Source organism: Loxodonta africana, chromosome 17 (genome assembly GCF_030014295.1).
Source record: "Loxodonta africana isolate mLoxAfr1 chromosome 17, mLoxAfr1.hap2, whole genome shotgun sequence".
Classification (NCBI taxonomy): domain Eukaryota; kingdom Metazoa; phylum Chordata; class Mammalia; order Proboscidea; family Elephantidae; genus Loxodonta; species Loxodonta africana.
Window position 1 is genome coordinate 11,127,580 of NC_087358.1, and position 72,089 is coordinate 11,199,668.

Consider the following 72,089-nt stretch of genomic DNA (forward strand, 5'->3'; position numbering starts at 1 on the left):
GCTGTGCTTTGTTCTGACCCTGTGCTCCTCAACTCTACCTGCACATTAGAAGTTTTAACCAAATGCTGATGCAGGGGCCACACTCTCCCAGAGATTCTGATTTAATTGGTCTGGGTCACTTCTCAGCCAGAGCTGAGAAGTGCTGTTTAATCAGTCACAACTTAGTATTATGCGGGTGACACAGGGATACTTGGAGCAGGAGCAGCTGTATAAAATTTTTGTTTTTAACATTAGGAATCTGCTTTGCAACATAACATTTTTCTTCTTTGTACCCAAGTAAAAGGTTTTCTTAGACACTGGCCGAAGAAGTTCACATCAGCTGTCTCTACAGGCACTTGTGGTACTGAGGGGGTCCTGTTCCCTCCCTGGAAGACTCAGGAAATACCCTGAAATGTGCTCCCAGTTGCTGATCTGCACTCTCCTCCCACCCCCTCCCCCCCCCCAAAAAAAGCACTGGGGAGGCACTGCCAGCTAGACTGAAGCTCCACGATGCTTAACTTCTAACATGAATCAAATGACGGAGCTTGGAAGCCCTCACTTCAAATTGTCCTGCTGCCTTCATTACAATTAGAGAATGACAATTTTGAATCTCTGGTGGCATGCTACTTTGTGTAATTAAAATAATCTACTGGGTAGATGAGCCAACTAGGAGAATAGTAGGTTATTATTTGGAGGGAAGAGGGCCCCTAATTGGGGAACAATGCAATTCCTTGTATGTCAGACCTAAATAAATGTTTCTTTATTTTTGAGGCTGTGTGACCCCCTGCAGTGGTCTTACTAGGACGTCAGTGAGCAGTCATGGGTGAATTGTAGTCAGCAATCCAGGCTTGTCTGTAAAGGGCCTTTCACCAAGAGCTAACTGCATCTATTGACTCCCTGGGAAGTCTGCGGTCACAAGCTTGGCGGGAGCACATGAGCCCAGATAAAGATGGCTTTACCCTCTTGAAACAAAGCCAGAAATTTTATCTACTTCATTGTGCACTTTGGGTCATGTGCTAACAATGAGGATTTCTCAAATACTAATCCCCCTAATGAGAGCTTCTCCCAGCCCTTACACAAACCCCACAAGGCCCTGCGGCTCGGTGAGCCAAACAGAATAAAGGCAGCGTGGTGTTTGGCTTTTGAACTGAGTTCAAGGCAATTAAAGTCAAGGAGAAAAGGAGAGGGTTCAGAAATACCAGCATAATAAGTCGAATGACTGGAGCGTCCTGTAAATTAACTCAATTAGAGAAAGCTTGATTTAACGGCGGGGAAAACGGTGAGAAGCGTTATCCTCGTTAAATTCGACTGCTAGAGGCGCTTCTAATGAAATTACGTTTGTTTTAGTCGTTTCGTTGAATCCCATAAAATAGCGTGTGCATGTGCGTGCACACACGTGCACACTTGTGGGTTCTGTGATGTAGTGGGTATTTTTTTAAGAGGAGAGGGCTAGAGTGCAAAACAAAACAAAAATATTACAAAAGAAGAAATATAACGGAGTGAACGCTCCAGATTCCAGGCCAAGGAGTAAAGGCAGGAGGAGCGAAGAGTGGCAGGCAGAGAGAGAGCTGGTCTGAGAGAGGATTCTCCCGGGGTAAAGCCATGGGCCTCCTTCCGTGGGGGCTTCTGTTGGGTTGCCTGGGCTGTGGAATCCTGCCTGCAGCCTGGGGTCAGTTCCCCCGGGTCTGCATGACGGTGGGCAGCCTGGTGTCCAAGGAGTGCTGCCCGCCGCTGGGCGGGGAGCCCGCCAACCTCTGTGGTTCCCAGGAGGGCCGGGGGCAGTGCACGGAGGTCCAAGCAGACACCAGGCCGTGGAGTGGCCGCTATGCCCTGCGGAACCAGGATGACCGCGAGCAGTGGCCCAGGAAGTTCTTTAACCGGACCTGCAGGTGCACAGGTGAGACGCTCTGTGGGCAAACCCGGCCCACGCTGGAGTAGGTGCGGTGGGCACCTACGGGGTCCCTTCTTAGGAAGAAATGAAACTAATAACAGGCCGTTAGACTAGGTTTTGAAAGACAAACTTAGTTTTGCCTTTTTTGTAAGCAGCATACGAATTAAGGCTGATGCTTCAGTTATAGTCTTTTCATTATCTAGTACATCTAGTTATGAGAACGAAATAAATATTACATGGGCCAGCCTGGTTATAGGAACTCGGCCAACATAACATTGACTGGCTTGCTGGAATGGGAAGTTAAAGAGCTTGGAGTCAGCTTTGAAATCGGGAGCAAGTCCTTTCAAGACTGGTGTGTTGCCTTCTTTCTAAAATGAGTTTGCACTTGTTGAAGGAGCAGGTAGGCTTGGCATCTAGAATGAAGGAGTCCAGGCAGGTGTTCTGAAGCCCTGGTCTCTGCACTTCTAATTACTGGAACAGATCTCAAGCAGGGCCCATCGTTCTCCTTAATAGTTATGACGAGGGTGTAGTTTTGCCAAAGTTGTAGAGAAGCGGTGGCCAGAGCTTCCTCAGGGAGCTGGGGCCGGGATGGTTGTTAGTAGACAAAAATGACTTTCTTTTCACTATTGTCTGGGTCTGAACTGGGCATTTAAAGTCCCCCCCCCCCCCCCGGCCTCGGTATCTCTCTAATAGACGCCTGTCTCTCTTGGTCCCTGTTTCTTTGAAGTCTCTGGGCATTCCTGATTCCTCTGGCTCTGAGAGCCTTCTCAGATCCCTGCAGGGGTGCACCTTCCAGTTCTCAGCAGCCATGCGCAGCAGTGGAAATACTCAAAGGCTGGCTAGCATTTGAAACCAAAAACAGAAGCAGCAACTTCAGCAAAGTGCTTGGACATCCTTCTATGGCATCTGGCTGCCTAATACTTTTTCTTTTTTTGAAGTGTTTTTTTAACTGATGTTCTTGTGTGATGCTGGGACCTAGGAAAATACAGATAATTGAGCAATGTAAAAAGGAGTCCCTGGGCAGCACACTCTTGACTACTAACCAAAGGATTGGTGTTTTGAAGCCGCCCAGAGGCACTTTGGCGGTCAGGTCTGGTGATCTGCTTCCAAAACGTCACAGCCTTGAAAACCCTATGGAACACAGTTTTACTCTGCACACATGGGGTCTAAGAGAATATATGAAGGGCTGTGATGTTAATGTAGGAATGATACTAGGTTTTTAAAAACATTAAAAAAATTCTGGCCTTATAATCATTTTGTAGTCGTACTGTTAATTCTGTGATTAACTCTTAGGTCCTAGTTTTGCCTTTGGTATTAATGTGACGAAAGATTTTAATAGCATAGTGAGTATATACTATTCATTTCTTCTAAGCTCTCTAAGCACTTGCTTCCATAGACATTGTCTCATAGATGCTCATGGCTTTCCAGTCTAATGAGAAGCAGTAGGTTCATATTATGTGGCTTTTGGAAACCACATTACCATAGTAACTTCTTTGTCCATGACTCAAAAATACTTCCAGAATAATTATTTCCAGGTTAATCCATGATAATGTTGCCATGACTTATAAAGGTTGGAATTCTCCATTTTGTTGAATCCAGGGCCATCGTTAGCTCTGCTTATTACCACCTCATTTTTCTTTTTTACTTGGTTAGCAGGCTCTCAGAGTAAGGTGGAGATGGAAAGAATAGAATAGAGAACACCAGAATAGAAACAATAATTGCTCCTTCCCTTTTCTGAGGTCATGTTTATGAACACTCCCCCAGAAGTGCAGGAACCAAGGGTCACAGTGACCTGCTTTCAAAACATAAAAGGACTCCCTACTGTGATGACGTTGTACGTACCTGTACCTAAAAAGGCCCAAACCAAAACCATTGCTCTCGAGTTGATTCTGACTCACAGTGACCCTATAGGACAGAGTAGAACTGCCCCATAGGGTTTCCAAGGCTGTCATCTTTACAGAAGCGGACCATCCTGTCTTTCTCCCTCAGAGCAGCTGGTGGGTTCAAACTGCTGATCTGTTGGTTAGCAGCTGAGCACTTAACCACGGTGCCACCACGGCTTCTTCCTAAAAAGGCAGTGGGCCAGAAATAGGGCCTGTACTGTAAGTCTAGGCTGTAAGGACATCACGCTTATCTAGGACATTCCAAAAAAGCCCTGCTTGGGTATATGGTCTCCACTGAGAGCTATTGCCAGGACCACAACTAACCCTGAGACCCAACTCCTGATTTGTGGCTTGCCTTCTCTCCACTATGGTTTGTTCTGTTGCTCTGAGTTGGAATTGACTCAACAGAGATGGGTTTTGGGTTTTATATTCATTCAAAAAGGAGCCCTGGTGGGTTCAAAAAGTTATGCCCTTGACTGCTAGCCGAAAGGTTGGTGGTTCGAATCCACCCATTGGCTCCGTAGGAGAAAGACCTGTTGATCTGCTTTCATAAAGATTACAGCCTAGAAGGCCCTATGGGGCAGTTCTTCTCTGTCACATGGGGTCGCTATGAGTCGGCATCGACTCGATGGCACCTAACAACAACAGTATGATAGTCATCCAGGACCATAGCGCACTCTGTACCAAGTGTGGATGGTTCTGTTTCTGTTAGCAATTAGGGGCTCCTCGGGGGTCTTTGTCTTTGAGTCTCAGGGCTCCAGACTGGGAAGTTGTTTAGTGTTAATAATAACCACCATTCTGTGATTCCTACCCCGTCTTCCAAAACAAGACAACGCCCTTCAATTTATTCCCTCCCGAGAGTGAGCTGCTTGCCTTCCCAGAGTAGATTTTTCATAGTATGGGAGGCAGTCTTTAACTTTTCCCCTCTGTGTTAGTATTGAAACCTGATCTTGAACCCCCAAACTGCTCCTCTCCGGTAGCCTCAGGATTCTTTTGCAAAAATGACCCCTGGGAGTCTCCTGGGGTTGCTTAGAAATCCTTAAAGAAGAGTTGTAGATTAGCTTCTAGCAACTTGACTGTTGATGACTCTGAATTTTGTTAATTCATTAAGGGAATAAATTCCTCAGAGTTTCTGTGATCATGAAGCTGGTAAAAGATTTTAGCATGACAAATTGAAACGAATACAAATTCTGGGGAAAAAAAAAAAAACCTTGAAAAATTCTGTGCTCAAATTCTCTATTATTCTCTGTAGTGGGAAACTGAAAGAACAACAAAAAACTTGCCGAACTTAATTATCAGGAAGAGCTAAACTTCAGGAGATTTTGGCACCAGCCATTTACCTTACAAGTCTTAACTGCCAGTTGGCATTTATGGGAATACACCAGCTACAGCTGTGTCTTCGGGCTTTTGAAAAACATGCACACTAAATAGTTTTTGAACAATCGGCTGAGAGCGTCTTGTTTGTACAAGTGACTAGGTGCCTCCATCTTCCAATCTCTGAAATGGGGGTAATGATGAAACCATACTTGTAAAATCCTTTAAAGCTCTGTAGATGAAAAGCCCTGTGTGAGTATAAAGTATTGTTATTAAAATAATAGAATCTTTAATTAAAAGGAATAGCCTATTTAGAGCTCCTTGTAAACGTGCTAATCGGTGGTCTTTAAGCTTATTTAGTCTAATAGTCTTCATGTCGGAACCTGCATTGTTTGGTTGTTCTCACTCCATTTCCATTTTATCCCATTCCTAAATAGGTACAGGACTCTGACTTTTAAAATTTAATTCCTGCTCCAGGACACACTCAATGGTAGATAGGTTGATATCATCTGAGATTCTTCCCCCTCCCCAACCCAGCTCCATTTCTTAGTAAAACAAACAATATACTTTAAAATGATGTTTCTCTCTTGTTTTTTTGCTGTTGATATCAGTAGGCTAAAGAAAAAATCAACTTAGATTGACGTAAAATTTTTCTAGGAAATCTCAGTTGAAGAAATAAGTGTTTTGTGCACTCGGCTTTTGTGTTGCCTCACTTTTCAGCTATCTTCCGCATTTTTAACAACTGCCGTAGGCCAGCTTTGCAAACTTAAAAATGGAAGATACCTGACTGTAGAGTTAGGTGTATTTTCTCTGAGATGTTTCACTGAATACATTTCTGGGTCACAGGTGGGCTCAAATCCAGACAAATGCTTTCTTATTAGTACTCGTACATTGTTTTGAGGTGGGAGTCGGGATGGTGGGGTGCAACTCTGGTTACGTTAAAGGAGACGTTCCTTGTTCACCACCATTGTCAAGCATTTCCCAACTTCTGAGTCAGAATTAATAATTTTCTCTTTTGTCACCCCAGAGTGCATTGTCTATGCCTGTTTTCCCTTTTCCCACAGTTAGACTTGTATTGCTATTTCCTTGTGTGTGTGTTCATCGCCATTAGTCTGAGAAGGCACTACACCTTACTTATATTTATATCCTCTTTAATGGGAAACCCCGGTGGAGTTAATGGTTAAGAGCTACGGCTACTAACCAACAGGTCGGCAGTTTGAAACTACCAGGCTCTCCTTGGAAACTCTGTGGGGCAGTTCTACTCTGTCCTATAGGGTCACTATGAGTCGGACTCGAGGGCGGTGAGTTTGTTTTTTTTTTTTGTTTTTTAGGGTCTAATGCTTTTTATTCAAATATCCATTGATTCCTTCACAATACACTCAACTAACATTTATTTAGCACCAATTTACATAAGGCCCTTCAGGTTCAAAGAGGGGGAAAACAGACATGATTCTTAACGCGTCCAGTGAATAAGTCATGCAGATATGTAAACGAATAATTCCGATACTCTTTGATAAGTGGTATCTAATAATGTTAGTATTCATACAACACTCCCATAGAACTTACTCTGTGACAGGCACTACCCTCAGTCTTCTCTCTGTATGTTATTAAGGTGCTTGTTTTACATAAGGCTCCTATGAGGTGGAACGCTTACTCTCTGAGAGGTTAAGTAACTTGTTTGGAGTTACCAAGTGTAGCCACTTGTTTGAATGCACAAAATGCTATGGGAGCCCAGAAGAGGACATGTTCAGTCTTGACTGCCCTTTAGAAGGTAGGTGTTCATAAAATTATTTGCTGAGTAAATCAACTAGAGAGACAATTAGTCCTTGATAATTTTGTTTCTGCCAACCAAAAGACTTGTAGTAAAGGAAGTGCTCAAGCCAAACCAATCCATTGCTGTCAAGTTCATTCCAACTCATAGAGACCCTACAGGACAGAGTAGAGCTGTCCCACAGGGTTTCCAAGGAGTGGCTGGTGGATTTGAACTGCCAACCTTTTGGTTAGCAGCAGAGCTCTTAAAGTCTTAAAACTCTCAGCATTAACTTATGAATTACTCAAATTTAACAATGGGACTCCTAGATGTAAAGACAAGTTTTATGTCTTTAAACATAGAACGATATTGAATTTATTATTACACAATTTAGGTGTGCTATTTGTTAGCATTTTGAAGGAAGAAATTACTCTCTTATCACAGAGATGGGGCTAGGTATTCACTTCCAATTGTCTGGGTAAACAGCTGGAATTACAAGTACTTAGTATTCGCAACAGTTTGTTCAATCATTCCTCAAAAAGTATTCTATTCCGGTAACAGTTGCCAGAGCAGATGATATGTTTCAATCAAAGATGTTTTAAAAATAGATACTATACAATTCTAGTAGGTAGCCTGAGGGAAAATAAATACCTTTTGAGCTCCATGAAACCGGAAGGTAGGGACAGTGTCTGATTTTGCTTATTACTGAGTCACCAGCATCTTGTATAGTGTCTGATGTTATAATACCTACTCAATAAATATTTGTTAAATAAAACTTTGTACATGGTATAGCTTTACTTCAGTAATCAAAATTCATTTTAAGTTGAATTCAAACTACTCATGGTTTAATTCAAAAACATGATTTCAGTCTTGAGAATAAAATTTTTCTCTTTCAATATATTTTTTACTTATGTTTTTGTGTCGTGCTGGAACATAGAAAAATAGAGATAATTGAGCTGGAAACAGTAGGTAGAATATTTTGTATGCTACAAAGAGCCGTGAATGGAAAAGTGTCAAACAGGAGGTAGTCGCATCAGAGGTAAGAATGAGGGGGCCAACATACATTCCCAGGACAAAAAAGGTCAGGATGTAAACCATTTGTTCATGAGAAGAATATGTCAAGATGTAAACAATTTGTTCCCAGGAAAAATGTGTTCATGACTGCAATCATGTATAACTGAACAGGCTGGCACCACTCACCTAGGTAGTAACTCACTCCCTCCTAGCCAAGAGGTTGACCTTTACATTTTAAAGGACTTCAAGCTGAAGCTGATCTTATCTATAATTAGCCATTAACCCTCTACCTTTCCTTTGTTCTCTATGTATATAGACCCCTCTCTCTGTGGAGTGCTTTGTAGTTTTACTTAGCGCTGCCTAGCTCAAGCTATATTATTCCTCAATAAACTCCAGTTTTTCACTCCTAATAGTGAGGAATTTTCTTCTTTGACAAAGCATAGAACCCAAATAACCAATTATTTCCTTTTTAACTCTCCCTTTTTTTGATTCTATTTTGATAGCCCTAGTGACACAGTGGTTAAAGCACTCGGCTGCTAAAGAAAAGGTCAGTTTCCAATCACTCCTTGGAAACCCTGTACCACAGCTCTACTCTGTTCCGTAGAGTCACTTTGAGTTGAAATCAACTCATCAACAATGGGTTTTTTTTTTTTAATTCTACTTTAAAGGAAAATTTCCTTGACCATCAAAAAATCCATTGGGCTAATAGAAAGGGAAGCCTGTGCATTTTCTTTATATACTACAAATTTCATTTTTAAGCTATTGGAAATTTTTCCTTCCCTTTAGTGATCCAAATAACCTCTTGACTATGGTCATCATATTTTTTATTTTCCTCTATTTTAGTACTTACAGCTTATCAAAATTATTACTGGACCTGTTTTTCCTGCTAAAAAATGTGGAAATCCACAGGGCAGGCAGAGAAAGGAAGAAGAAAATGTACTCTATACTATACTTTCCTCAAGGAGCCCTGATGGCACTGTGGTTAAAGCGCTCTGCTGCTAACGGAAAGGTCAGCAGTTTGAACCCACTCAGTGGCTCCGTGGGAGAACCGATCTGGCCATCTGCTCCTATAAAAATTACAGCCTAGAAAACCCTACAGGGCAGGTCTACTCTGTCACATTGGGTCACTATGAGTCAGAAATTGACTCGGTAGCACTTAACAACATACCTCATTCATTCAGCAAATACTAATTTGTTCAAAGCCAAGCACAGACCTAGGCCGCAGGGTCACTACTGCCTTTCAGCTGCCTGAAGCTGAGACAAGCACAGAGAGGGCTGGAGTTGGTGTAATAAATGTGATGAATGAGGAGTTATGGGTACTGTGGGAAAGTGGAGTAGAGGCATCTGACAGAGGCATGTGGAATCAAGAAAAACCTTATAGAGGACTCAACAAAAAGCTTAAAGGAGGTGTGGGGTAATGCAGGCAAAGTAGCACTGGGCCGGGGGGGGAGGGCAGTGAGGAAAAGGTGTTCCAGATAAAGGAATAACAGATAAAAAGACTGGGGTGCCTGAGGTGGAGGAGGAGGAGACCCAGTGAACTGGTCACCCTTGTTAAGTGCTTTTCAAAGCCTCTTTTATCCTCTGGTAGATAAGCATCCTCTTTTGTCTCAAAGTTTCACTCCAATATTATTTACAGTTTTACCCTCTAACTTACTACCACCTAAGGAATGAGGTGTGGTCATACTAAAAGCATTAATCAAGAAGGCTAAGATGGAAAAGTGAAGGCCAAGCTAAAATACCTAGCCATTTAGACCCTAATCAGAAAGATTCTTAGACTCTGATATTCTAGCACTCGTTCCTCCGGCATCGATAAAGCCCAGACATTCGTACAGTTGACAAGCAACCCCAGAGTGATTTGTACTTCCTGCCGTCATGGCAGCTAATTCACCTACATAACCTGTCAGCCTCCATTGATTTTGTCTTAACTCTGTCTCCTTTGTAAAACAAACCAGATATTTTATGTTAGATTTCACCCACATTGCTGGAAATCAGCCTATTTATTTATTTGTTCCACCGCTGGCAAGGTATGTACTCTCTCCTCCTCTAAATCAATAGCCTGTTTTGTCATCAGCCCCCTCGTCTGTCACAGGGATAACAGGCACAGCACTGTGGGCATGCAGGGACCACTGCTCTGCCCAGGTCAAGCAGGAAGTGGGGAGCACGCAGGAAGGGACACCCCCGCATGATCCAAAGAGGAAGGAGAGTGTGGAAAATGGCATGTAATGGTGTTTCCTAACCTGTTTCCTTGCTGAGAATATTCCTAAGGAACTCTTAAACTCTCAGTCCATCTGGAGATAAAAACATCCAAGAAGAGAGTTAGTTGTTCTCATTAGTTGCCATCTAGTTGCCATAGTACGACACACTGACAGACGGGTGGTAGCAAGAAGAGAGTACCAAAACCAAACCTGTTGCCCTCAAGTTGATTCCAACTCATAGCAACCCTATAGGAGGACAGAGTACAATTGCCCCTTAGGGTTCCCAGGGAGTGCCTGGTGGATTCCAACTGCTGACCTTTTGGTTAGCAGTCGAGGTCTTAGCCCCTGCGCTACCAGAGCTCCAAGAAGAGAGTAAGGGAAGGAAATTGAGTCCTCACCTTCTGTTGCATTGTACTTTCTTCTCTTCCACTCTAGTTCAAATTCACTGATTTCTTTCAAACTTCATAAACCCTCTTTCTTCTCCGTCTTTACCTTTTTTATGAACTAGGAAACTTTGCTGGCTATAACTGTGGAGACTGCAAGTTTGGCTGGACTGGCTCCAACTGTGATCGGAAGAAACCACCAGTTGTTCGGAAAAACATCCATTCCCTGACTCCTCAGGAGAGGGAGCAGTTCCTGGGAGCAATGGACCTTGCAAAGAACACCACGCACCCCGACTACGTGATCACCACGCAGCACTGGCTGGGCCTGCTCGGGCCCAATGGAACCCAGCCACAAATTGCCAACTGCAGTATTTATGATTACTTTGTGTGGCTTCATTATTATTCTGTTAGAGATACATTATTAGGTGGGTGTTTTTCCTTGGCTTGAGGTATGTTATTTTAGGTTTGGGACTGTGGGAGGTGGGAAGGAATTTCAGGCAAGTTAATTAACAAGAGAGCAACCACAAGGGAGGGTTAGGCTTATGAAAGTCATGAAATGATCAAATACTGCCTGAAGTTAGAATGCAACCGTTTCTTCCTGTATGTTGGTTCTTGAGTCAAAATCTAAACTGCTGTCTATGAAGCTATTAATCCTCAAAGGCAAAGTTGGTGAAGTAGAGGTGAATGTATTTTGATTCCAGAAGAATACATTTCTAAATCCGGTCATGGAAGCCCTCTGTGAACTTTGCATCACATTAGAGGGATTACCTGAGCGTGTGCCAAAGCACATGAAACTTCTTTGTGGAGAATTAGACTGTTTGTGTTGGAAGTGTGTATCCAGTTAAATACCATGTATTAATCTGTAGACTTTCAGATAATCCTGTGTGGTACCCAGCCACTGCTGGGGATCCCCGGGAGTTGTGGAGTTGTGTTGTCAAGAAGGAGTCCCTGGGTGGTGCAAACGGTTAACGTGCTGAGCTGCTAACTGAAAGCTTGCCAGAAAGGCCTGGTGATCTGCCATCAGCCATCAAAAACGCTGTGGAGCACAGTTCTACTCTGGCACCAATGGGGTTGCCACTAGTCAGAATTGGCTTGTGGGCAAGTGGTTTTATTGTCAAGCCAAAGTACAGGTTGAGCCACTGCAATGTGGAGCTCCTTCTGCTTGGCCCTTTGGACCACAATTATGTTTGCCACTTGAGAAAATGGCGCCGTGAGCTTTGGGATCCCAAAAATTGGGCCTTCGGTAGGATGTGGAATGGGGGTTGTTGTCTGTTATAAACTTCATTAACCAAGCAGGTCCAACTTCGTGCTTAGTTATTTTTCAGTCTAGGGAAAACCATAAGCACCAGTTGGTTCCAGGAGGATCTGAATCCATTCCGGATTCCACCTGGAGCAGTTCTGAAGTCTTGTCTGTGCTTGCCACAATCCTCACCTTTAGGGCTCCTCAGAGTGAGTGAGGACATGGGGCTCGTTTTGAATAGTGAGGGTCTCATTTGGGATTGTCTGTCCTGTTTATCACCTGTTCCCTGTCACTCAATCCCTGCTCATTGTTCTGTTTTGAGAACTTTAAACTTTGTTCTGGATTAAAACATAAAACAAGGACTGTGTTGCCAACAGCAACCACAGCAGTTCTTTTCTCAGTATGAGTTTTTTTTTTTTTGAAACTTGCCTCCTGGGGAAGCATCCGTCTTTCTTTATCGATAGGTAAGGAGGCTCTTCTGGCTATAAACTTTACAGTTTTCCTGTCAAAGCTCTGAGGAATTTTTGCTTTATGAGAGGGTAGTCTCTCAAGAGGAAAAGAAAACCATAGTTTCTGGTCGTATCTAGGAATTAAATTTATATTCATGTCTGTTCAGCTCTCTGAAGCTATTACGGGTACTTTGAAAAAGAACTAAAGTTAGATAAAGTTTCTACATAACCATCAAAAGCTGTTACGGAAGGAGGAAGAAGGATGGAACAGGCAGTAAGGAGGTCATTAAATCGCCCAGAGCTTTTCACTAAAATTGGCAGTTCCAGTGGCCAGCCAAATTGGTTTGAATCTATTTTTCTCTCTTCTGGACTTGGCAACCATGATTGTCAGCTAGCAGTTGTAAGTGATTGATGGGTGAGGCAAACTCTGTGGAAGTTCTTTTTGGTTACATGAATACTGCATCAGAACTAAGCGCAGTTGAAGTTACTATATTAATTAACCCTTCTCTGATAAACCTGTGCCTTTGTAAGGAGTAGGTCAGAAAATGTCTTTTAAATATGAACGTTTAGTTTAGCTCTTAGTGAGCTACTCTTCTAGATACTCTATTTCTTCTTAGTGAGTTGTTGCTTAAAAATCAGATACATAGCTGGGGTGCTTAAAGCTGAGAGTGACCTGGGGTTCTCGGAATCTCTGCTGAAAATCAAACTTTTGAGACTCAAAGGAGGGTTTATACTAAAAGTGTTACTTGCTTCTGAAAGTGTTTTGTCATTAATGTTGTTTTCAGGTAGATAAACAGCTTTTTTTTTTTTTACTAAAACATCATGGACTTACTGGCTCTACAGACACATCTCAGGTAATGTTTAGTATTTTAAAAATCAGATTCTGTGACTTTCATACTTTCTTCAATTGTTTTAGGACCAGGGCGCCCATACAAGGCTGCAGATTTCTCCCACCGAGGACCTGCCTTTGTGACCTGGCACCGGTACCATTTGTTGTTGCTGGAAAGAGATCTTCAGGTCGGTCAGGACTATAGCTTTCGTCCTTTAAATTTTGCAGTAAATTTGGTTAAGCCATTTATGAGTCTTTCTTACTGTGTGTGTGATGGCATGAATTAAATGACTGGACATGCCCTTTGCTTTTAGCGACTGACTGGCAATGAGTCCTTTGCTTTGCCCTACTGGAACTTTGCTACTGGGAGAAACGAGTGTGACGTGTGTACAGACCAGCTGTTCGGGGCAGCCAGACAAGATGATCCAACTCTGATTAGTCAGAACTCAAGATTCTCCAGCTGGGAAATTGTCTGTGACAGGTAATGGTGTATGTACCTGCAGTAGGAATCCAGAGACCATATTTTCTTTCTTTCTTTCATCCCTTTTAATTGCGGTAAATGTATATGTAACAAAATATCTGACATTTAAACAATCTTTCCATGTACAGTTCAGTGACTTTAATTATGTTCATCATGTCCCTCCACCATCACCATTATCTTTCCCTGAATTATACCATCGCCTTTAACAGAAGCTCAGTGTCCCCTAAGCATTGAGTTCTCCTCCACACCCCCCACCCCTGGTAATCACTAATAAACTTTGCCTCTATACAGTTAAAAAAAAACAACAACAAAAAACCAAACCCATTGCTGTCAAGTCGATTCTCTCTCCTAGCGACTCTATAAGACAGAGTAGAACTGTCCCATATGGTTTCCAAGGAGCAGCTGGTAGATTGGAATTGCCGACCTTTTGGTTAGCAGCCATAGCTCTTAACCACTACACCACCAGGGTTTCCCTATACACTGTACGCTTGCCTATTCTAGATATTTCACAGAAGTAGGATCATATAATATTTGCCCTCCTCTGACTGACTTATTTCACTCAGCATCATGTTTTCAAGGTCAGAAACTGTATTTTCTTCTGTCTTAGTGACTCAAATGGAGAAGGCACTTTATATTTCTGTTTCTAATGCATTCTGTTTACATGTTTCTCAGATGAATGGTTTTCCCATGGAAGTTGGGATTTAAAAAATTCTAAGCCCTTCAATAAACAAAACAGATGTATCAAAATCACTTTTGTGCATACAATATGCGTGGCCATCATTTTGAGGTCAACCACTTTAAAATTAGGAGTAGTTCTTGCATACATCCAACATTTGTTTCTCACGTACCATACTCTGGACAATGTAATAGTGTTGGGAATATAAGGATAAATAATATAGAGCCTTCCATCTGAATGTTGTTGTAAATCTACAAAGATAGCCTCTGGTAAACAAATACAATACGATGGGAGAAGTACCATAATAGGTGTATGGGCAAAACCAAGAGTCAGAGAAAGTCCCAAAGAAGTGGGGCCAATTATTCTCAGACTTTAAGGATGAAGAGCCCTTAATGAGATGTAGGGGAGGTGAGAAGAGTGTGGGAATGTAGTGAGTCCTACCTGGAGGGAATAACACATGAAGCTTGAAAATTCTCCGGGAGCAGTCTGCTATGCCTGGACCATGGGGTGCTGGTGATTGAGGCAGAAAGGGCTGTAGGGTAAGGGAGGGTGATCTCTGAAGTACTAAAGAAGAAAGAAGCAGATAGACATCCTGCAGCCCAGGGAGAATTCCGTCCTCAAAGACTCCTTGATCTGTTTCTCTTTCTTAGCACACATTGCAGAAAAACATTCCCCAAGAGGACCGTTTGCCTTCTTTTTTTTCCCCCCATATTCCCACATTTTTAACCCCACTATTCTAGATGTGGAGTGCTGGTGGCCCAGTGGTTAAGAGCTATGGTGAGCTACAGCTGCTAACTAAAAGGTGGGCAATTTGAATCTACCACCTGTTCCTTGGAAACCCGATGGGGCAGTTCTACTCTGTCCTACAGGGTCGCTATGAGTCAGAATCGACCCCACGTTAATGGGTTTTTTGGGTTATTCTAGATGTTCTCCCAGGGTCTTTAGACTGATGGAAGACACAGAGCTCCAGTTCACCTTCTAGGCTTCAATGTCAACACCACCTGAGCCTGTGCGTGTGTGTGTTTGGATGGGTCTTGGCCTGTTTGTATAGTGGTTAAGCACTTCACTGCTAACCAAAAGGTCAGTGGTTCCAATCCACCAGCCACTCCATGGAAGGATGTGGCAATTTGCTTCCATAAAGATTTATAGCCTTCGAAACCCTATGGGGGCAGTTCTGCTCTGTCCTATAGGGTCACTATGAGTTGACGCTGACTTAATGGCGACGGGTAACAGGTAAGGCCTAGCTAGCAGGGACCCCATCTTCTACATCCAAAGCATTTCCCATATCTCTCAGGACAATGTTCCAGGACAAACCAAAAACCAAAGCAAACCTGTTGCCATCACGTCAATTCCAACTCATGGCAACCTCATATGTTACAGAGTAGAACTGAACACCATAGGGTTTTCTTGGCTGTAATCTTTACAAAAGCAAATTTCCAGGGCTTTCTTCTGTAGTGCCTCTGGGTGGGTTCGAACTGCCCACCTTTTGGAGAGCAGTTGAGTGCAAACTATTTGTGCCACCCAGGGATCTTTCAAAACAAAGCGTGCATAATAAATGTTTATCATATGATTTAACTTGATTCTGTAAGGTGTTATTTCCCATAGTAACTTGGCATACTAATAGGTGGTATGTGAAAAGAGATTTCTGTGATGAAATAAATTTGGGGATTCTGAGTTGAAAAGGATTTTTGTTTTAGAACTTCTCTAGAGCCTTCCATATACAGATACGTTGTGACTTTCCAAAAGGGGTCTCAGCTTATTGACCTTGGGAGCCTGATCTCACTGGAACACGTGCTGGGGGATGCTGCCTTGAGGGTCTTTTTTTGACTTAGATTTTAGGTCCTGGCCTCTTTCATCTTTGTGTGTGTACTGATTTTGTCCTCATGTACACAGAACCAACCCCACCCATTAAAACCCATACAGTAACAGCTTTACAGTTTTATCTCTACCAATAAAATAAACGCTCTGACGATGGAATTTCAGGTCCCAACAGGCGTGGGGGAGATAATCTTTTATGGGCATGGAAACTTCTCAGCCTTCATATTTATCATGTAACTATCAATCCCCTTCCTGCCTTGGAATATTTTCTAATACAGTGTTTCCTCTAATACCTCTCCTGTACGTAGTTTCATCTGTGTTTACTCTCACCGCCTCTATCTGCCTTCGTTGTTGTTAGGTGCCATCGAGTTGGCTCTGACACATGGTGACCCTACGTACAACAGAACAAAACACTGCCTGGTCCTGTGCCATTCTCACAATCATTATGTTTGAGCCCATCATTGCAGCCACTGTGTCAATCCATCTCACTGAGGGTCTTCCTCTTTTTCATTGACCCTCTACTTTAGCAAGCATGATGCCCTTCTTCAGGGACTGGTCTCTAGTTTGCCTAAAACGCTTTCCTAGCTTTTTATAACCACTTGCACTCAAAATGGCTCATCTCAGCACAATACAGGCTACCCTTTCTCTCTTCAGAGACTCAAGGTTTAAATGCACTTGACTAGAGTCAGAATCTTGCCTTGTAAGCCTTACCACTGTCTTTCAATGGAACATTGATTATTCTTCATGTTTGTGCCTATATTTTATCCATCTATGTTTTTGAAACCCCTTAATTCACAATTACTTTGGGGGATGGTAGTTTTACCACTTTTTCTTGACTGGTAACATTTTACTGTAACTATGACCATGATGGCTTTGTTTGGTCTGAAGTTGTCCATGAGTTAAGACATATTATTTTTAATCTTACAAATCTTAGCTTGGATGACTACAACCGCCGTGTCACCTTGTGTAATGGAACCTATGAAGGTTTGCTGAGAAGAAATCAAGTGGGAAGAAACAATGAGAAATTACCAACCTTAGAAGACATACGAGACTGTCTGTCCCTCGTTAAGTTTGACAATCCTCCTTACTTCCAGAATTCTAGCTTCAGCTTCAGGTGGGTGCTCTGAGCTCTGCTACGCTGGCAATTTATAATACCTTTAGACTTTTATCCTTGTGTTTTGTAATGGACTAGAAGGAAATCCTGACGTCGGGAGGCATGTACAAATCCGAGTAATGGAGAGGCTACAATAAGAAAGATTATGGAGAGCGGATAAGAAAGGTTAATAAGGGATTAGTGTTAGGAAAATATTGAAAGAAAACACAGGCCTAAAGTTCCTGGGTAGTGCAAACAGTTAACACACTTAGCTGCTAACCGAAAGGTTGGAGATTCAAGTCCTCCCAGAGGTGCCATGAAAGAAAGGCGTGGCGAGCTACTTCCAAAAAATCAGCCATTGGAAACCCTTTGCAGCACCGTTTGACTCTGCCACACATGGGGTTGCCATGAATCAGAATTGACTCAAAGGCAACTGGTAACTGATGTCCTCTAGAAATTCCGAGTCAGGTGGAGAAGACAGATATGAAGGCAAATAATTGTCATACAGCATACAAGAGATATAATTCAACTGATGGCGCGGAAGTAGCATCGAGTGAGAGCTCCCTCCCTTTACAGCAGATCATTATCAAAGATTTGGTCTAGATCTTAGCTAATTAGTTATGGCAGAGTTTCCTGTACCAAAAACCAAACCCATTGCTGTCGAATCAATTCCTACTTATAGTGATCATATAGGATGGAGTAGAACTGCCCCATAGGGTTTCCAAGGAGTGGTTGGTGGATTTGAACTGCTGACCTTTTGATTAGCAACTGAGCTGTTATCCTCTGTGTCACCGGGGCTCCAATGTCCCTAACAAAAACCCAAAGTCACTGCCGTAGAGTTGATTCTGACTCATAGCAACCCTATAGGGACAGAGTAGAACTGTCCCATAGGATTTCAATGGCTGTAATCTTTACAGAAGCAGACTGCCACATTTTTCTCCTGCGGAGTGGCTGGTGGATTCAATCCGTCAACCCTTCCGTGAGCAGCAGAGTACTTTAACCACTGCGCCACCTGGGCTTCTTCCCATACCCCATCCCAATCTCAAATTAGAAGACTATTTTCTAGGCCGGAAACAATGAAAAGAGACCGTTACCAGACTGTGACTGTTGTTGCTGTCATTCTGGTTTTTCCCAGGAACGCCCTGGAAGGGTTTGATAAAGCAGATGGGACACTGGATTCCCGAGTGATGAGCCTCCATAATTTGGTCCATTCCTTCCTGAATGGGACAAACGCTTTGCCACATTCTGCTGCCAATGATCCTGTTTTTGTGGTATGTTCAAACACTAAGAATCGATGAAAAAATCTCTAGATAATATTTCTGGGTTTATTTGCTTTTAAATAAGATTTGATGATGCTTCTTCTCTGTGTAAACAATGTGATACACGCACACGTAGATTGATTTTAATACACCCCATGCCGTTGTTGTTCTTGTTAGTTGATGTCACCTTGATTCTGACTCAGGGCAACCCCATGTGTTACAGAGTAGAACTGCTCCACAGGGTTTTCTTGGCTCTAATCTTAATGGAAGCAGATCACCAGACCTTTTCTTCCATAGTACTGCTGGGTGAATTCAAACTGCCAACCTTTTGGTTAGCAATTGAGCACAAACCGTTTGTGCCACCCAGGGATCTTAATATATGCCATAGGGTTGGTTAGATAACATTTAAAGTTCCTTAATAATGGCACAGTGGTTAAGAGTTTGGCTCCTAATCTAAAGGTTGGCAGTTTGAATCCACCAGCTACTTCTTAGAAACTACTACGGGGCAGTTCTATGTCCTATAGGGTCACTGTGAGTTGGAACTGACTCAACGGCAACAGGTTTTTAAAAAATTTTAATCAGAAACCTATGCTTCAAGGATAGTTAGCTTTTGAATGGCCATAGATAGGAGTCTACAGTCCAGACAGGGTGCGCATTTACAGTAGAGAGTACGTAAGTTAGAATAATGATAAATGATGCTCACTGGTGAAATGGGTGGTATGAGAAATGAATGATGGACTAGAAAGACTATGCAGGCACCATTGCCCTTGTGCAAAAGAGAAGAACCCAGAAGGCCCAGCAACCTGGCACCAAGTCCAGAGCTCTGTTTAGTGTTTAGTCCTCCTCTCCTCACTTCACAAAGGATTCTGTCACTTGACCTGACTGAAAAAGAGCTGCTTCTGAATATCATTGATCTCAATTTGGAGTGAATGTTTCATGCAAGATAGTGTCAGATAAGAGTGGGGCCTTCCCTGGGTGTACCAGAACAAGTTGTTTCTGTCCTGAGTCTACTTGCTAATAAATATTTGTAGGTTTACTAGAATTTGGTCTTATACTTGTTTTTCATGGTCACATACCCGCTGGTGACAGTTTATTTGAGAGGGGAGGACATAGGACCACAGTAATAAAAAACAAACAAAAAAACACCTTGCGGCCAAGTTGATCCCGACTCATAGTGACCTTATAGGATGGAGTAGAGCTGCCCCACAGGGTTTCCAAGGAGTGACTGGTGGATTTGAACTGCCAACCTTGTGGTTAGCAGCCGAGCTCTTAACCACTGTGCCACCAGGGCTCCCGTAAGACAATCATCCAACTCCAGTTTCAGGTGGCTACTGATATTTTTTACTAAAAGAACCTGGCATTGCTGAATGGACAAATTGGCTTGGGTGGGTTTGCAAACAGGAAGGTGTGTTGGTAGTGTCTCTTTCATTTGCAAATGAACAGAGATTGGACTCAAACTACAATAGGGTAAAAAAAATTAATTTATTGACTTCTGTAACTGGGGACTTCAGGGCGGCTTCTGGCTTTAGGCAGAGCTCAATCTGGGGCTTCTAAGGGTTGGAATCAATGACAGTAATGGGATTGGTTTTGGTTTCTCTCTTCATGTGGTAGAGAAGATGACCCCTCACAGCCACAGATTTTGCCTGCTACCAGCTTAGCACAGGAAACCCTGGTGGTGCAGTGGTTAAGAGCTACGGATGCTAACCAAAAGGTCGGCAGTTCAAATCTTCCAGCTACTCCTTGGAAATTCTTGGGGCAGTTCTGCTCTGTCCTATAGGGTCGCTATGAGTTAGAATTGACTCGACGGCAACAGGTTTGGTTTTGGTTTAGTCTAGCACACACAGCAGAAAGAAGTCAGGTATCCTGAGAGCAGCAGCAGAAAAGCTCAGGATTGACTAGGCTTGTTCCTGGCCTTCCCTGAACCTGTCAAGGGAACTCCTGTGGTATATTTGAATCTAATTGCTGTCTCAGAAGGAAAAACCAGAACAAAACTTGATTGTAAATTATAGAATTGAGAGGAATGGGCATTCTGATTGCTCAGACCATGGACATATGTTCACTTCTCTTCTCAGGAGAAGTGTGTAAACCCCTTACGAACCACTGTCAGTGAGTCGCCTTTGGGAGAGAAAGGTTTTGTTAACCAAAGACGGAAGGAGACTGGGGAAAGGGTGCTGGACAGTCAAAAACAACAAATGCCTTTGACAATAACATTAATACAAAAACTCTGATTCGATGTCACCTAATGTGGAGCCCTGGTTGCACAGTGGTTAAGAGCTCCATTTGCTAACTGTCATGGATTGAACTGTGTCCCCCAAAAATATGTGTATCAATTTGGCTAGGCCATGATTCCCAGTATTGTGTGATTGTCCACCATTTTGTCATCTGATGTGATTTTCCTCTGTGATGTAAATCCTACCTCTATGATGTTAATGAGGTAGGATAGGCGGCAGTGATGTTAATGAGGCAGGACTCAATCTACAAGAATGGATTGTGTTTTGAGCCAATCTCTTTTAAGATACAAAAGAGAGAATCAAGCAAAGAGACAGGGGGCCCTCATACCACCAAGAAAGCAGTCCTGGCAGTACAGTGCTTCCTTTGGGCACGGGGTTCCTGCTGAGAAGCTCCTAGACCAGGGGAAGATTGATGAGAAGGACCTTCCTCCAGAGCTGACAGAGAGAGAAAGACTTCCCCTGGAGCAAATGCCCTCAATTTGGACTTCTAGCCCACTAGACTGTGAGAAAATAAATATGTCTTTGTTAAAACCATCCGCTTGTGGTATTTCTGTCATAGCAGCTCTAGATAGCCAAGACACTAACCAAAAAAAAAAGGTTGGCAGTTGGAATCCACCAGCTGCTCCTTGGAAACCCTGTGGAGCAATTGTACTCTGTCTTAGGGGGTCGCTATGAGTTGGAATCAACTGAACAGCAGTGTGTTAATGTGTTAAATGGCTTCATGAGATGGAATACAACCAATAAAGAGAGTTGCTATTCACCATAGAGGAGCCACATAGTTCTTTAATTCAAAGTGTGATTAGCTCCCTTGATATATTTGAATCTGATTGCTGTCTCACTTTCAGGTAAAAGGAAGAACAGACCAATACTTAATAACAGGACAGTAAATATTATCATTCCAAGCTTTATTAAATTTAAAAGTATGCTCACTCTGGGGCTTTCCTGACTCAAACAAAATTGGGGCAGTGAAAGTCCTGGCCACATTATTCCAGCTGCCCTTAGCTGGTAGATGTCCTCCAGCCAAAGACCACCAGAAACACACTGTAGTTGGACAAGTGGGTTTATCACTCTTTGCAGGCAGAGAGTGGAGAGCTGTGGAGTGTCTCAGTGAGAAGATGTTAGAAAAGACTTGAAGGATTTTGACTTGTGTTGGGTGATTTTGAAGAGGGTTTGAAGAAGCAGGCCTTTGCTTTGAATTGGCTACTGACAGGAAGTGGGAATCTCAATAATTCTTATTTATAGGGAGAGCACACTAGTTTGAGGTTAGTGCTATAATTGGTAAAGAAGCAGCAGTGGCTCATATTTGCTGAGAGAGGGGATGCCTGGTATTTTATGGCCTTGGCAATGTTCAGATTTTGTCTCTGCTCAGACACATTTCCTAAGCTGTCTTGTTTTTTGTCTTGACCTATCACAGTACAGAGTGGCCTTGTCTGACGTTGATGTTCTATGAAATCATTTGTGTCCTATAAGAGAACATCAAGGCCTAGCCGATAGTGCTTCTTTTTTTCTTTCTCAAGTACAACTCACCAAAGTTGGCTTAGAAGCTTTAGACCACAAAAGTTTGTGTCTCAGTTGCTAAACCCCAACAAAGTTTCTGCTTTACAGGCATTTCATTCACCGTAAATTATTTTAACACTACCTGTCTTCAGGGTTGTATGTCTCGGATAAATGGTTTCAGAGCAACTACAAGAAGAAATCTCACCTCTGATCTTTTTTTATTTTTACTTTGCCAGCATTTTGAGTTTATATTATTATCCTGTTTAGATTATACTCTAGCAGACAAACACTATATATATATTTTTTCTAGAATTTTTCTTGCCTTAATGTTAATCTTCACAGTGCATTTCCAAACCCTCAGTTTATAGCAGCTTGTTTTTCGCAGACTCCTGGTGGGCCACGTAAGCCAAAGACCAAACAAATCTGTTGCCCTCGAGTTGATTCCGACTCCTAGTCAGAATCTGTCCCCTAGCGTCCTGACTCATAGCGACCCTGTAGGACAGAGTAGAACTGCTCCATAGGGTTTCCCAGGAACAGCTGGCGGATGCAAACAGCTGAACTTTAGATTAGCAGCTGAGCTCTTAACCACTGGACCACCAGGGCATCCTTGCATAGTAAAAAGAGCACCAGGTTACAAGTCAGATCAGTTTTATTTAATCCTGACTTGTGCGCCCTGAATCTTGGGAACATCACTTCACCATATGGAGCTTCTCTTTCCTATTCTGCAAAGCACAGATCATGTGACCTGATCTCTCATTGCGAAAAGTGTTGTGCTCATTAAGGCAACTCTTAATGAATCAGGACAATATGAAGCTGCTTTAGGAATTGTTGAGTATAATACAGATGTTATCATAAAAATAATAAAGTGTTTTAGGGTAATAGGTGTGAAAGAATTAGAGAATTATGCATTAAGTGTGAATTTCCAAACCTTAATTGTAGTTCCTTATCTTATTCTCCATAGCAGAGTGCTGTGCCCTCAAGCTATTTACTGACAAGAATGAGGTCAGAGTATTTCAAAGGTGATTTATTATTTTTACTCCACCCAGAGTCCAAAAAAAGAAGATTTAAAGAGAGCTGGTCAAGTGTAGCTTCCAGTGGCTCTAAGCTTGCCTGGTGGCGTAAAGGGTGGAGGCTCCAGGTCTAGGGCGCTTCCTGGACTCCAGGACAGATAAAGCCACGGTTTCAGTGAACCTCAAGAAATCCTGAGATGGAAGCTATTTCTTCTTTCTATTTTTGTAGCATCAGTAAATTAAGGGATTGTCAGAAACGTGGACTATTGTTCCCAACCTCATACAAGGTAGGTGTTTATCCGTGAGGCCTCCACGCCGCCTTTGCTGCCTTGGTCAGTGGTTCTAACTTGATATTTCAGATCATTCTTTTGACTATCATCTCAGACATCTGGTTACGCCAGCCGTTTCTGGTGCCTGCCATCTCTTCTATATACCTCTGCAGCTGTTTATCTAAACTATATGCCTCTAAATATATTTCTATTAAAACATGGATTTTCAACTATATAATTTTTATATGCAATGAATATTCATAAGGAAAAATTTCTCAGTACTTCTTCAGTATTCCAAAATATTATGAGCAGAAAGGAGAAGGGGGCTCTCTGATAAACTGAGGATAGTACTCCAAACTTTTCTCTTATGCAAAATGAAATAATGGTGAGCCTAGTAATTTGATGTTTAGCATCCTAAATCTCCAGGAGTGCTAAGCCTTCCGTCCTTCTTTTGCGGAAGCCCGCTAAGGCCACAGAGGTGGGCAATTTTTTTCCGTAAAAGAACTGATAGTAAATATTTGAGGATTTGCATACAAAATGGTTAGCGTGCAAAATCTGTTGCAACTACTCAACTCTGCCATGGTAGCACAAAAGCAGCCGTAGATAACGCAGCAACAAGTGAGTGTGGTGTGTTCCAGTAAAACTTTATTGACAAAAACTGGTGGCAGGCCAAATCTGGCCCACAGGCTTTAGTCTGTCCACCTTTGCTCTAAAGGGTCAAGTCCCTTTTCTGTAGTAGGGAGATCTCTTCAGTTGTGTTTCTTTTCCTGCTCTAAGTGGAAGCCCCCATTATGACTTTATGGATGAAAAATTACTTGACTTACATGTGGCTCAAAGATACTAGATGTTTGATCATCCTTGTCTTCATTATTTTAAAGTATTTTTGGTATTTAAAATTTTGTTTTTATTTGGTAATGTATTATCATGTCCATATAAATAAGCAAAAAGCCATAGTGTTTCTTTGAAGGCACAGAAGGGGTACTTTTTTGGCACTGGTTACTGAACTCACACTTACTTTAGGCTAGTTACAAAGAGTTTCATGTTGAAGTCAATTCAGCTCTAAATGGTTTTCCACATATTGAGGTTCAGGTTAAAGCATTTCAGCTAATGGAGTTATAGCTTCTGGAAATGTAAAATCTCAACGTAATGCATGCAAATATGTTGCACGCAACATTTATGGAAATTATTTTTGTGCAATCTCTTCACACAAGAGAGGTACAAAGTTATAAGTGATCACAAGAATGAGAAAAGGAAGGCACACCATTAAAGTACAGGAAAAAACCCTCCCTAAGCCAATCTCTGAAATTCTAGTAAGTCCTGAAGTAACTGAGGCAAATGCACACATTTATCACGGAAAGTAAGATTAAAAGAAAAAAATTAGGCCACAGGAATGCTAAGCGGTGCTGTCTTCAACATTAAATTTAGATATAATGCAGAAATGAAAAAAAGGAGAACCAATAGACTGTAAAGTCAAATAGTTGAGTTAACTGCCAAGAAAGAAAGAAAGAAACTGTGTTAGAGAGTAGTAATTTTCTTCCCAGTTTCTAAAGATACTAAAGAGTATATTTGGATGTTAGCTTTTTTGAAAGTACATTTGGCAAGTTCTAAGTTCGTTCCGTTCCCGGGTGGCTGGGGGCTCATGGGTTGTGTAGTTAATGCTCACTGAACAGCTCAGCTTATACGCAGAAATTGTAAAGAGAGTAAGACATCCGAGTAGTCTTCTTACCATTTGTATTTCTTAATAATGACATTCAGTTGCATTAGCGAGGCCCATTAATTTAGGAATATGAAGCAAGACGAGAGGGCTAATGCATTATAAAAATCAGTTTCTAACAATGAATGATCTAATGGACTATACTAAGTTAATCCCGTAAGACCCGTCTGACTCTTCTAGGCTGCAATAAAATTAGTAAAATTAAAAGATCACAGTAACAGGTATAAAATGCTTCTGAGTTAGTATGAGTTTAGTTTTTTAAAAAGAAGTATAAAACCCTTTTTTTCTCCCCAAGAGCAAAACACTTAAAAATGGATCTATTTATTTTTTAAATAAGAAAAATCATAATTAGTCTAGTATTTTTCAGAATTGAAATAATGTTGTTTAATACCAATGTTTTATTTTTTTAATGATTTGATTATTTTTTAATGATTTTTAATTATGGAAAATGTTAGGAAAAAAAGTAAAATAAATGCTTATAATTGAGATGAACTCAAATGGTCTGCTTATTTCCTTTCCTATTCTTACATGTTTTATACAGTTGCAATTATAATGCACACATCACATATAATATCCCATTTTACTTAATTTATTTAATTTTTAGGTTGGTGGCACAGAAGCTAAGAGCTCGGCTGCTAACCAAAAGGTTAGCTGTTTGAATCTACCAGCTGCTCCTTGGAAACACTGTGGGGCAGTTCTACTCTGTCCTGTAGGGTCACTGTTAGAATTTACTTGATGGGAAAAAGTTTGGTTTTTGGGTTTTTTATATAGTTCCTAAATATTTTAATTAAAAAATTTTAAGTGGATAACGTATATAATAAGTTTAAAACATAAAAGGTACAAAATGGTCACAGAGAAGTCCTTGTATCACTGCCATATTCCATCACTCATGACCTCTCTTCCCTATTCTTCCAGATATATTTTACAAATATATTAGCAAATATGCCTGTGTATTTCCCCCACTTTTTTTATCCAAATGGTAGCATCTTATAGACTCTTTATACCCTTGCTTTTTGTCACTATTCTAAATCATCCCATGTCAGTTCATAAAAAGCTTCTTCATTCCTTTTTTTATGGCTATATGGTATCCCATTGTATGGGCATTTAGGTGATCCTAAGGAGTCCTGGCAGTGCAATGGTTAGCTCTCTGTTGCTAACTGGAAGGTTGTGGGTTCAAACCCACATAGCTGCTATTCAGGAGAAAGACCTGGAGATCTGCTTCTGTAAAGATTACAGCCAAGGAAGCCCTGTGGAGCAGTCCTACTCTGTCACCTGAGGTCACTGTGAGTCAGCAACAACTCAGTGGGTCACAACAACAACAACCTTTCTCTTTACAAACGGTGCTGCAATAAATAACCTTGAGCATGTAGGGTTAGTAGAGAAAATAGAATCACTGGGTCAAAGGGTAAATAAATATATTTGCAATTTTGGTAGATACTGCCACACTGCACTCCATGAGTCTGAACCAATTCACCCACCTCTCACGTGTACGTCAAGCAGCAAGCCACTCACCTACCGCGTTAACACAGTATGTCATCGCACTATCGTCTTCGCTAACTCGGTAGCGAGAATGGTATTTCAGTGAAATTAACTTTGCATTTCTCTTCTTAGGAGTGAGGTCCAGTGTCTTTTCATATATTTAAGATCTATTTGCATTCCCTTTTCTGTGATCTGTCTGTTTATGTAAGATTATGACTTCAGGAAGAATTAAAAAAAAATGAAAAGTTCAAAAGAGTCAGAATTAGTGAAAGTGACCTGCTGTCTGTGTAACAGAGTACTATACTCTCTTTAGAGATATTATTTTTCTTGAAAGCACGATAATCTGCTCATGTAAAAATGTGTTTTGTAGGCTTCACTAGCTTATTAGAATCTAGGATAATTGTTGTCATCATTTTAACGTCTAGAATAGTGTCTGGCACTTAGTAGGTGCTCGGTAATTTTTCTTAGTAGAATGTTGGGCACCCATTATGCCAGCCTCTATGCTGGTTATTATGCAAACACACATGATCTTTTAACTTCAAACGACTGTAATGGTAAACTATTATCTCCCTTTTAAAGATGCGGAAAATAAAGTTCAGAGAGGCTAAGAAACGTGTCCAAATTCATACCAACCAGTAAATGGCTGAGCAGAAATTTTAAGAAAGGTTTCCTACTCAAACATTTTCCCATGCCAAATGTTCCAGCTACGAGTATTTTCCTTTTTTTTTCTAAGTTCAAGAAAATTCTTAATTTAATCTCCTTACAATTGCTGTCATTATAATTGAGGAAATTTGGTCCTGTTAGATCATGTTAATAGGAATGAACACTAATTGAAGGCAAGTTTGCAAATTTTTGCTTCATTTTTTAAAAGGGGCATTTGTTTTATCATGAGTACATACTCCTGTTTTTAAAATGCCACATTGATTTATATAAAACGTAATTTTTAAATAACCAAAATGTACAAGCAGTAGCTCCTGAGCAGCCTAACGTCTTGATGAGTTTTGTAAGAGCTGAGGTACCAGAGGGCGGCTTACTGCCTGCTTGGGCAGGGCCTCCTGTGGGCTCACTCGGTCTGGAAGATTTCCTGGGTAGTGCAAATGGTAACGTGCTTAGCTGCTAACCGAAAGGTTGGAGGTTCAAGCCCACCCTAAGGGTCCTCACAAGAAAGGCCTGGCCGTCTCCTTTCAAGAAATCAGTCACTGAAAACCCCCTGGGCGCTGTTCTCCTCTGGCACACATGGGGTCGCCACGAGTCAGAGTCAGCTGGAAGGCAGTTGGTTCTAACTCACTCTGGGGGATGGTTTGGTTTTTTAACTTGGCAGATGCTAAAGGGCACTGAAAGTGTTCTTTTTCTCTCTAGACTTTATAAGGATAAATAGGTACTCCATTGAGAAGAACTAAACACTAAGAGCTGAATTGTAGACACTTCTTTATTGAAGAAACTCAGTATGACAGTAAGCTACAGCTTACACACACATTGTAGATGGTCCTAGCGTTGATCTGGGCTCCTCTCTCCTAGTGCTCTGGTGTCTCCTTAGCTGGGAATGGCCTGGGAGTATCTCCGCCCCGTGCGTTGATCTGGGCTCCTCTCTCCCAGTGCTCTGGTGTCTCCTTAGCTGAGAATGGCCTGGGAGTATCTCCGCGCCTGTCTAGAATCTCTTTTCATATGACCCTGGTTCTCTCTGTTCAGCCTGTATTGCCTGCTTATGATGTATGCTAAACTGGGTACTTTCTTTTTTTGAAGCTGACATACTAATAGCAGAACCTTCTTGTGGGCCCTCTGTCTGCGCTTGTTCCAAGTTTAATCTTTGAAGTATAAACTTTCCTCCTCAGGAGTCTAGCGACTGCATTTCTAATGCTTTTAATATTACTGCTATTTCACACTTCTACTATTGCAGAAATCTATGCCTGAAAAATACCTTCTATTCTGCTCTTCTCAGGGTGTGCTAAGTGGGTAGAAAGGGAAGGATAGGGAGAGAGAGTCTTAGGAAAATGGGAAAAATGTACCATGTAGACTGAGCGCCGCCTAACCAGTTGCTGTCGTGTCAGCTCCGACACATGGGGGTCCCACCTGTGTTAGAGAGTAACTGCTCCATAGGGTTTTAATGGCAAGTTTTTCAGAAGCAGAGCTCCAGGCCTTTCTTCCGAGGTGCCTTGCGTGGACTCAAACTGCCAAGCATGTTGACTGTTCGCATCACCCCGGGACTCTGAAGCATTGCCTAGAAGACTCTATTATTGCTCAATATCCTTTCATGTACAATTGTTTCTTGTCTCACTAAAATGTGCTTTCTATGGAGTGCCCCTACCACTCATCTGTCGGTTTGTCATTCTGTGGTGGCTTGCGTGTTGCTGTGAAGCTATGTCACCAGTGTTTAAATACCAGCAGGGTCACCCATGGTGGACGGGTTTCAGTGGAGCTTCTAGACTGACTAGGAAGCAGGACCTGCTGATCTACTTCTAAAAAAATTGGCCAGTGAAAACCTTAGGAATAGCAGCAAACATTGCCTGATAGAGTGCTGGAAGATGAGCCCCTCAGGTTGGAAGGCCTCTCCAGAGTAGAATCGACCTTAATGATGTACATGGAGTAAAACTTTAGGGACCTTCATTTGCTGATGTGGCACAACTCAAAATAAGAAGAAATAGCTGTAGACATCCATTAATAATTGGAACCTGGAATGTATGAAGTACGAATCTAGGAAAATTGGAAGTTTTCAGACTTGAGATGGAATGCTTAAGATAGATATCCTAAGCATTAGTGAGCTGAAATGGACTGGTATTGGCCATTTAAAATCAGACAATCATACGGTCTACTACGCTGAAATGACAGATTGGAGAAGAACAGCGTCATTGTCAAAAAGGACATTTCAAGATCTATCCTCAAGTATAATGCTGTCAGTGGTAGGATAATATCTATATGCCTATAAGGGAGACCAGTTAATATGACTATTATTAAAATTTACACACCAACCAATGCCAAAGATGAATTGAAGATTTCTTACCAACTTCTGTAGCTGAAATTGACCAAACATGCAATTAAGATGCATTGATAATTACCAGTGATTGGAATGCTAAAGCTGGAAACAAACAAGAAGAATTGGTAGTTGAAAAACATGGCCTTGGTAACAGAAATGATGTCGGAGAATGAATGATAGAATTTTGCAAGACCAATGTTGCAAATACCTTTTTCAACAACATATATGGCAACTATACATGTGGACCTTGCTGGATATAATACACAGGAATCAAATTAACTACATTTGTGGAGAGAGACAATGGAGAAGCTCAATATCATCAGTCAGAACAAGGCCAGGGGCTGACTGTGGAACAGGCTATCATTGCTCATATGCAAGTTCAAGTTGAAGCTGAAGAAAATTAGAACAAATCCACAAGAGCCAGAGTAAGACCTTGAGTATATCCCAACTTAATTTAGAGACCATCTCAAGAATAGATTTGACACATTAAACACTAATGACCAAAGACCAGATGGGTTGTGGAATGGCATCAGAGACATCATATGTGAAGAAAGCAAGAGGTCATTAAAAAGACAGGAAAGAAAGAAAAGACCAAAATGGTTGTCAGAAGAGACTCTGAAACTTGCTCTTGAATATAGAGTAGTGAAAGCAAATGGAAGAAATGATGATGTAAAAAAGCTGAACAGGAGATTTCAAAGGGCAGCTTAAGAAGACAAAGTAAAGGATTACAATGAAATGTGCAAACACCTGGAGTTAGAAAACCAAAAGGGGAGAACACCCTCGGCATTTCTCAAGCTGAAAGAACTGAAGAAAAAAATCAAGCCTGGAGTTATCGGGTAGGGTCGCTATGAGTTGGAATCAACTCAATGCAAGGGATATGGTCAAAGTATTGAATGACATAGGAAGCACCAAAAGAAGATGGAAGGAATACACAGAGTCACTCTACCAAAAAGAATTGGTCAACATTCAACCATTTCAGGAGGTAGTATATGATCATGAACCAATAGTATTGAAGGAAGAATTCCAAGCTGCATTGAAGGCATTAGTAAAAAACAAGGCTCCAGGAATTGATGGAATACCACTTGAGATGATTTAGCAAACACTGGAAACATTCACTAGTCTATGCCAAGAAATTTGGAAGACGGCTATCTGGCCAACCAACTCGAAGAGATCCAAATTTGTTCTCATTCTAAAGAAAGATGTTCAAATAGAATACAGAAATTATGGATCAATATCATTAATGTCACATGCAAATGAAATTTTGCTGAAGATAATTCAAAAGCTGTTGCAGCAGTACATCAACAGGGAACAGCCAGAAATTCAAGCTGAATTCAGAAGAGGACATGGAATGACCGATATCATTGCTGATGTCGAATGGATTTTGGCTGAAAACAGAGAACACCAGAAGGAGAAAACCTGTATTTTATTGACTATGCAAAGGCATTTGGCTGTATGGATCATAACAAATTATGGATAAGAACACTTAATTGTGCCCATGAGGAACCTGTACATAGACCAAGAGGCAATCTTTGGAACACAAGGGGATACTGCATGGTTTAAATTCAGGAAAGGTGTGTGTCAGGGTTCCGTTCTTTTGCCATACTTATTCAATCTGTATGTTAAGCCAATAATCTGAGAAAAAAAATAATCTGAGAATCTGGACCATATGAAGAAGAATGGGGCATCAGCATTGGAGGAAGACTCATGAACAACCTGCGTTATGCAGATGACACAACCTTGCTTGCTGAAAGCAAAGAGGACTTGAAGAACTTACTGATGAAGACTACAGCCTTCAGTATGAATTATACCTCAACAAAAATAAAACAAAAATCTTCACAACTGGACCAATAAGCAACATTATGATGAATGGAGAAAAGACTGAAGTTGCCAAAGATTTCATTTTACTTGGATCCACCATCAAGGCCCATGGAAACAGTAGTTAAGAAATCAAATGACATATTATGTTGGACAATTCTGCTGCAAAAGACCCCTTTAAAGCGTTCAGAAGCAAAGATGTCACTTTGAGGACCAAGATGTGCCTGACCCAAGCCATGGCATTTTCTATTGTCTCGTATACATGCAAAAACTGGACAATGAATAAGGAAGAGAGAGGAAGAATTGATGCATTTGAATTATAGAGTTGGTAAAGAATATTGAATGTACCATGGACTGCCAGAAGAACGAACAAATTTGTCTTGGATGAAGTACAGCAAGAATGCTCCTTGGAAGCGAGGATGGCGAGACTTTGTCTCACATACTTTGGACATGTTATCAGGAGGGACCAGTCCCTGCAGAAGGACATCATGCTTGGTAGAGGGTCAGAGGAAAAGAGGAAGAACTTCAAGGAGATGGATTGATTGACACAGTGGCTGCTACCGTGGGCTCAAACATACCAACAATTGTGAGGATGGCACAGTACTGGGCAGCTTTTTGTTCTGTTGTACACAGGGCGCTATGAATCGGAACCTACTTGACAACACCTAACATCAACATGGGGCACTAACGAAAACATCAACTGTTCAAATCCATCAGCTCCTCCTGGAAGAAAGATGTGGCAGTCTGCTTTCGTAAAGATTACAGCCTTGTGTAACCTTTATGTAATGGTTGTGAAACCCTATGGGCCAGTTCTACTCTGTCCTGTAGGGTAACTATGAGTCGAAATCTACTTGACAACACTGGGATATGGAGTACCTACCTTCCTGGTGGTGGGGTTAGCCAATTAAGTAGAAGCTTGTTTTAACTATTTCTTGTCTACTAAAACCCACTGTCATCAAGCCAGCTCTGGCTCATAGCGACCCCATAGGGTTTCCAAGGCTATAAATCTCTGCCAAAGCAGACTGCCACATCTTTCTCTCACAGATCAGCTGGTGGTTTCAAACCACCGACCTTTCAGTTAGCAGTCGATTGCTTTAACCACTGCTCCACCAGGGCTCCTCATGTCTACTAGGCATTACTAGACACAGCTTATTTAAGGATATGTGAAAACAACATCTTGATCATATGCTGCTTCAAATTCTTGGTAGAACAAAAACAACAACAACAAAAAAAGGCGAGAATAAATGCAAGTCACAAAATAACGAGCATGATTAAATATAGTTTTTTAGAAATTACCATTAGGAATTCTCTCATTTGGAAATTCTGACCTAAGTTTATGCTTTCTACCTTGAGTGCTTTTTCTTTTTTAAACCCTAAGTTTTAAATTGGAATTTTCCATATGGAATTTTGGCTGTCATGTGACTTCAATCACATCTGAATTCTCACTTAGTTCTGATTCTGAGGACTGAATCATTATTATGTTACCACAGTAAGATTCACTCTGATTATGAATGCTATCTTCTGGAGAGCAACGCGTCAACTCAAGTGGAGAAAGCCATAGGACATTGGTCTTCGGTAATGTGCATCCGTCTGTGTAGCCAGTCTTAGGTTCCTGTGGCTTTCTTTCTCTACGCTCAGATACTCTTCCCATTCCACTGGTGTGTCAGCAATCTGAATTTGCAGTCAACTAAGTTAAGACCGGAAACCCTGCTGGTGTAGTGGTTAAGAGCAACGGCTGCTAACCAAAAGATGGGCAGTTTGAATCCACCAGGCACTCCTTGGAAACTCTATGGGGCAGTTCTACTCTGTCCTATAGGGTCCCTATGAGTAGGTAATCGACTCGATGGCACTGAGTTCGGTTTAGAAGTTAAGACCAGGAGCCCTGGGGGCGCTGGAGGGCACTTGACAACAACCTGTTCTACTGAAGCCCTTACCTCCCTTTCTAGCCTGTGGATACATTATTACTTATAGCATTTTGTTTGTTGCATTCTTTGCATCTTCTGGTTACATATCAGCTTTTTTTTTTTTTTACTACCTTCCATAAATTAGGTGCTCTGTATATAGTTCCTACTCAAGTATTTATTGTGCGATGTTCTATAGCCTTCTGAAACCTATAATCTCTCCTTATTGTTTTTCCCCTTTCTCTTCTCTCTCCAACTGCTTTAGAGTCTGGCTCCATCTTAAATTATTTGCACTTTGTACTGGATAGATTTGTGTTTTTTAAAAAAGTCATTTGCCTTTTGCAGTACTGAATCTGGGTTTTCCTTGTGTCCTGAGAATCTCTTGTCTCTTTTTTCCAATCACAATTTCGTCTCTGACTTGAACTCAGACAATATCTAAAATTTCATGATTGGTTTAGGACACACGGATCCTAAGTTCTATATTTTTTCCCCATTTTTAAAATTTGGAGACATAGCTTCAGAACCAGTCTTTCTTTCTCCAGTTGGCACTTGGGGTTGTTATTAATAGTCACATTACAGCACAGCAGTGTAGAGGCAGGAGAATATGTTGATTAAGAGTTTCTACTCTAGAACCAGACAGCCTGGGTTCAAATTCACGCTCCGCTACTTACCAGCTATGTGATCTTGAGCAATTCACTTAACCCTACTGTGCCTTATATTCTCGTATACAAAACAGGATAATAATCGTGTCTACCAAATCAGCTTGTTTCAAGGGTCTAATATGTCATTATGGGTAAATTGTTTAGAACAGAGCAAGCACTAAGAAATGCTAATTAATATATGTATTAAGTGCTGATTGTGTGCCATTTACTGTCCTAAGTGCCTAGCTCCACATTGGCTGTAGATATGGGGTATGTAATTTCAGGGTACTAGAAGACTCCACTGGAGCACTGGTGGTTCAATGGTTAAGCCCTCGGCTGATAACCAAAAGGTTGGTGGTTCAAACCCACTCAGTGGCTCTGTGGGAGAAAAGACCTGGTGATCTGCTCCAGTAAAGAGTACATCCTTGGAAACCTTATGGGGAAGTTCTACTCTGTCCTATAGTGTTGCTATGAGTCAGAATTAACTCGAAGCAAACAGATTTGGTTTGGATCAGACTCCAGAGGAGACTTGGTGTCACAATGGTTAAGTGCTCAGTTGCTAACTGAAAGGTTGGGAGTTCAAACCCACCAGTGCCTCCTTAGGAGAAAAGACCTGGCAATCTGCTCCTGTAATGATTATGGTCTAGGAAACCCTATGGGTGCAATTCCACTCTGTCACACAGGGTCACTATAAGTTGGAATTGACTCAACAACACACAGCAACAACAACAGCAGACCCAATAAACCAGCAAAATACACATTCTTTTTCATTCTTCTTCCGTAAGTCCTGTTCCAAGTTAAAATAATACTAATACTGATGATATAGTAATAATGATTAAAAAAAAAAACCAACCTGTTACTGTCCAAACGATTCTGACTCATAGCGACCCTATAAACCCAAAACTCATTGCCATTGAGTCGAATCTGACTCATAGTGACCCTATAGGACAGAGTAAAACTGCCCCATAGAGTTTCCAAGAAATGCCTGGTGGATTCAAACTGCTGATCTTTTGCTTAACAGACGTAGCTCTTAACCACTGCGCCACCAGGGTTTCCAAGTAATAATAATGATAGCAAGCATTTAATATTTCCTACATGAGAGGCACCGTGCTAGGTGCTTTACAGATATTATCTTCTCTTATTTTCCCAATTGCCATGTACTGGTGTCCACTGTTGATTTACAGAGTCCTTTTATGATCTCCAGTCCTTAGGTCCATGGGCTGTGTCTCTGTTTTCTCAAACCTCAGTACTTCTGTCCTCTCCTTAGAGACCAGGGAACTACTTTCCTATACCTGCTAGAGTCAGCATGTGCCTGTGAGACTGGTCTCAGACATTTTCCCTTTGTTCTGCTTATCTATTGCTGCATAACAAACCACTCCAAAACTTAGTGGCTTAAAACAACAAGTTTTGATCATCTCTCACAGTTTCTGTGGGTCAGGAATTCAGGAAGGGCTTGCCTGAGCAGTTCTGGCTCTGGGTCTCTTCATGAAACCTCAGAGCTTCTCCACGTGGTTTCTCTCTGCTGGATTTGGACTTCCTCACAGCATGGTGGCCTCAGTCAGTTAGACTGCTTACATAAGGGCTTAGGTACAAGGTGGGAACTGCAATGCGTGTTATGACCCAGCCTTAAAAGTCATAGCATGTCACTTCTCTTGAATTTTATCTATTATGAGAGAGTCACAAGCTCATCGAGTTTCAAGGGGAAATCTATTTGACCCCAATGCTTGAAAAGATGGTGGAAAGAACCTAGAAGAGCGTGTGGGTCAAGGAGTATTGTGTGGCCATTTTTGAAAAATCCAGTCTGTCACACCCCTAGACACCTTTTTCTGTATATCATTTAAGATTTGGTTCAGCAGCTTAGAGCAGAAAACCCAAATTACAGAATCCCAATCAAAAAACAAGTTAATTTTTCTCTTAAGGAAAAGAACTCCAGTGGCAGGCGTTCCGAGGCAAGTGTGACATCTTCATAGTCATTGTAGACACCTTCTGTCCTTCTGCTCTGTCATTCTTGATGAATGGCTTTCTTTCTTTTGGCTGTAGGATAGCTATTGTAGCTCCAGCCATCACACCCAGGTGATAGAGAGCAGCAAGGAGAAATGGGAAATGGAAATAGGGATACTTTTCAGCTGAAACAACCCCCTTGAAAGAGTTTTCCTAGAAGTCTCATCCAATGACTTCCACTTAAATCTCACGGATAGGTTGGCATTTTACTTCACCAAAATACAAGGAAGTTACTGGGGGGAAAGGGGAGAATGGATATTGGGTAAGAAACCAACAGTGCTGGCTACCCTCAAACATTCCATCTCTTATTGTTTGGGCACCATGCTGGAGATAAGTCTTCTCTGTGGCTGGCAGGCTCCCTAGCTAAACGTGGAGGATGAAGCACAATTTCCCTCTTCTCTGGGAACCTTCCAGCCTTATCTGTAGTTCCGAGGGCTCAAGGAGCTGCCCGTTTGGGCTCTCTGTAGTTGGTCCCGAGGCTGTTATTAATAATTGTGCTCCAGTGTGCTGGTATAGAGGCAGGAGGAATGCTAAGAGCTCAGACGTTTGCCTTCTTTTCCAGGACTGACCCTTTCCTCGGAGATGACTTTTTCTGCTCTCTGCTTGTGGGAAATACTAGTTACTTACATCATCATGAGTTTATATAATAAATTCTCTGCCTTTCTTTCCTTCAGGACATAACCGTTGTTACTCAAAACCAACATTTAAGAGTTCAAAAATCTTTTATGACTCCAAAGCCCAGGTCATATAATTTAATGTTTTGGTTTTCAAGATGATTGTTTCTGCCATGAACTTAAAAAAAAAAAAAAATCCATGCGGGGGGAAAAAAACCATTAGTAAATTACTTGATATCCTTTTCTATTTCAAATCTAGCTATGTGAGACAATACAGGTAGAAAGCTCTCACTGTTGTCTGAACAGGGGGTAATAAGCATAAATAAGGGGGAAAGGCACCTCCAGTAAGAGCTGAAAAATACGATCTACAAAAATAAACAACGGGAATACAAGCCAGAAAGGCAGTACAATTAAAGGCGCTGAGAAGTGCAAAGAACAAAGTATCCAGACTGTGTGAAATTGGGGAAGATCGCTCTGGACAGGGAGCATTTGAGCTGGCCCATGAAAGACTTAGAGGACAGGAAACAAAAGGAACGGCCTCAGAGCCTAAAGAAACAACGTCGGTTAGAAAGGGGTCCCTTAGGTCGAATTGTACAAAAAAGCCTGAGTCATTCTACCGTGTCATTAGGAGTTATGGAGCATTATCAAATGGCAAGGAATATATGGGAAAGCAACTGAACGAGGGTAAACTGTTTATACTAATAAAACTACTTTGCATAACACTGTGTCGTCAACCAACAAGTACCTATTAACCATTGACTCCATCCAGATGCTATGCTAAGCCTGAGACTTCAAAGGTGAAAGGTCTTATCTCTGACCTTAAGGAATTAAGGTCTGTGAGGGGAAGTGGCGCTTCTGGGTGGTGAAAATGATCAACACACGAGGCTGTGAACAGAAAGGTTGGAGGTTCGAGTCCACCCAGGGCACTTTGGAAGAAAGACCCGGTGAATCTACTTCTGAGAAATCAGCCACTGAAAACCCTACGGAGCACATGGTTCTGCTCTGACCCACCTGAGTCACCATGAGTCAGAGTCGACTCGATGGTATAATTGGGGTGTGTACAAGGTGTAGTGGTGAATGAATGAATGAATATGTTTAATGAGTATTTCTTGAAAGATGTCCCCCTTCTCCAAGTGACAGGCCAAGAAAAGCAGACACTGTCCCTGAGCTCCTGAGCTTCCGGTCTAGGGAGTGAAAGAAGAACTCAACTGCTAGGCATGAAGGTTGAGCTGAACTGAGCTGTACATCCTGCTGCGAAATCAGGGTGATAAACCTGGAAATTTTGCTGCTAGTAATTTAAAACATGTAATAATTACAGTATTTGAAAAGGACTTTAACAACTTCCTTGAGAAAATAAAAATGAGCTCTATATGCATTACAACATTTGCAGACACCCTTTTGCTGGCATAACACCAAGATCTCAGAGTGAGAGGGTTATAAAATGAGCAGATAGGAAGGTGAGAAAAATTTGAAAACCGACTTTGGGGATTTTCTTCCTTTTACTGTCCTGTGGTACTATGATGCTGGTAAACGAAACCTTTCTTCTTCCTCTGCTTGTAAAACTAAAGAGTCTAAATATTGACTAGGATATATATCTCATCATGCTTGCCTTTTCTCTGAAATTTCTCAATTAACACGTGTTTGTCGAAGGCCTCAAAGGTGCCCATACCAACGTTAAATCTACTATGCGAACTTTCATTTGTTCACTTGACAAAATGTTTTATAATCTTATTTGGAGAGAGATGTCATACATCCTTGAAAACTTAACTACAAATACCAGTAGATGTGTCATTAAATTTAGATTGGATAGATCAAAGTTCCTTATGTCAGAAAGGATCCTGTTCTGTTTTCCAGAAAGCTTGGGAATCTGATTGGAGCAGACTGATCACCGTTACATACTATGCTCAACTGTCTTGCAGGTCCTTCATTCTTTTACTGACGCCATTTTTGATGAGTGGATGAAAAGGTTTAAGCCTCCTATTGATGCCTGGCCTCAGGAGCTGGCACCCATTGGCCACAATCGGATGTATAACATGGTGCCTTTCTTCCCTCCAGTAACTAATGAGGAACTCTTTCTAACTGCAGACCAACTTGGCTACAGCTACGCCATTGACCTGACAGGTAACTAATGCATCTTTTAAATAGGGTGATTCATTTATGTTTTAAAGGAGCTCTTTCGTTCTTTTTTCTTTTCGTCCTTCCTCCCCCCTCCCTCCCTCTTCTCTCCCCCCTCCTTTCTTCCTTCCTTTCTTCTCTGCCTGCCTCCTCTCCCTCCCTTCCTCCTTCCCTACCTCCTTCTCTCCTTCCCTCCTTTCCTTCATTCCTTCCTCCCTCTCTCCCTTCCTCTCTCTCTTCCCCCTCTCCTTCCCTCCTTTCTCCTTTTCTCCATCCCTTCTCCTTTTCTCCCTCCCCCCACCTTCCTTTCCTTTTTAGACATAAACCAAGACCTTTAATTTGATCATTCAGTACTAGTTTAGTTTATTGGCCATTTTCTGGAATATGTGTACATAGCAAAAACGAGCCTTTAAACTACCAATTAAACATCATCAAGAACTGGATAGAGCAATTCTATAAAATTAGGAAAGGTGTGCATCAGTCAGGGTTGTATATTTCACCATACTTGTTCAACCTGTGTGCTGAGCAAATAATCCGAGAACCTGGACTATATGAAGAAGAACGCAGCATCAGGATTGCAGGAAGACTCATTAACAACCTGCCATATGCAGATGATATAACCTTGCTGGCTGAAAGTAAAGGGGACTTGAAGAACTTATTGATGAGGATCAAAGACCACACAGCCTTCAGTATGGATTACACCTCACCATAAAGAAAACAGAAATCCTTACAACTGGGCCAATAAGCAACTTCATGATAAACGGAGAAAAGATTGAAGTTGTCAAGGATTTTATTTTACATGGATCCATAATCAATGCCAATGGAAGCAGTAGTCAAGAAATCCAACAACGTATTGCATTGGGTGAATCTGTTGCAAAAGAGCTCTTTAAAGTGTTAAAAAGCAAAGATGTCACTTTAAGGACTAAGGTGCGCCTGACCCAAGCCATGGTGTTTCCAGTTGACTCATTACATGCGAAAGCTGGACGATGAATAAGGAAGACCAAAGAACAACTGATGCCTTTGAATTATGGTGTTGGTGAAGAATATTGAATATACCACCGACTCCCAGAAGACGAAACAAACCTGTCTTGGAAGAAGTACAGCCAGAATGCTCCTTGGAAGCGAGGATGGCAAGACTTCATCTCACATACTTTGGGCATGTTTTCAGGAGGGATCAGTCCCTGGAGAAGGATATCATCGTTAGTAAAGTAGACATCAGCGAAAAAGAGGAAAGCCCTCCATGAGATGGATTGACACAGTGGCTGCAACAATGGGCTCAGGTATAACAACAGCAAGCAAACTTGTGTCATCTGCATATCTCAGGTGTTAAGCAGTCTTCCTCCAATCCTGATGCTTTGTTCTTTTTCACATAGTGCAGCTTCTTGGATTATTTGCTCAGCATACAGGTTGAATAAGTATGGTGAAAGGATACAACCCTGACACACACCTTTTCTAATTTTCCTATTATTGGACAGTAACAAAAGTCAACCATTCTTGGTTCCCGAGTAAAGAAATAATAGAATAAAACCTTGTGCTTTAAGAAGATGAGACTAGCAACAGTGTGCTGCTATATTGTAGCAAGAGAAGACAAATTAAAATCCGTTGGTGGACCCCATCAGGATGGGTCAGTGTTCTTAGTGGGATTGGGAGGAAAGGAGTAAAAGGAAGGCCTTACACTTAGATAAGTGCTGATACATAAAAAAAAAAAAAAAAACAAAAACCCAGTTCTTCTGGCTTAAGAAAAGGTAATTTTTAAAGAAATAAATAGGCTAAAAAAGAAATCCATTAATTTTGTCACCAAACCAAAAAACCCAGTGCCGTCGAGTTGATTCCGACTCATAGCAACCCTATAGGACAGAGTAGAACTGCCCCATAGAGTTTCCAAGGAGCGCAAATGCTTCTAAAATATATTTGGGTAGAGGATTAGATTTATCTTGTGGACGATTCAGATTTTATTCACAACTATTTAAATGGGTACAAATGTCATCTACTCCTGTCATCATAGCCAGTCTCATCTCTCTCACACATTTCTACCCTATAAATAGGTAGAGACAATAGCAGAATTTCTCCAACTCAGGTTTGCACATTTTGCAGTTCCCCAGATACCATTTTAGCATGCACTTCTACAAATGTGTTTCTAACTCAGAAAAGTAGTTATATACTTCCTTGGAGGATTTATTCTTCATTCAGTATTGTACAAAAAAAATTTAAATGCTGTAATGTATTTAAATAATGGAATGCCAGTTCCAGCCTCCTCAAGGAAAACAATTATGGATATGATAAATAGTTGGTGAGGGAGGAGAAGATAAATTTTATTCTAGCAAGAGTAGTTACGCTTTATCAACAAAAATGCATGTGGAAGGCAAATTGGTTTATTCTTTCCTTTTCAAAGAGCATTCAGCTGATGAAAATCCTCATTGTAGACTCTTCTCTTCTGCTTTAATTTCAGTCAGAGAAACTCCGGGTTGGACTACAATCCTCATGGTGGTTATAGGAGTGCTGGTGGCCTTGGCTGGTCTTTTTGTGCTGCTGGTGTTTCTTCAATATAGAAGACTTCAAAAAGGATACACACCCCTAATGGAGACACACTTAAGCCACAAGAGATATATGGAAGAAGCCTAGGGTGCTCACGGCTTACCCTAAAGAGGAGATAATCAGGTCATAGTTCTGACCCTGATAATGAGCAAACCAGTCCTCACTGTTCCTCCTTGACGGTCTCTGGTGTACATCCTCCTATTGTGGCGATGATCCCAAGTATAGAAGCTGCTTAGCAATAGGTTCTTAGTTTACCAAACTCAAGCTGGAGTGTTTGGGGCTATTTCTATCATCAAATAAAAGCAGAGCTGACAATTTGTGGTATCTGATAGTAATTCCCCATATTGATTAAGCCTCTCTGTTTCCCGAGAGCACCATGAAGCTGATACAGTGAATTCATTTAATTTTGCAGATCAGAGCAATTTAAGACCTGGGGAGGATCATGGTTCAGTCTCTCCTAGCCTAGGTGTTTTTACCTGCAGAAGGGTGAGTGTGGGGGTGGCAGGCTCTAGATGAACCTCTAAGATCCCTTTTAGCTTTAAACATATATGCTTCTAGGTGTCCTCCCCGATCATCTGACCAGGGCTTCCTTTTTTTATTTTCTCTTTTTCTCTCCAGCCTTTAAAATGGTCTGGATGATCCAAGGAGGCTTATGGTAAGAGGGTGAGGATTGAATGAATGAGTAATCAATTCAGTTCTCTTCTGTCAACTAGACTTTACAGAATTTGTTTAAAGTCTGCAGTTTTTAATAGTAGACCTATTATGAGAGTCAATAGCTGGAGAAACATTGGTCCTATAGTAACAAATAAATGGATGAGGGAATAAAATTGTAAAGTTTTCTAGTTCATGAATATACTATTTTGAATCTATTAACAAGTATACAAAAAAAAAAAAAAGAAGAAGAAGAAGAAAATCAAGCCTGTTGTGTCGAGTGATGACCTCATGTGTTATAGAGTAGAATTGCTCTACAGGGTTTTAGTCTGTAATCTTTACAGAAGCAGATGGCTGGTCCTTTCTTCCGAGGCACCACTGGGTGGGTTCAAACCACCAAACCTTTAGGTTAGTAGTCAAGCGCAAACCATCTGCACCACCCAGGGATCTGTCAGAATCACTTTTCCAGGAAAGACTGACTAGAGGAGAGTGTTGAGGCATCATCCTGAATGCGAGACGATTTGATGACAGTCTCATTACTCTGAGGGGTCAGTGGATTGATCCAGAACCAATTCCTTAATGAGGTAGCCTCAGTTGAAAAGTGATTCACATATAATACATTTGGCTTGTACAGATTCCAAAGAGCAGCTGGTGGATTTGAACTACTAACCTTTTGGTTAGCAGCCAAGCTCTTAACCACTGTACCACCAGGGCTCCTGTTTTTAAGAGTTGACTTTAGATCTGTTAACACTGCACTGTACTGACAGTCACTTTTGAGTGTTAATTAAGTCGTATCATTTAAAAGGAAACCATTTGTCTAAAATATAATCACTCAGAATTAAATGGTTATATTTTGCTAAGTAATCATTAGACCACAAGAACTAAGAATGAGGCAATCTGTGAAGGCAGGAACGGACAGGAAAACTGGATGAATGGAAACAGGGAACCCAGGGTAGGAAGAGGGAGAGTGCTGACACATTGCAGGGACTGCTACCAATGTCGCAAAACTATTTGTATACACATTTTTGAAGGAGAAACTAATTTGCTCTGTAAACTTTCACCTAAAGTGTACGCACACACACACAGGAGAATGAAGCAATGTTTATTAAGAGGTTCAGACTTGTCAAGATGGTCTGCACTTCGGAGAAGTTGATGGTTATTGAGATTTTGAGGTGAATTTTGTCTGCTCACACCTGGTACCCGTGGATTGGGAGTGAGGCAGAAGTTCCAGGAGGTGGCTTTTCTTTATGGTTGTTTTGGCCTCTCTCCACTAGAATGTTGTCGTTAGGTGCTGCTGAGTCAAACTGACTCATAGCAACCCCATGTGACAGAGTAGAACAGCTCCATAGAGTTTTCTTAGCTGTCATCTTTTACAGAAGCGGATTACCAATCTCTCCCACAGAGCCGCTAGGTGCGTCCAAACTGCCAACCTTTTGGTTAGCAACTGAACACTTAACCATTTGCCCCAAGGAATGGGTGTCAAGAGGGCCCTGGAGCTGCCTTCTATGTCTGGGTGTGAAATTCACCGAGACCCAGTGTTATCCCCTGGAATAGGACTGTTCCAGACTCCAAAGCCAGGAAAATGGAGACAGTCTAATTTCAAGTGAACTTGAGTCTGAGTGGGTCTTAGAAAGTTACAGGTTTATCTGAGAGTAGGCTCGGAGATGAGAATCAAAAGGTGGGCAGAAGCCCAGAGTCCTTGGAGCGAAGCCTTACTTGGGCCTTTTTAGCCTCAGCCATGTGCATAGATCTCAATCCCTGCCATTGACAGTATTCATGAGAAACACAGCAATGTTTCACCAGCATGCTTCATTCTGGAAGGTTTATGCTCTGAGCTCAGAACTTGTTGGGGAACACATCTTTATATCCCACTTTTAAGTGAAAAGAGAAATATATTAAAATGAAAAAAATAATTGTGCCTAGTAGGTACGTTCCTTAAAGGTTACATGTAAATCAATTATATGTTAAAACACCAGGGGATATTGCTTTTTATAGATAAACTATTATGAATAATTTATCAAGCAAATAACCACCTCTAGCTTATCTTTCAGATATATCAGGATTTTCATACATTATATTCTTATAAGATTTGTTTAAAGCAAGCTCTATCTGAGGTAGAAATAAATAGTAATCATTTATACTTAGCAACTTTTATCTATAGTACGTGCAACTTTTTATAAATACAGTTTCATAATGTCTTACTTAAATAAATAAATAATTTTCTAATTTTACAGTTGATATAAAAGGAATAAATTTTCTAGCATTACAATAAATCAATGATGAATGCCTTTTACCAAATCTAGAGATAGGCATAAACTTGCTAGATAAAAAAGCTGGTATTTACTTGCATTGGATATTATGCAAATGAACTAAAAAAAATCACTGAGCGTTGTAGGGCTCTATTTTTCAATGACTGGAAAGAAAACCTTGAAGGAAACGAACAGATCACTTTATATGCTTATATCCTCAATACTAGAAAAAATTTGTGTATATGAATCATGATTTTTACATAAATGTTTTTATAGAGCTAACCGTTAGAAGTGAAATAAAATTCAATAACAATTTTCTTTCATGAATTAAATTCCCTTCTAATTTTGCAATTCTTTGGCATTCATTTATATTGTTTATTATACTTCTAATGAATACATTCAATCTCACATTAAGAAGAAATAGAAAACATTTTAAAGAGGAAAATAAAAATGAACATTGTTATGAAAACTATTGTTTATATTTTTTCATTTGTGAAAATCAATTCACTCAGTATACATGTATTAAAACCTGTATATGTATGAATATATAATATTCTTACAAGATTTGTTTAAAGCAAGGTACATAAACATAGAGAGAGAAAGAGAGAGAGTCAGAGTCTCTGGGTGTTGTAAACGGTTAACACTATTGGCTGCCAACTGACAGGCTGGAGTTTTGAGCCCGTCCAGAGACATCTTGGAAGAAAAGCCTGGCAATCCACTTTTGAAAAGTCAGTCCTTGAAAACCTTACGGAGCACAGTTCTACACTGACACACATGAGGTCAACCATGAATCAAAGAAAGCTACTTGATGGCAACTAGTTTGGTACACACACACACACACACACGTTAGGTAATTGTTGTTGTTTTTGTATGTCATCAAGGCCACTCTGTATGACAGGTAGAACTGCCCCATAGGGTTTCCTAGGTTGTATGTGAGCACATCTCCAGGTCTTTTCTCCCATGGAGCTGCTGGGTGGGTTTGCATTGCTGACATTTTGGTTAGCAGCTGAGCACTTAACCATTGCACCATCAGGGCTCGTTATATTATGTAATAGCTACTTCACTTTTGAAAACAGGCTCTTTAATAAACACTGATGTTTCTACTCTGATGAGTTTCTAAGCAGTTGCTACTTTGTCGCTGTCTGCTGTTCAGCTAGGAAAACCAGATGCTTTTTTCACAGGTAAGGGGTTACTTTTGATATTCTCATAGCCTAATGACTGATCCAGGGTGAGGATGGCTAGTTCAAATCACGGAGAGGTACTTGAGGAGAGGTACTGCAGCAGCTAACCCAGTGACCCTCCAGATAAACCTTCAAGGTCACTCAACGTGCTGCAGACACCCAGGAGAAAAGGAAATTAGAGGTAATGAAGTAATGGCTATGTGGCATTTGCCTTCTGTATCTATGAGAAGATTCTAGAAGTCAAGTTGTATACTCTGTATAACTCCATTTTGATTATGAAAGCACCTTTCATAAGTGCTCAGAAAATGGTGGTGGTTAACTGATACAGCTGCATGAGAATACCAGAAAGAAGAGGCAATTCACCTCCCAGTGGTCGGTAATTACTCCCCTCAGTGCAATGGCAAAACCCAAGGTGGAAGTCTCCCTATCGCTGCAGTGCCTTGCTCATCCTAGATGCTCCAAAAATATATTTTAATGAATAAATGACTGAGTGAACTAATCTCACATTAGGTTTTTTCATTCAGGGCCCTAGTACCTGTTTTAACATGTACTGAACATAAGAAAATGTGGCCTTCTATTCCTAACATAAGTTAATGACCCAGCATTCAGATTTTGACTTGTACACATGCTAGGTGGAATTCTCCTCCAGGCAAACTACCTCAGGGGGAAGCTTCCCTCATATTTTCTTTCAAGATGTATCTTCTTCTCACCATAGATGTATACATAGATGGGCAGCTACAGTTGAGCTGACTGAGTAATAGAGACCTCGTGTACAACAAAACAAAACACTGCCTGGTCCTGTGCCATCCTCAGAATCCACCTGCATATTCGAGTCCATTGTTTTAGCTATTATGCCAGTCCGTCTCACCCAGGATCTCCCTTGCCCTTGCTGGTCCTCTGCTTCACCAAACATGATTGACCCTCCAGAGATTGGTCCATCCTGATAATGTGTCCAAAGTAAGTGAGTTAGACAATGTTCTGTTGTGACTCATAAGATTTTCATGAGCTATTTTTCAAAATAGATCACCAGGCCTTTCTTCCTGGTTTGTTTTGTCTGAAAACTCTGTTGAACCCTGTCTACCATGGGTGACCCTGCTGGTATTTGTAATACTGGTGGCATAGCTTCCAGCATCATAGCAACATGCAAGCCACCACAGTACGATAAACAGACAGGCAGGTTGGCCTTAATTCTATCATTTATAGAGACTAGGATAAGAAGATTTTTATCTACCTTTCCCCTAAGTTTTCCAAGTGTCGTTTTAGGGCCTCCCACTATCTGATGTCCTAAAAACTTTGTTTCTGCGGAAGGAGTAGGTGGGCAATTTCTTTAGCCAGGCAAACCAGTGCCTCTCAGGCCAACGGGCCCAAGCAGTGACGATTCAGCCACTTTGACTTCAGTGATAATGGAAGTTCAAGAGGAAAATAACCCCCGTGAATTTAATTATGCTGTGGGAGCTCTGGTGGCGCAGTGGTTAAGACCTCAGGTGCTTACCAAAAGCTTGGCAGTTCAAATCTACCATCTGCTCCTTGGAAACCCTATGGGGCAGTTCTACTCTGTCCTATAGGGTCACTATGTGTTGGAATTGACTCAGTGGCAACGGGCTTGGTTTTTGGCTGGTAGTTTAACAAAATCTTAAAAAACAACACACGAGACAGTTGTGAGCTACATGATAAGTTAGAGTTTTCTAAAATAAAACAAAACAAAGAAAAATATGAGGTTCCCATTCAAGGCCTGTTCTATATATTTTTACCCCGACTACATCTTTTTGGCAGAAACCAGTAACCCACTTGCGTCATTTGCCACATCAACTCAAGTCAGACTTCTTAGATGTAAAGTGACTGAATTTGATCCTCTTCAAGCCACTCTCTGCTCCTTTGGCCGTTTGTAAACAAGCCAAGCCATCAAAGTGTAATTGCCCTGTGCTGTAAATATTACGCCAAGTAAAAAAAGCTTGCGTTTATCCTTCTTCATTAAAATAATAAAGCTTTCACTGACAGCGACACACCCTGATTACTCATTCGTTTTCTATGTTTATGGTGCCTTTCTGAATTTGCAATTAGCCCGATGGCCATCTTGATTACTAGCAGAGTGGAATTAGGCTTACAATAAAGCAAAACCTGCCCTCTTGTGTTTTATTAGAAAATTGCACAACGTGGTAAAATTCTTACAGCTATTTCCCTCTTCCATGTTAATTACCTGGGTCAGAGAAAAAACCAGATGCTGGAAGACTGACCATGAATTCAGGACTCAAAATAGATATAGCATAGTATTAGAAGAAAACCATTTCCTGTGGAGGCAAGGTAGGGGTATAATTAAGGCTCTCAGAATTCCCTTTTTTATATAATTTTGAAATGTTAACTACTCACCAGCAAGCCATAAATGTTTGAGGGAATATTTCAGGCTGCTGAGCAAAAATCTTTTACACTCAGCCCATATACATACAGTGTGCTGTTAGATGCCGTTTCGTCAGACGCTACCTGTAACAGAAGGAAACTCTGCCTGGTCCTGCACCATCCTCACAGTCATTGCTATGTTTGAGCCCATTGTTGCAGCCACTGTGTCAAGCCATGTTGTTGAGGGTTTTCCTGTTTTTCGCTGACCCTGTACTTTGCCAAGGACTGGTCCCTCCTGATAACATGTCCAAACTACGTGAGATGAAGTCTCGCCATCTTTGTTTCTAAGGAGCATTCTGGCTGTACTTCTTCCAAGACAGATTTGTTCGTATACAAAAAAGAAAACAACAACAAAAAGCAAACTCATTGCCATCAAGTTGAATTCTACTCATAGCGACTGTACAGGACAGAGTGGAACTGTCCCATAGGGTTTCCAATGAAGGAGCAGCTGGTGGATTTGAACTACTGACCTGTTGGTTAGCAGCCAAGCCCTTAACCACTGTACCACCAGGGCTAAAAATTATTTGTTTGATCACACCACAGCTGGATTTTGGGATTCTTTTTCAATCAAAAACTGCTGTAGAGAAGTTGGTAAATTTGGAAAAGTTTTTAGAACAAATATTGGATCAGGGAGTTGAGACCAGATATAAATATGTTGAGTTCAGGTACGGGTGTGAGCAGTGTCAGAAAATGTTATTCACTATGGAAAACTCACTTTTCAAGACCAGACTGTTTGAATGGTGATGCCATCAGCAAATACTATTTGTGCTTGTAGTGGTTTTATCTTATATTACCATATTTTTACACAAATAACTGTACACCTTCTAAGTATGTTTGCCAACTGCCCCTGACCCGTGGTATTTTCATAAGCACCGCTATGCCAATTTTTTAAAAATATTGCTGTAAAAAAATTAGCATAACATGCTTATGAAATTACCTCATTGGGAGTGGGGAGGGCACAATTGGAAAACAAACATAGAAAAAAAAATTTTTTTTTTGAAGGTGTGTGTTATTTCCATAAAAATACATAGGTGGTTAAAAAAGGTATTCAAAAGGTAGAGAAAACATGGTTTCTGTCTAGTTTTTATAAAACTTTCCCTCCTAATAAGTATACCTTGTTGTTGCTCTTAGTTATCATTGAGTTGGCTCTGACTCATGGTGACCCCATGTCCAACACAATGATGAAATGCTGCCTGGTCACCATGCCATCCTCATGTCTGAGTCCATTGTTGCCTTCCAACCTTGGGGACTCATCTTCCAGCACTATATCAGATAATATTCTGTTGTGATCCATAGGGTTTTCATTGGCTAATTTTCAGAAGTAGATCACCAGGCTTTTCTTCCTAGTCTGTCCTAGTCTGGCAGCTCCCCTGAAACCTGTCCATCATAGGTGACCCTGCTATTATTTGAAATACCAATGGCATAGCTTCCAGTATCATACATAGCAACACACCAACCACCACAGTATGGCAAACTGACAAGATGGGTTGTAGAAGTATACACACACACACACAAACCTAAACCCATTTCTGTTAAGTTGATTCGGGCTCATGGTGACCCTATAGGACAAAATAGAACTCTCCCATAGGCTTTCCAAGGATTGACTAGTGGATTCAAACTGCCAACCTTTTGGTTAGCAGCCGAGCTCTTAACCACTGCGCCACCAGGGCCCTGAAAGTATACACAGGGGCAGGTTATTGGCTTACTTATTCTGAGAAGTTTTGTTTAAGTGAGAACTTTGGGACTCAGATTTTCCAACTGGCTCCATCTGCTGTTCTCCTTCTCTGGCTTCCCTCTGGAAGGGAATTTGGTGATGGGTAGCTGTTTCTGGAGATGGAAAGTAGGAAACAGGCAAAAAAAGAAAATCAAGAAGCCATATTTGAAACAGAATGCTGCGAGAAGATGCAGTCTTCTCTCTGAGAGTACCATTACTTTACTCCCTATTGAGAAATATGGACTCATATGGCCCACCTCGCTGAAGACTTAATTTCCAAAGCAGCTGATTTATTAATTACGTTTCTGCTTGAAGTTTCATTTCCTATGTTTTTATTTACATCTTCAAATAGCCAATTTTATCCTGGCTCTTGCCACTTATTAGATTTTTCTTGTTCAAGAATATTTGTATTTCAAAAATCTTGCATTTCACATCAAGGAATCAAGCTCAGTTGAAACACACACGTGCTTTATGTCAAGGCATGGGCCCTCCTTATACCAGCTAACCACCAGCCTGGAAAACAAACGTAATCTAAATCATAATCCATGCAGTTTCTATTGTAAACCTTTCTCTTCTCAGTCAGAGCACACATACAGCTTTCAGCTGTTCCAGCCTCTAAAAAGCTCTTATTTGAACTGAACGTTTTCAGCATGTACAGTTCTGAGGTTTGTAACGTTTCAGAGATTCAAGGTCGTTTTCTTTCTTTTCTGTGAATTCCTCTCCACAGCAAGGCCCTCTTATCAAGATGCAGGCTTCTTTGTGTTTTGAACATTTTTACTTGCATGATATCCCTAACGCTTTGATCCTGGGCTGACTCTAAATCGTTCGCTGTCAGCTGCGCAGAGCAGAGAGCTGATGTGTCTCCATTGCCAGCCACTCTGTCTGCCGGGAGCCTGACAGCATTATCGGGCGTCTCCAGCAATCAAAGGGCCCTTACAACCCAGTAACATGCAAATATGCTCCTTCCCAGCTTCCGTCTGTCACAGCCCACATCTCTCAGATTAGTGCACAAGCGCAGATGTGATAAAATCATTCTGAAGTTGACGCTGGGTGTCATGGGTGTAAACTCATTGTTTTTGAACAACAGCTGCTCAGAACATCAAATTACCATGCACTCACTTTGCAGGTAGGTGGCTGCCTTGGACCTCGTTTTCCACTTTGCAGGAGAGAAGGCACAACTGAGTGGTTTTCATCACAGAGAAATCTACTCACCTGTTGCAGCTGACAGACAGTAAAAACTGTGGTGCTTTCTGGAAGGGTTTGCTGAGGCTTCTGGGTATGTGCCTAACTGTACATAGTTACAGGAGAAAACAAAGACTCTTCTAACCACCCAGCTCATTTCCTGTTTACGTCTATCAGCTTACCCCCTAAACTTGTTCCTTTCCTCTGAACACAAAAAATGCCACCAGAAAATAGTAGCCTAACATCCCGCTGTTTTTTCCATTCGAACCACTGGTAAGTGATTTGACCTTAATTATTCCCCTGTGTAAAATCTCTGGGAGTCTAAGATCAGGCTTCTCGGCTCCCGTGAGTTGCACTGCATTTCTTGAGCCCAGTCACAAGTCAGTGTTCAGTAAGACCTGTACGTAATTCTCTCTTTTGACACCTGGCAGGTGTCTTTCATGCCCTTTGGCCCTGGCCCTGGTTCAGTGGTTAGGGAGGACTCCCAAAGGCTATTTTATGTGACAAAGGGGCACTTTGGGGGTGAAACGTGGACAGAACTCAGCTACCTTAGAAGTGAAATTTGTTGGGAAGGTTTTAAAATTTGTAATCTTTAGAAAGGCTCTAGAGAAGGTACCAAAAGTTATATTTACCCTTCACATTTCTTCTCTACCTGCTCATTCTGGCCAATGACCAAGCCAAGAAAACCAAACCCACTGCCCTCGAGACAATTCCAACTTATAGCAGCCCTGTAGGACTGGATAGAACTGAGTAACTAAAACATACAATCTAGCTTTAGGTGATTACTTAACAGATAAATCAAAATTTACAAAGAGGAAGACAGCTGCATATATTGTTATTGTCGTTATTAACTGCTGTCCAGTTGGCCCTGACTCATGGCAACCCCGTGCACCATGGGATTGGACTGTTGTGATCCATATGGTTTTCAGAAGTAGATTGCCAGGCCTTTCTTCCTAGCTGTCTTAGTCTGGAAGCTCCGCTGGAACCTGTTCAGCATAATACCAACAAGCAAGCCTCTGCTGACAGATGGGCGGCTGTGCTTTGCATATATTAAGAACCACATGCATTAGGAGACTTGTGTCTTCATTTAACAGAGGAGAAAACTGAGTTTGAAGACCAAGGCGTGTGGCAGATGGCCAAGGTTTAGTCAATCGGATTCTCTCACTGAGGAGATTTAGAATCTACGGCAAGAGCCACAAAGAAAGAAGCCATTTTTTGCTTGATTAACCTCTTTATTACCCATACTGGAATTTACCTTTTCTGAAAATGATATCTATCATAAGAATTAAGAGACTTTGCTGTAGTTTCTGAAATTGTTTTCGAAAATGTTGTTTCATAAGTATTTTAAGCAATGGAGGTATTTTTGAATTAATTAAATAGCTTCAATGGTGAATATTTCAAAGGGAACAAAATTTATTTATGTGTATATGTTTTAGGCAATTTGCCAAAAAATCTTACCATGTTTTTTCTTTTTTTAAATCTATTTTGTTGTTGTTGTTGAGAATATACACAGCAAAACACACACCAATGCAACCACTTCCACGTGTAGGATTCAGTGACATTGATTACGTTCTTCGTTCTTCGAACTGTGTACCCGTTCTCACCCTCCTTTTCTCCCCCATTAACATAATTCACTGCCCCTTAAGGCTGCTATGAGTCTTTTCAGTTGCTGTTGTAACTTTGATTCCATATAGATAGTTCTTAAAAGAACATAATGTTGAGGCAGATGTTTTTTTACTAGTTTAGCTAAACTATTGATTGGTTTTAAGAAGACTTCAGGGGATATTTCTGGTTTAAATTTTAAAGATTATTTCAGTGCAATCATTTCAGGGATTCATCTAGACACATAGCTCCAGAAAGTTTGGAGTCCATGAGAATTCGAAATTCTATTCTGCATTTTCCCCCCTTTGATAAGGATTTTTCTATAGACTCTTTTATCAAAATGTTCAGTAATGGTAGCTGGTCACCATCCAGTTCTTCTGATGTCAGAACCACGGAGGCAGTTGTTCATGAGGCAATTAGCTACACATTCCATAAACCAAAAAACCCCAAACCATTTCTTGATTCTGACTCACAGTGACCCCATAGGGCAGAGTAGAACTGCCCCACAGAGTTTCTGAGGAGCGCCTGGTTGATTCAAACTGCCCGTTAGCAGCTACAGCTCTTAACTACTACGCCACCAGAGTTTCCATATCCTCCTCTTATTTCTGACTCGCCTTCTTCGTCATTCCAGGAGAATTAGAGACCAATTGTCATGAATTGGATGGCCACTTGCAAGCTTTTAAAATCCCAGCATGACACATAGAACTAGGAGGTAAAACGGAAGTACTAAACAATCTAGCTAGGATATTCCATGAAAACCATGACCCTAAACCTCCAAATCAAGAAACCGAATCCCATGAGGTTTTGGGTTGTACTACTCCTGTTTTTTTTTTTTTTTTGGGTTGCTGTAAATATATCTATCACACAACTTTTGCCAATTCAACTTTTTATGGCTGTACTACTTATTGACATCAATTGGCTGTGCAACCCTACCTTTAATCAATGTGATTTTTCCATCACTGTTAACCCCTTTTTTTCTCCTGCCTCCTGCCACTGGTAACCACTAATAAACTTAGACCTCTATACATTTGGCGTTTCTTGTCTTTTTATATAAATGAGGTCATACGATATTTGTCCTTCTGTGATCAGCTTATTTCATCCAGCATAATGTCTTCAAGCTCCATCCATATTGTAACATGCATCGTTTCTTCTGTTGGCTTTATTGGTTTCTTCTGTTGTGTGCTGGTACCACATTTTGTTTACTCACTCATCTGTTCATGGACATTTAGGTTGTTTCCACCTTTCGGCTATTGTCTAATCACATTTCTTTGTATGTATACCTAGCGTGGTTCAAGAAACCCTTCTTAATTAGGGAGATGGGCAAACCAAAGGCAGGTTGCCTGATTCACAATTTTGTCAATGGCAGTGGGTGGGTGGGTGGGTCAGCTCTGTAGGTGACCAAAGACCTGAATCTGAGCTTCCCAGGAGCAATCCCTGCAGTCTCATAGACTCACTTCTGTTGTTGCTGTGTTCCTTTGAGTCAATTCCGACACATAGCAACCACGTAGGACAGAGTAGAACTACCCCACAGGGTGTCCAAGGCTGTAATCTTTATGGGAGCAGATCACCGCTTCTTTCTTCTGGTAAGTGGCTGGTGGTTTCCAACTGCCAACCTTTCGGTTAGCAGCCAAATGCTGCACCACCAGGGATCTTTGAGGCTCACTTCTAGAAGGAAGGAACTAATGCCCCCTTTCAGTGTTTTCCCAGGTTCAGCTGAGCACGTTCAGCAGAGGTTCATGCAAGTTCAGGGTCGACACTTACACAAACCTGAGAATGAATTCCTCCTTAATTATTGTACTGGTCTTAGTTTCCTATGGCTGACGTAACAAATTACCATAAACTTGGTGAGTTCAAACAACAGAAGTTTATCCTCTCAGTTCTGGAGGCCAGCAGTCTGAAATCAAGGTGTCAGCACGGTCTTGCTTGCTCTGAGAGCTCTAGGGAGAATCCTTCCTTGCCTTTTCCAGCTTCTGGTGGCTCCAGGTGTTCCTTGGCTTGTGGCTGCCTAACTCCAATGCCTGCCTCTGTCTTCATGTCACCTTCTCCTCTGCTCTCTGTCTCTTCTTTGTGCTTCTTATAAAGACCTTTATCATTGGATTTAGGGCCCACCCAGGTAATTTACGATGATCTCATCTCAAAATTCTTAACCTAATTTAGTCTGCAAAGATGATTTTTCCAAATAAGGTCATATTCACAGGTTCTTGGCGTTAGGACATGGTTATATCTTCTCAGGGTCATCATTCAGCCCATTACAGTGTCTGACATGACTTGGTTGCCTTACTCTGGTCTTAGTCCTGAGTAGAAGGGAGAAATTTTTTTTTTTTTTTTTCGTCACGGGGCTGGCTCCCTGCTGTACCCTAAGCATATCCTCAGTGCCTGGTGCAGGCCAGGATGAATGAAGTGGCCCACCCTGTCACACAGAGCCAGATACAGAGCTGGGATATGAACCCAGGGCTCCTGCCTGCCCACCCAGGGCTCTTTCCCCAGAGCTGGCTGTAGTCTGACCTAAGCTACTTTCTCCTGGATGCTGACAGAAGTCAAGAGCACAGGCTCTGAGGTCCAGCATAAAAAACCCAGTTGTCATCAAGTCGATTCCGACTCACGGTGATCCCATGTGTGTCAGAGTAGAACTGTGTTTCATAGGGTTTTCTTGTACTTTAGGTGAAACAGTACAACTCAGGTTAATTTCTCATACAAAAATTTATACACATATTTTTATGTGACAGTAGTTCCAATGCTTACAATATGACAATATGACAGCACACTCCCAATTTCCACCTGGGATTTCTTGGGTCCATTCAGCCAGCTCCTGTTCCTTCCTGCCTCCTCATCCTGCTTCTGGATAGGAGCCGCCCTTTTGGCCTCGTGTGTCTGGTTGAACAAAAAACACACTCTTCAAGGGTATTTTTTTATGTTTTATAGTCCAGTCTAATCTTTGTCTGAAGAGTGGGCTTTGGGAGTGGTTTTAGTTCTGGGTTAACAGAGCATCCAGGGGCCATAGTTTTGGGGGTTCTTCCAGTCTCAGCCAGACCATTAAGTCTGTTTTTTTTATGTAATCTTGAGTTCTGCTCCACACTTTTCTCCCGCTCCATCAGGGACTGTCTGTTGTGTTGCCTGTCAGGGTGGCCACTGGCGGTAGCTGGGCACCATCCAGTTCCTCTGGTCTCAGGCTGATGGAGTCTCTGGTTTATGTGGATATTTTTGTCTCTTGGGTTAATATCTTTCTTGTATCTTTGATGTTCTTCATTCTTCTTTGCGCCAAGCGTGTTGGGACCAATTGATGCATCTTAGATGGCTGCTCGCAAGCTTTTAAGACCCTAGATGCAGTCTCCAAAGTGGGATGCAGAACACTTTCTTAATGAACTTTGTTATGCCAACTGAGCTAGATGTCCCCCAAAACTATCATCCACAGGCCCCAGCCCCAGCTACTCTGTCCCTCAAAGTGTTTGGTTGTGTTCAGGAAACTTCTTAGCTTTTGCTTTGGTCTAGTAGTGCTGACTTCGCAAGGGAAAAATTTGGAGGAATGGTTCCCTTGTTCAAAATACCTTCCTCATGCTGCATTAAATTCTACCAGACAAAAAGGAAATGATTCAATAGCATGTAATATTCTTGATGCAAGAGTATTTATTATTCATTTATTCACTCAACAGCCCTCTTCCTCCCTCCTCTTTTGCCCCTACACCTCTCCCTTCCAGGCCAGGTGACAGAGATTACAGAGGAAAATGAGACATTATACTTTTCTTTGATGGACTTGTAGTGAGGGATGAAGGGTATATTAATACAGTGAAGTCATAACCAGCATAAACAGGGCATCATGGTATCGGGAAGGCAGTGCATGCTTCTCACCCCTTCCCTTTAAAGCTTACTTCAAAGTATCTAGTTGGAATCTCTTGGGGAATTAAAAAAAATCTGGATGCTTGGATCTCATTCCCAAAGATTCTGATTTAATTAGCCTTAGGTGCAACCTGAGTTTTGGGACTTCTTTGAAGCTCCCTAGATGATTAAATGTGTGGTCAAGATTGAGAACTTCTTACAATAGCAGGTGATAGTTGAATCTATGGGAGTAAACCCTTTAATAATCCATGGCCATTGAGTCAATTACAACTCACAGTGACCCTACAGGACAGAGTAGGACTGTCCCATAGTGTTTCCGAGGACCGGCTGGTGGATTTGAACTGCCGACCTTTTGGTTAGTAGCCAAGCTCTTAATCACTGTACCACCAGGGCTCCTCCATGGAATTAGATGGGATAATTTAGGGAGAGGAGGATTGGAGAAAAGAGATAGAGACTGGGGTCTAGACATATTCTCTCAGCTACTTGGGAAAAACCCAGGGGGCAAAGATTGAGAGTTGCTCTAGAACAGTGATTCTCAAATTTGGGAGCTCACGTAGAGTGTTTAAACTGATACTCAGACCAGGTCTCATTCTCAGAGATCTTGAATTATTTGATCTGGGGTTCAGAATGGATTTAGGGATTTTAACACATAGCTGAGATCGAGAACCACTGTCCTCCAAGAACGTGATAGCAATAGGAGAGAGAAGGACTGAGTGAAGATCATTTGGTTTACACAGACTCTTGTTGGCTCAAGTTTCCAAATTGTCATGAGGGTGTCATCAGCTTCCCTTTACATCTCCCTCCCTGCCATTTCTCACTCTTCACCACTTGATCCACTGATATCCGCCTTCTACTTAGCCAGCTTCTCCCCAGACAAGAAAGGGCCTCAGTCCCACTTCTCAGAAGAGTTGGGAGAAGGAGTCACAATTGCTCAGCTTCTGTGCAGTTCTTCAAGTCAACTTGCAACTAGTCAGGCTCAGAGCTTGGTATCCACAGGAACGTCCCATTTTCTGAGTAGATTGTAGCCAGATAGCCAACCTGCCAGTTCCTAAGAGAACTTACTTTACCTTATCTAGAAAAAATTCTTGACAGAAGAAGTGACCCCTGATGTGGGTTTTGAGGGACGAATTTGAATATTTAGGTGAAGAAGTGGGAAGGGTATGCTCAACGTCATGGAGACTTGGAAGAGCATGGAGTGCTTGGGATACTACCGGAAGTAGTTTCTTTCACCTCCTCCATGGAGCAAGAGCATAGCATTGTATTCTTAGCTTGGCCTGCTTCTTTCCAGCTGGCCTCCACAGAGCCCTGTCTTGAATCTTAGGCTAGTGGCTGGAGACTTGTCTTTCTTGCTGAGGAAAGCAGCCCTCTGGACAGTGTTGTTAGAGCCCCAGCCTTATAGCTGAGGTCCTGCCTCCCATCTATGGGCAGAGCTTCTGGACCATTTGAAGTTGCAGGCCTCCAGAATCTGAAACTTCACTTCCTCATGCTAAGTAAGCCCCGTCTCTTGACTGGACTCCAGTATTGACTATTCGCTGACTCACACTTGGGACCTTTTTGAAGACTTTGCCTTGAAGGCCTTGTTAGGCTCCTGCATCTTAAGCTCCATTTATACTCATCCCTGGCAAGGCAGCCATGGGACCAGTCAGTGTATTATCTGTGAAAGAGCCCCTGGAGTTGTGAAACACTGCAGCCTTGCTGACTTGCGTGGGTGTGACCCGTCATGCTACTGCCCTACAAATGACTGTTGACAGAGGAGCCAGATCACCACTGAAAAGAACAGAAACCACTGATATCTGGCTCTCTGCCTGCCGGGAACAGGCAGGGCTGTTGGTGATTGTTTACTAACACTTTGCTGGAAGTAGGATCACACCCTGAGAAGCAAGTTCTTTCTGTCGTTACTGGCAATGGGTTTCCCACAAAGGATCCAATTCCCCTTTTTTATTTTATTTTATTTTAGGCACCACGCGTTTTATTCGTAGCAAAGAGTTCTGTAGTCCTTTTCAGTTCAAGCAGGATTTAGGTTTACAGGAGAAAAAAAAAAAAAAGGAAAATGTTCGTTCTTTTTATATACGTAAAACCTGTTGCTGTTGAGTTGATTTCAATTCATAGTGACCCTATAGGACAGAGTAGAACTGCCCCACAGGGTGACCAAGGAGCAGCTCATGGATGCGAACTGTGCACCTTTTGGTTAGCAGCTGAGTTCTTAACCACTGTGCCACCAGGGCTCCATTTATATACATACCAATGATTATACAAATAAATTGCAGCATAGTATTTTGAATCAGCCAGTGGAAACCCTGGTGGCATAGTGGTTAAGAGCTATGGCTGCTAACCAAAGGGCTGGTAGTTCAAATTCACCAGGCTCTCACTGGAAACCGTATGGAGCAGCTCTACTCCGTCCTGCAGGGTTGCTATGAGTCAGAATCGACTTGACGGCAATGGGTTTGGGTTTTTTTTTTTTTTAATTAAAGAATAACCATTCTGTTGGTGTTCCGTTCCACTTGTCTATAAATCTGACTTTTAAGATGTTCTTTCTTACATCTAAATCTGTGTCCCTCTTGCTTGATCGTCTTTGGATAGTCAGAAAATCTGTTCAATGCTGTCTTTGTTAAATGACCCCTTCAACTTCCCTGTTCAAGCCTTCTCATTCACTGAATTTTACTCAATGATTATGTAATTTTTTCCAATTTCTTTAAAAATTTTTTTTCTTTTTTTAATTTCCAGACCCAGCAACATAAAACAATCCTGAAAAAAAATTGAGTGTTAAAAAAAAAAAAAAAAAGAAAAATCAGCTTGAAAAACTGACTTGGAGATTTTAAGATCACTTAATCTTTTGGTCATTTGAGAATTCTTATATCCTAGATTCATCTGGTATTTAGAGAGCTCAGGGCCATGAGCTAGATTAGGGATAGTCACAATTCCTCATAAACAGTAGTATCAGTAAGGCGCTAACTGGTCAGCTGCCTCCTTCTCCTTCCTAAGATAGCCTGAATGTCCTTGGGAAACTCTTCCCATCCTGAGACCCTTATCTCTATGATTTGGGTGGGAACCTGACTGTCTTACACCAGTGACTCTATTCCACACCCTCGCTGCAGCGTTTCAGCAAGATGCGTGTAGATACAGAAAGTCCAAACGATGGGAAGAGTTCCTTGCTGAGCATTCTGGGAAATAAGGCCCAAAGAGATGTTCTCACCACTGAGTGACATGATGTGGAGACACGAGGTCTAGAATCCTACAGCCCATTTTGCCTCCTCAGCACAGAGCTTTATGCAGTCAGGGGTGCCCACTACGCTTTTAAAAAAGTTTTATGCTAGCTTGAGCTGGGATTTCTCTGACAATATAAAGGATTTTAACTGATAGACTCATCTTCAGGGAACTTAAAAATAAATGAGGAAGCTTGAGATCCAGCTTATTTATTATTCAATTGTGTAAAAAAGAAAAAAAAAAGTCTTCGATCCTTAAAGATTGCAACAGAAACAGCCAAAAGTCTGTTCGGAAGGAAGGGTTCCCATGGGTGTAGAGGGCCAGCAGAGTGCAGTGGTTCAGCTCGTGGCCTCTGGAGGCAGGCAGAGTACAGGCATTTAAATTTCAGCCCGATCACTCATTCATTATGTAATCTTTCTTTATATTTTTTTCACTGCTCTGGGCTTCAGTTTCCTTGTCTGCAAAGTGAAGACATTAATAGTGTCCTAGGAAACCTTGGTGGCATAATAATTAAGTTCTACAGCTGCTAACCAAAAAGTCCACAGTTCGAATCCACCAGATACTCCTTGGAAACTCTATGGGGCAATTTTACTCCGTCCTATAGGGTAGCTGGAAACCTTACTGGCATAGTGGTTAAGTACTACAGCTGCCAACCAAAAGGTCAGCAGTTCAAATCCACCAGGCACTCCTTGGAAACTATATGAGGTGGTGCTACCCTGTCCTATAGGGTCGTTATGAGTTGGAATGGACTCTACGGCAATGGGTTTTGTTTGGTTTTATGAGGTCACTATGAGTCGGAATCGACTCCACAGCAACAGATTTGTTGTTTTTTTTTTTTTTTTTTGCCACTGTACACACAAACTTGTTTTAAGGATAAGATGAGTGAATATATCAACTTCTTCACGACAGTGCCTGGAATATAGAAGAAATTCAATTAGTGTTGACATTATTTGCCAAATCGCATTGGAAAGCTTGGTGCATGAAACTAGTGCTTCAGAAAGTTAAATTTCATTGGTCAAACAAGAATCCCTGCCCCTAAACTCAAAAGGAGACTCTGCAGAGTCTGTAAAGATGTCTGACAAGGTAAGGCTCTGCTGTAGGATTGGTTTATTCATTGTGGAAGGATTTCCTAGTGTTCAGGTGAGTCGCTGAGCTACAACTGGTTTCACCTGGCATGAAGAGCTCTTACGGCTAAGTGAGTAAAAAAGAGAAGGAAGAAAGAAAAAGAGGAAGAGAGAGACACTTCAGGGAAAGCCAACCATCCCAAAGGGCACCATTACCTTTTTCACTTGGTGGAGAGAGAACCGGAATGCAAATGATGTGTGAAATGTTAAATGTGAGTGAACTTTAAGCAATTGACATGGCACTTCTGCTTCATTACCAATTTCATTTTTGCCAGTGAAGCCGAGGAAATATTCTCAGCTTCCAGTTATTTCTGAAAGATGAGGAATTACAATGGTGGGCTCGGGTTGGAATTACCACAGAGAGCTTTTTTCTTTAAGAGTCCTCAGAGCCAACCCATTCCTTGGTTTGTGTCCTTGGTTTGTGTTTGGGGTGGGGGAGACACAGCAGGGGGCTGGGTAATAGGGAGGGAAAGAGCTAACCAGCTTCCAACTGCCCCAGTCTGGAATTTGAACTATTTACTGCCTGACAGAATACCAGTTGCCAGTTGCCATTGATTGATTCTGACTCATGATGGCCCCATGTGTGTCAGAGTAGAACTGGGCTACTGGGTTTTCAATGGCTGATTTTTTGGAAGTGGGTCATCAGAACTTTCTTCTAGGAAAGCCTCTGAAAAGACTTGAACCTCCAACCTTCTGGTTAGTAGTCAAGCACTTAACCATTTACACCCAGAGACTCCCTGACAGAATTAAAAAAAGAAAAAAACCCAAACCCATTACCATTGAGTTGATTATGACTCATAGCAGCCCTATGGACAGAGCAGAGCTGCCCCATAGAGTTTCCAAGGAGCGCCTGGCGGATTTGAACTGCCTACCTTTTGGTTAACCACTACGCCACCAGGGTTTCCCCCTGACAAAATAAGTGAGAGAAATGGAGAAATTTTTCCTACCACTTAGTCACGATATTTAAAGGCTTAGATGTTTAATTGTAACCTTCCAGAGGCTATTTGTATTTGTATGTTTTGTCTTTCATGTATTTGACTGTTGTCAGGCATATGCTTTCCAAAGTTATGTGTTGTCACTCTTAGACTGCCTTACAAATGCACGTTAGATTTGCAGATGTCATTGAACCAATGACAATTGTGAGGTACACTGCACAGGGTGTTGCCTGCTAGGAAACAGCTCAGCTTTGGCAAAGTTGTCAGGTTCTTCTCTCCCAAAGGATTTGTGCAATTATTTGAATATTTAATTTTGTGTTTAAGCCTCAATATTTTTTAAAAGTGAGAGGAAAATTTTTAAAAAAGATTAATACAGGAGATTAGTTTCATAAGTTGAATACATTTAGGAACTCCAGTGATGAAGTGGTTAATCATTTGCCTGCTAAGCAAAAGGCTGGTGGTTCGAATCTACCAGCTACTCCTTGGAAACCCTATGGGGCAGTTCTACTCTGTCCTATAGGGTCGCTGTGAATCGGAATCAACTCAGTGGCAATGGGTTTTTGGTTTAATACATTTAAGAAATGTACAGGGAGTTGAGGGCAGTGGAGGCTTAGTGGTAGAATCCTCCTCTTCCATGGGGGAAGCCTGGGTTCGATTCCCAACTGATGCGCCTCATACACGGCTACCACTTGCCTGTCACTGGAGGTTTGTGTGCTGCTATGAGGCTGAACAGGCTTCAGAGGAGCTTCCATATGAAGAGGAACTAGGAAGGAAGGCCTGGTGACCTACCTCTGGAAAATCAGCCGTGAAAACCCTATGGATCACAACGATCCAATCCTGTTATGTGTGGGGTCGCCATGACATAGCGGCCCATTCGACTGCAGCTAAACAACAACTTTACAGGGATGGGAAGGGAGGGCAGGTAAAGAGAAAGTATCTTCCCTCTGGCTCCTAACTTCTTGTTTGCTTTTTTGTCCTGTGAGACCAGAAGCAGAAGTGTTACTAATCGGACGGGTTTGTCACTATGCAGGCCATGAGAAGTTTTGTGATTCTTTTTTTTTTACCTTGTCTGTCCCTGTTTCTTTCTCATAATTTTTTAATCAGGAGTGAGTAATTGCCCATTATGAAAGGTAAGAGATGTAACTGTTAGCTGCTCTGTTAGTGGGTAATTTTGTTAGTTCCATCTAGTCAACCACTTTATATAGCACACAGGTGCCTTTCCTTTAGGGTATGGATGTCATCATGGTAAAGTAGGAACAAGAAATTATTTTTATTAGTAGCTTATATTTGTATCAGAATGAGACCTAAATCTCTTCAGGTTTTCAGTAGGAGAAGTCAGATTATATAACAAATGGGGCTTGGATAAATGATTAGTCACTCCTAAAGTTATAAAGCTGGCTTGTTAACTTTATTCCTTTTATCAAAATAAATTTCAGAAGGATTAAAATTTAAATTGGAAAAATGAAATAACAAGAATACTAGAAGAAAATATAAGTTAACATCTTTATAATCTAATTGTAGGAAAGGCCATTTATAAGTACCAGAGTAAGTTTGGAAATTATATAGTAAAAGATTGATAGATTTGTCAATATTTAAGTGCTAAACATTTATATTTTCAGCATTGATCATGTACCAGGTACTATTTTAGGATCTTGGGATATAAGAGTGAACAAAACAGACACCAATCTTTTTCTTTATGGAGTTTTACGTTCCCTTGGGCTCAGGAGAAGGGATGATATAGACAATTAACAACTAAGGGAAATATGTAATATGTCATATCCTGATGAGTTCTTTGGGGAAAAATGTTGGGGAATTGTGCTCAAGTGCTCCATATGCCCAATTGCTTGCTAGACTTTCCCACTGCAGGTCTAATAAGCAACTTACACCTAAGATGTCTAATACCAGCTGGTGATACCAACCAAAAAAATCCATTGCCATTGAGTCAATTCTGACTCATAGTGACCCTATACTGACCCTATAGGACAGAGTAGAACTGCCCCATATGTTTTCCAAGGAGCACCTGGTGGATTTGAACTGTTGACCTTTTGGTTAGCAGCCGCAGCACTTAACCACTACACTACCAGTGATACACTACCAGTGATAGCTACCTCTTAATTGTATTCCTCCTGTCATTGCTCCATTATCGAGAATGGCAGCTCTGTCCTTCCAGTGGTCGGGCTCAAGTCCTTGGAATTATACCTCACCCCTCTCTTTCTCACACCTCATGTCCAGGTGATGAACAAATCTAGTCAGTTTCTACCTTCAGAATATCCACACATGGGGTGTGGATCACTTCCTATGACCTCCATGGCACCATCACCTCTCCTGTGGGCTGCTGAAATAGGCTCCTAAGCAGATCCAGGAATGACTGCCTGCCTCCGCCCTTGTCCCTCTTGAGCCTATGCTGGTACAGTCTGCCATCGCAGCAGTAATAGTCATATCACTCCCATTCAAAATCCTCCAATCAATAAAAGCCAAAATGTTAAAGCACCTTGAAAGACTCACACGGCCTGTCCCTTTCCTTCCCTCTCTGAGTTCCATTCTTACTGCTATCCCTGCTCGCTCATTCGGTGCCAGCCACACTAGCCTCTCAGCTGTTCTTCAAATCCCACTTCTCTGCCTCAGGGCCTTTGCATTTGTTCTTCCCCTCTGTATGGAATTATTTTCTCCTAGGCACATACATGGCTTCCTCTCTCACTTCCTTCAGGTTTTTACTCCAAAGTCACCTTCTTGGTGGGGCTTTCCGTGACCACTTCACATAAAATTTCAGCTCAACACCCTGGGATTTTATATTCCTCTCCTGGACTTATTTTTCTCCTTATCACTTAACATTATCTAACATTCTGTCACTTTATTTATTAGTTTTGGCTAGTGTCTCTTCCCACGCTAGAAAATAAATGCCATGAAGACAGGGATTTTTGTTCATTTCTTGTGCCCAAAACAGTGCCTAGTACACAGAGGCATTTAATAAGTGTTGGTTGAATAACTGGATGAATAAATAATGATGAATAATAAGGTTTGATTATTTTAGATGTATTAGGGATAAATGGAAACCCTGATGGTGTAGTGGTTAAGTGCTGTGGCTGCGAACCAAAGCATCGGCAGTTCAAATCTACCAGGTGCTCTTTGGAAACTCTATGGGGCAGTTCTACCCTGTCCTATAGGGTCTCTATGAGTCGGAATTGACTCGATGGCACTGGGTTTGGGTTTTTTGTTTCGGGTAGGGAATTAATGCATTAATTAACCCAAACCGTGGAGTTTTCAGTAGCCTCATATGCGTGTGAAAACTGGAGAGTGAATAAGGAAGACTGAAGAACTGATGCCTTTGAATTGTGGTGCTGGTGAAGAATATTGAATATGCCATGGGCTGCCAGAAAAACCAACATACCTGTCTTGGAAGAAGTACAGCCAGAATGTTCCTTAGAAGCAAGGATGGCAAGACTTCATCTCATATACTTTGGACATGTTATCAGGAGGGACCAGTCCCTGAAGGACATCATGCTTGGTAAAGTAGAGGTCAGTGAAGAAGAAGACCCTCAACGAGAGGGATTGACAAAGCAGCTGCTACGGGCTCAAGTGTAACAACGATTGTGAGGACGGTGCAGGACCGGGCAGTGTTTCGTTTTGTTGTACGTAGGGTCGCTATGAGTCCGAACCAAGTTGACGGCACTTAACAGCAACAACAAAGAATTAAAGATGTAAACGGCTACACTCAGGAGGAAATTCAGATCTGGAATGACTGGTTTGGGAGCTCATCTGCCAGAGGTGATCACTAAATCATTAAAGTAACTGTGACGAGATCTGCAAGGTGGTCCTTGAGGAAGAGAAGATGGGAAGGCTTAAGCCAGCGGGGAGGGAGGTAAAGAAAAAGAGCATGGGGAGAACCAGAATTGTGGGCCTGTCAACAGGAGTGCCTCGGTGGCCCAGGGTTAAGTACTGGACTACTAACCGAAAGGACAGGCCTGACAATCTGCTTCCTAAGGGTCAGGGCCTTGAAAACCCGAGGAGCAGTTCTACCCTGTGCGCACGGGGTCACCACGAATCGGAATCGACAATGGCAACTAACAACAACAGGCAGAAGATTTGTTTTTGTCGTTGTTAGTTGCCTACGGCTCTGACCTTAAGTATAGCAGAATGGAATGTTGCCCAGACCTGTACCATCCTCCTAATCATTGATAATGTTTGAATTCATTGCTGTGGCTATTCTGTCAATCATTTCATTGAAGGTTTCCCTCATTTTTGTTGGCTCCCTACTTTACCAAACATAGTATCTTTTTCTAGGCATTGGTATTTCCTGAGGACATGTTTGAATTAAGCAAGACGAAATCTTGCTATCCTCGATTCTAAGGAAACTTCTGGGTGTATTTCTTCTAAGACTGATTTATTTGTTCTTACGGCAGTCTATGGTATATTCAACCTTCTCTGCCAACACCATGTCAATTCGAATACATGTATGTTTATTTGTAGAGGAAGTTTTTGGTGACGTACAATTTGTCATAGTTGATCATGCCTGTCATTCTATCATTACAGAGGGAATATTTAGCACCTTTGGGCAGTGTCTTTATCCGTGTTTTGAAACTGATAGTGAACAAGTAAGAAGCACAAAGATGGATAAAGATTTTTCTCTTTATGTTTTTAGGTTGAGAGAGTGGAAAATAAGAGTGGTTTCAAAATAGAGTGATAGTGAAATAACATTGGCTTTAAGTAATATAGAGGAAAGAATGAAATCAAAGAAGCTCCTTAGCTTTTGGCCAGCCCTTATATTACTTTACAAGGAACCCTGGTGGCGCAGTGATTAAGCCCTCTGTTGTGAACCGAAAGGTTGATGGTTTGAACCCACCAGCTGCTCCGAGGGAAAAAAGATGTGGCAGTCTGCTTCTGTAAAGGTTATAGCCTTGGAAACTCTATAAGGCAGTTCTACTCTGTCCTTATCAACTAGGTGACAATGGTGGGGGGCGGGGGAGGGGGGAGGGAGGGGAGGAAAGGATATTACTTTTAAACAAAGCTACTGTTTAGCAACTGATTTATATTTTTAAACAAACCAACTGAATTCTTCCCATTCTTTTTTTAGTCGTGATACAAATATATACAAGATATTTGCCAATGCAACAATTTGAATTTGTTGAGATTGATTACTTTCGTCACGTTCTGCAACCATCACCACTATCTTTGCCTAAATTATTCCACGACTGTTAACAGAAACTCAATGCCCTGTAAGCAATGACTGTCTCTCCCTTTCCCCCTCCCTCCAACCCCTGGTAACCACGAGTAAGCTTTGGTTTCTGTACATTTCCTGCTTCATGAAAATGGGATCACAGGGTAATTGTTCTTTTGTGACTGACTGATTTCTCTCAACATAGTATGCTCAAGGTTCATTCGGGGTGTAGCATGTATCAGAACTTCGTTTCTCTGTATGGCTAAGTACTCATTCATTTCAAATTATGAGAATTTCACTAGTACCAGTGTGAAAACAGACACAATTCGCTGAAGGAAGTGAGTCGTCGCCTTCGTCTGTGTCGTTGTGAAGATTTGACACAGACTGCCCTTTCCCCTTCTCACTATCGCATAATTAAAAAAAAAAAAATTTTGGAAGCAAATTATGATTATGTTTCAAGAATTAAGGAAAGACGTCTGTGATGGGCTATTTCTAGGCTCTTGATTTAGCACTTTGCTATCTCTAAAGGAAAATAAAGGGTAGTTTGAAGAGAAGATAAAATTGAGAGGAATTTCAAATGGCCTGTTAAGGTCAGCTTCAACTTTATAGAGTTCTTTTTACATGTGTTAGTTATGTCTTGCTGCATAACAAATTAACACGTACTTAGTGATGGTTATTGATTGAAGCATGTCCCAAAAAACATGTATCGGAGTCCTAACTGCTAGTACATGTGAACATGACCTTGTTTGAAAATAGGGTCTTTGAAGATAAATGGAGAAAATATTGAAGTTGTCAGAGATTTGATTTTACTTGGAAGCAGCAGTCAAGAAATGAAACAACATACTTTATTGTGCAAATGTGCTGCAAAAGACCTCTTTAAAGTGTTAAAAAGCAAAAATGTCACTTTGAGGACTAAGGTGCGCCTGGCCCAAGCCATGGTATTTTCAATCACCTAATATGTGTGGGAAAGCTGGACAATGGACGAGAAAGACCAAAGAAGAGTTGATGCCTTTGAAATATGGTATTGGTAAAGAATATTGAATACACCATGGACTGTCAGAAGAACAAACAAATCTGGATGAAGTACAGCCGGAATGCTCCCTAGAAGCAAGGATGGCAAGACTTCGTCTCATGTACTTTGGACCAGGAAGGACCAGTCTCTGGAGAAGAACATCATGCTTGGTAAAGTAGCGGATCAGTGAAAAAGAGGAACACATTTGAGAAGATGGATTGACACAGCAGATGCAACAATGGGTTCAACCCATAGCAACGATTGTAAGGGTGGTGCAGAACCGGGCAGGGTTTCATTCTGTTGTACATACAGTTGCTTTGAGTCAGAACTGGCTCAACAGAACATAACAACATCAGTTAACGTGAGGTCATACTGGAGTAGGATGGATCCTAATCCAATCTGAGTGTTGTCTTTATAAAACAGAAGAGGCACAGACACAGACACAGAGAAATAGCCACATGAAGACAAAGGCAGAGATTGGAGTAATGTACAAGCCAAAGAACGCCAAGGATTGCTGGCCTTCACCAGGAGCTAGGAGACAGGCATGGAATAGATTCTCCCTCAGAGCCTCAGAAGGGGTCAACATGGCAGATACCTTGATTTCTGACTTCTAGCCTCCAGAAATGTGAGATAATAAGTTTCTGTTCTTATAAACCACCTTACTTTGTGGCACTTTGTTAGGGCAGCCTTAGGAGTCTAATACACAGATTTAAAACAATACACATTCATTCTGGTCACAGCTGGGTTCCATGCTTAGGGTCTCACAAGGCTACAGTCAAGGTTTTGGCAAGGGCTGGGTTCTCATCTGAGGCTTGACTGGGGAAGGACCTGCTTCCTGCTCATGGTTGTTGGTGGCCTTCAGTTCCTGTCAGACTGAGGGCCACAGTTTCTTGCTGGCTGTTGGCTGGAGGCCACCGTCACTGCCTTCCACACGGTCCTTCCCAACATGGCTGCTTACTTCCTCAAACCTAGTGAGGAAGAGAAACTCTCAGTGAGGCAGACATTACAGTTTTAGGTAGTGTAACCACATACACGTAATCATGTATATTCATCACCTTTGCTTCCTTAGAAGCAAGTAACAGGTTCTGCTCATATTTAAATGGAGGGGATCACACAAGGGTATGAAACCATGGGGCCACCTTAAAGTCTATTCTCCACGATACACAACTGTGTCCCACAATCAAGTTTTAAAAATTCGCAAATGATTTTGGAAGAACGATCAAGTCAGCAAAGTGAAATGATCAATTAACCATTTCTGGACTCTGCCTTCTATCTCTTCCTTCCATCTATCCTCAGAGCATTCTGCCTACGTTTTCCTTCCTTTCAGCCTTTCTCCTCTCATTACCTGTGTTCACAGTTCCTGGCGTTCGCTTCATCTCATTTTCTGAAGTTTAAACTCCAGTTCTCACCTTTGGTGTTCAAGTAATGGCGCTTCTCATGAAAGCCTCCCTCATCTTCAAAGGTACTTAAGTAGCTGCTTCTAAAACAGGCTCTTTTTCTTTTTCCTTCGTTTGAACGTGTTCTGCTTACCACCCTGCCCCTACTTAAATCTTCCCGCTTTGAAGAGCTTTCCACTTTACACACTAGAGTTCCCTCTTTTTTTCAAATCTTCCCCTGCGGGCACCAACAATTTTGAAAACCTGCTGATGCTCATCTTTCTAGAAATGTATGAGTGTTCCATCTCTGGGGCATCTCACTCAGGACCAGAGCTCGGAATTTTTTATTTTTTGTGTGTGAGATCATCTCGGTGCCTTTTTAAGGGACTTCTCCCACTTTGCTTAGCTAGCTATAAAGTTCAGGTTCAGAGTTTTCTTTGTGATAAGTGGTGTCTCTCCAGGCTGAATGACTACATTCACCATTTCAAGGGTTCATTATTCTTAGGGAAGTGGGTGAATTTTTTTTTTTTTTTTTGAGATTGTCTTGTCTAGCTTAGTGAATGTTTCCCATAAACAATTCTAGAAGCCATGCGTGAGCTCCAAAAGGTCCATGGTGTTTGGCCCAGCCTGCTTCATGGCATGCCACCCGGGCAGTCTTATAGGGTCCTGCACTCAGAAGGGCCCTGTGCTTGGTTTAATGCTCTCTTATCATCGTCCTCAAATTCTCAGTAATTTTACCTTTGAACTTATATTTCATACTGAAAGTCTGATGGGACGATGGATCATGGTAGATACATTGTATCTGCTGTTCTTTGCCACACTTACTGCATATAGCGTTTGTAATGCCACATGAGCACAGAATTCTAGCGGGTGTGCTGTGCTTAGGAATTCAGCAAGACTCAAAGTCTCTACCATGTAAGCATGTTATACCTACAACTGAGTAATATGGGTGCTGACAGCCCCCAGAGGATGTGCTTTCAATTTAAACCAGGACCTGCTTCTAAAACAGAGAGAAGGTGTTATGGATTGAATTGTGTTCCCCTAAAATAAATGTCGGAATCCCAACCCCTATACTTGTGAAGGAAACTGTGGTGGTGTAGTGGTTAAGAGCTATGGCTACCAACCAAAAGGCTGGCAGTTCGAACCCATCAGGCAATCCTTGGAAACCCTGTGGGGCAGTTCTACTCTGTTCTGTGGTATAGGATCTCTATGAGTTGGAATCAAGTTGATGGCAATGGGTTAGGGTTTTTTTTTTTATACTTGTGGATGTAATCCTGTTTGGAAAGAGGATTTTCTTTGTTATGTTGACAGGCCTTACCTTTCTAAGGTGTGTCCTAAACCTAATTACTTCTGAGTTATAAAAAGAGCAGATTAAACAAAGATCCAAGCAGCAAGGAACCCAGGAATGCCTGGACTAGTGACAATGAAAGATTTGGATTTTCAGCCTCCAAAACTGTTAGAATATGAGTTTCTGTACTTTGAGGCCACCCACCTGTGGTATTTCTGTTATAGCAGGACTAGATTGAGCCCTGGGGGTGCAGTGGTTAAGAGCTACAGCTGCTAACCAAAAGGTTGGCAGTTTGAATTCACCAGCCACTCCTTGGAAACCCTATGGGACAGTTTTGTTTTGGAGGTACGTAAGACAAAAGGCAATGACATTCTAAGAAACACGAACAACTAAGGAATTCCTTTCTTATTCTTGTTACTTCCCTGTATTAGTCAATTACTTACTAAATGATGTTAAAATGATGGTCTAGAAAGAAAGGGAAGAATACAGGGCAACCCAGTGCTCCTTTTTCATTTAGACTTTCCTTACTCATGAGTAAATTGAAGGTAGAGAGTTGTCTTAGTCATCTAGTGCTGCTATAACAGAAATACCACGAGTGTATGGCTTTAACAAAGAGAAGTTTATTTTCTCACAGTCCAGTAGGCTAGAAGTCCGAATTCAGGTACCAGCTCCAGGGGAAGGCTTTCTCTCTCTGTCGGCTCTGAAGAAGGTGAAAAGACAAACAACATGAAGTAAATGGGTGACAAGATTCACTAATTCCATACAATTCTTACAAGGATGACTTGGACAATTACAATGGCAGAGCAGATAAAGGTTCGAGGGTGGTGGTGGTGGTTGTTGTTAGGTGCCATCGAGTCGGTTCCTACTCATAACGACCCTATGCACAACAGAACAAGACACTGCCCAGTCCTGCATCATCCTCACAATCGTTGTTATGCTTGAGCTCATTGTTGCAGCCACTGCATCAATCCACCTCGTTGCGGGTCTTCCTCTTTTCTGCCGACCCTGTACTTTGCTGAGCGTGGTGGTGGCTGTTGTTATTGTAGCTATTGTGAACAACAAGCAAGCAATCTATCAAAACCTACTCAGCCATTCCATAAAATTAGGTCAACTAAGGTTTAAGGCATACATAAATTTTTCACAGAGGTGAGATGTGTATGTTGTTGTCGTTAGTTGCCGTCAAGTCAATTCCAACTCATGGTGACCCCATATATGTAGAGCAGAACTGCTCCATACGGTTTTCAAGGCAGTGACCTTTCAGAAGCAGATTGATGGGCCTGTCTTTCGAGCTGCCTCTGGGTGGGTTTAAACATTGTAAAATAAAATGATAGGGTTTGCTTTATGAAAACAGAGTTCTCTTACCTATGGCACTAAAGGTCATCTTATTACATGTTAGAAACCTATGTGCTATACGGGGGTGAGTCAAAAAGTATTGCGACTAAGGTTCCAGTTCATACATTCCAAACAAGACATGTTTAAACATGCCTCTGCGATCAGTGGATGGCTGCAGACAAGTTCTCTCAGTAATACACTTGTCTTAGTCTCATCAGGGTGGCTTCAAAAAAAAAAAAAAGGACACTTCTTGTGTCATGGTACAAAAGATTTTGAGGTCAAGACTAACATCAAATTTTTAACAAAACTCAAGTAGACATCTTCCCAAATCATTGAAGCTTTGCAACAAGTTTATGGGAATGTTGCCCCACATACAACAACCGTTTTTAGATGGACCAAGCATTTTAAGGAAGACCTTTAAGATGAGCCAAGAGAGCGAAGACTGCTCAGAAGTATAGGGTGACTGTTTTTTGGGATGCCAAAGGGATAATCTTGATAGATTTTCTTGAAGGACACAGGACAATCATGAGGGCTTATTGTATACAAGTTTCAAGAAAACTGAAAACTGTATTCATGAGAAAAAGGCCAGGCAAGTTGCACAGAGGAATTGTTTTTTTCCATCACAGCAATGCACCTGCTCACTCTTTGAGGGTAACAAGGGCTGTCCTATGAGAATTTCATTGGGAAACCTTACCCCATCCACCCTACAGCCCTGATCTCGCCCTTTCAGATTTCTTTTTGTTCCCAAAACTCAAAGAACATTTCAAAGGAACATGATTTGGCTCCCTTGAGGGTGCCAAAAGTGCTGT

At 41.6% G+C, this 72,089-nt stretch overlaps 1 protein-coding gene across 1 annotated transcript; it reads left to right on the forward strand.

Annotated features, from left to right (window-relative positions):
• The first annotated feature begins 1,581 nt into the window (after positions 1-1,581).
• On the forward strand, positions 1,582-41,963 carry DCT (dopachrome tautomerase). Its single transcript, XM_064269985.1, has 8 exons — positions 1,582-1,876; positions 10,535-10,834; positions 13,015-13,115; positions 13,242-13,408; positions 16,837-17,016; positions 18,131-18,266; positions 38,317-38,518; positions 40,962-41,963. The coding sequence occupies exons 1-8, from the start codon at positions 1,582-1,584 to the stop codon at positions 41,132-41,134; spliced, it is 1,554 nt and encodes a 517-aa protein (XP_064126055.1). The 3' UTR covers positions 41,135-41,963.
• The last annotated feature ends 30,126 nt before the right edge of the window (positions 41,964-72,089 follow it).

Bases quoted from the DNA above. Each gene is read 5' to 3' on its own strand.
- DCT (XM_064269985.1), top strand. From the start codon at position 1,582: ATGGGCCTCCTTCCGTGGGGGCTTCTGTTGGGTTGCCTGGGCTGTGGA. The intron at 13,116-13,241 runs GTCGGTCAGGAC...CTTTGCTTTTAG, and splicing joins TGCTGGAAAGAGATCTTCAG to CGACTGACTGGCAATGAGTC. The intron at 17,017-18,130 runs GTGGGTGCTCTG...GGTTTTTCCCAG, and splicing joins AATTCTAGCTTCAGCTTCAG to GAACGCCCTGGAAGGGTTTG.